The 72089-nt window shown below is 32.2% G+C and overlaps 1 protein-coding gene and 1 long non-coding RNA gene across 10 annotated transcripts; one reads left to right on the forward strand and one right to left on the reverse strand.

Moving 5' to 3' along the window:
• Window positions 1–21300: 21300 nt before the first annotated feature.
• Window positions 21301–22423, reverse strand: LOC139906369 (uncharacterized). The gene is made up of 3 exons (XR_011781856.1): window positions 21734–22423; window positions 21542–21681; window positions 21301–21479 (listed from the first exon to the last, which is right to left on the reverse strand). It is a non-coding gene; the product is annotated as an uncharacterized lncRNA (long non-coding RNA).
• A 6871-nt stretch (window positions 22424–29294) lies between these two features.
• VGlut (Vesicular glutamate transporter) lies at window positions 29295–58501 on the forward strand. 9 transcript variants are annotated; one of them, XR_011781707.1, is made up of 5 exons: window positions 29300–29502; window positions 41413–43127; window positions 43190–43452; window positions 55963–56246; window positions 56311–58501. XR_011781707.1 is itself a non-coding variant. In XM_071890935.1 (4 exons), the coding sequence occupies exons 2-3, from the start codon at window positions 41904–41906 to the stop codon at window positions 43433–43435; spliced, it is 1470 nt and encodes a 489-aa protein (XP_071747036.1). In that variant the 5' UTR covers window positions 29345–29502; window positions 41416–41903; the 3' UTR covers window positions 43436–43452; window positions 46120–46251. The 9 variants fall into 9 exon arrangements, 6 of the variants coding, with proteins under 6 accessions (XP_071747032.1, XP_071747034.1, XP_071747036.1 ...); XR_011781708.1 differs by having other exon boundaries at window positions 29345–29502; window positions 41416–43127; XR_011781709.1 differs by lacking the exon at window positions 29300–29502 and adding an exon at window positions 29684–29989 and having other exon boundaries at window positions 41416–43127.
• Window positions 58502–72089: the final 13588 nt, after the last annotated feature.

Here is a 72089-nt window from a genome sequence, read left to right on the forward strand (position 1 = left end):
AAAAGTGGTAGTTCAAAATTCAACTGCTAGATGGGCCACCCGTTACTAGAATGTTTACTTATGCATAATTAATGCAAATCCATCTGACCGATGAAAGCAGGGGTACTTAGCGGTTATTGGGTGTTAGTCAAAATGAGATTAAGAGACCATCTTGTGGATGAAACATTGGCTATAATTTTTGAGTAATTTTTGAATATTCCAGTGTCTACCATAATAAAAAATAAAAATTGTATTGTGGACAGAAGAGCACTGATTGAGACATTCAAAGAAGCAAGCTTGACAAAGGATGTACAGCTCTGCTCAAGGTTTTACATTTCATTGTTATTGAATACTATAGGAGTCTATAATTATGTCAAGACATAGGAGCTTATCACGCCCGTGTTCTTAATAACCATAATTATAGGATCAAACATAGGGAACATGGAAATTGATCGTCATCCCCCTGAAGTAACAAGCCTCATTTTCAGTATCTTATGTGCATCCAACACTTTTTTAAATAGTATGCCTTTGTCCTATTTGTTAAATGTCGATGCTTTATCCGCATAATAAATTGTTAATAATTGTTTAAGGAAACTGTAAATAAATAATAGGCTTAGTACACAGAAAAATAAGCGCCTCATAATCAAAAGCATGGAACAAAGCAGGGCTGCAATTCTTGAGTTATTCAGCCGTGGAAAATCACTATCAAAGATCTCTAAACTACTGGCTTGTAACCACTCTACCCTGTACCGCATGACTGTGAGAGACAGAAAAAAAAAGTGCTTCCAAGAGGCCAAGATCAAGGCCAAAGAGGCTTAAAGAATTGTTGAGGTAGTTAAAGGCGGCACCATTGAAGTGAATTGGACAGCAGAAGAAGTTTTGTGTAGGAAAACTTAAAGCTTAATGCCCCCCCCCCCACTTAAAAAAACTCTTTGTCAGGGTTTGAAGCCTTTGAATTGAGTAAAGCGTGTGAGCCAAATAAAAAAATGCAAAAAGTAAAGACTTTTGGCCTCACTATACCCCCAACTGTCATATCCTGGACTACTTTGGTATTTTTGAGCACCTCAAGGGGAAGTATTTAGGAGTTCGATATTTAGCAAGGACAAAATTGAGCTCAATATCCTCACTGTTTGAACCAGTCTAGAGCGACTCTTTGTAAAGAACTGCTGACTCACATCAGTCATTAAGTAAGGACGTCCGTATGCTTATTTTTAGGCGTTGGATTTTTTTTTTGAAAAACAGCCCAGAAATTAAAATTTCAAGAATCCATAGCTTTTCACAAATTTCACTAATTTTTTGGAAAAAAAATTTCTCAAATTAAATATCATGGAATTATTTTTTTAAGTCTATAGCTTTTTACAAATATTTTAATTTTTTAGAAAAAAATTTCAAAAATTCATAGTTACAAAAAAATAATAAAATTTTTTCAAAAATTCATAGTTACAAAAAGTTAAAAAAATTTTTGTAAAAAAATTCCCACATTAAATTTCAAATATTAAATTTTTGGAAAAAAATTTCAAAAAGCCATTGCTTTTCACAAAAAAATTTGAAAAATTAAGTTTCAAGTATTCTATTTTTTTGAAAATAATTTCACAAATCAAGATTTATTTAGAAAAAATAAAAATTTTGGACCCCCCCTCCCAGCCTACGCCCTGCAGACGCCCCTGCTAAGGCAAAAGGTGGTTATATTGATTAAAAATGTTAAATGAGATATCTTTTCTAAATTTGATGATATTTAATAAAATATTACAACTTTTTTAATATTAAAAAAAAGCCGTGTTTTAGACGGAGGAACAGTGTATAAAGATGCTATTTGACAAATTAAAATTTTATATTAGATCCTTTTAAACCCTCCTTTGTTGTTGTTGTTGTCAACAGAACACCCTTTTTTTAACGTACAACATCTCACAAACAAGACGATGACAAATTCCTTTCATACTTGAAATATTTATGACAAAGGTGATGATTAACTTTATTGACAGAAAGGGAATAAGAACTACAACATAAAAAACCCCATAAGAATCATAAATACCCGGAGGTGGAATGTGGAAAGTAGAAGGGAAAAAGAAAACCGAAGGAAATATTCATTTTATGACTGACTGATATATTTTTCTCACACATGACTCATTTCCTTATATAAATACAATACATATTATATATATTTTTTTTTTTACTCTTTTAATCATTATATCTATAGAACCATCTCATATTCATGAAGCATCATCTCACTCATTCGTGCCTTCCTCTTCATGTAGTATACAACGGATCTTTTTCCATGGAAACGTGAGAAGGACACACGCTTCTTAGAGAGATTTATTCATGCATCAATTGACGAAAAAGGATCATACATATTAGAATATAATATTTGCTCATGGAATAAATGAAGGGTATTCAAATCTCTTTGTTTAAAACAAATATATGCGTAAATACAAAAATAGGGATTCCGTTCTGTTTATTTTTTTCATTGCATCAGTAAAATGCATTCCTACTTTGTACAATTCCTTGATAGGGTTAAGATTAGTTTTGTGTGAGTCCGAAGGACCGATCCCAAGGAATGGGCTAGACTATTTTTAATATACAGGGACTATCACCACACGGGTATAGGATAGTGAAGACAAACGCATGTATTTTTTAGCCCGCCCTGTTTTTGTTTTTGCAATTGGTAATCCAAAAAATGTATTTTCTTTTCCTAAGCAGCTGTTGTTATTATTTAACTCCTCTGTAGTAGGGATCTTCCTTTCCAAAATACATTCAATTATATTCAAAACCAGATTCAATATTCGTGTGGTTCCTCATAAAAGACGGAGAGCACGTAGTGTTCCATTAAAATATGAAAACTTTGAATTTAAAACTTCACACATACCCATGTTAACATTAGGATGAACGAAAAAATCACACACTAAGATGGCAGCAAAGTCGTTTTCGACTTTTAAACAATGTTTTTTTTGTGTATTATAATTCAGATTTTAAAGTATTTTTTTATTCCATTCAATCATTATTATGTATGAGCTACCAAAGGATACCCGGCGTTACTTGGGTCAAAAAAAGACTAGAAAATGTCATTGAAAATATAAAATTTTATTTCTTCTTAATGTTTAGACACCTTAAGTATGGGTCAGCATTATAATATAGCAATTGTATTATATATATATGTAATATTATGAATATAAGAAAGAGTTATAAACTTCAAACACATTTTAGTATAAGAAATTGCTGCATTGAAATTACACAAAAAATGGCAAATTTGGATATTTGACACTAATTTTGAAAAAAAATATTTTATAGCATTTATTGCCATTGTAAAGAAAACAATAAACTATCAATTTTTTTCATACTTGCAAAAACAAAAAGTTATGGAGAAATATGTCGTCAAAAAGTTACCCTCATTTTTTACAAATATTGCATAGGCCCAAGGGTGTGAGCACCCATAAAGTACTCACACCCAAACTGAATTATATATATGTATATACAGAAAAAGAGTTATTCTAATTATATTTTAGATAAAAGCTATGATTACATATTTAATAGTTTTTACTCTTACATAAATTCATTTTATAACCTTCTTTAACACATTGTCCTGAGGTAGGTTTTGAGACATTATTACAAATTGTGATCGTCATATTTTTATAAATCCTATACAATTTGACAATTTTTTCGTTGTTTTGGTCTATCTAAATTTCCAGAGTATTGTTTCAATCTTCGTTTTTACATTTGCTGATATTTGAGTAACTAAAAATTACAGATGTATTTATTCTAGCCATATCAAAGATTATTTCAGACTGCAATTGGCCATCGGAAACTACCAGAGTAAGTACTAAAATGTTTGGCCATCATGTTTACACAATCCACCCCAACTTAGTCTTTATTATAGTCAAAATTGATTCATGGTTTCTTTTATGCAGAATGTTCATCTATTTGTGGATCATTATTGTACATGGTGGATAATAGAGAAACACATTATTTTTTTTACACTCGTATCTTACAAAAAATGCCTTCGAAACGGTGTCTTAGATAAAATTTACATTCTTTCACGTCAAGATTTGAATTCCTTCAAATTTTGTATCATCCTTCCTAAAAAGTTTTTTTTTTTTTTTTCAAAAGCTTCAATGCTTGAAGTAGGCTTGTAAAGAAATTTTCCAAACTTAAGTCAGGCTTGGATAGTGGAAAATACCATAAACTATCACTTTAATTTTAGAATTCGAACTTATATAGACTATTTTGGCCTATAAATATGTAAAGAAAAAAACGATTTTTTTTACAGTTTTTAATCGTAATTGAGTATACAAGTCCAAAATACCTTTCAAGTCCTTTTAAAGTAAATGATCATTTTTAGCTGAACCAATAATCGGGCAAGAATACAAAACAAAACAATTTCAGAAACTTTTACACCGATTAAAAATAATTTAAATAGACATATTGATGAAAATGTATGATGAAAAGTTGACAACGACTTCTCTGTCACTCTATATTGTATGGAATAATGCCTTCGTAAATAAATCATTTGTTTGTTTTTCTATCTAAACATATCAACCTTGTTTGTACATTCATTAAGTGTTACTTACTTTATCTGTAATACAAGTGCGTCTACAGAGAACTCAACTCTGAGAAAATAACTCTTAAATAGCCACTTTGTTTATTTGTTTGATTACTTTATTTGTACGTGTATTATTTGGAAAAAAGATATTATCTACTAACTACCAATACTTTATGAGCTATTTGGTAGCTTATTTGCCACTTTTGACCTCACAACATATTTTTCAGCTGTTTCATTTATATTTGTACTCTTTTCACAGAACAAATTCCTCGAAAAAATTTTCTATTAGCTCTTAGAAGATTTTGCCTCTAACATATTTCGCCTTAATCTATAAATAAAATGAATTTTACTCATTTTTGGTTAAAATCGATGCTCCTTTTTTTTTTTTTTTTTTTTTTTTTTTTAAATTAAAACAAACAAGTTTTGTAAGCTAACTATACCACCACTTTGGTATCATCTCTTGGTATACGTGGGTATTCAGGCAGGTGACTTCTTTGATATATATATATATGTATAGTTTAGTTCAAACTTACACCAGTTGGAAAAAAAAATGGAATCAATGAACAATATTTGGAAAAGGCACCGAGTAACAAGATAACAATTTCTCGAACTCTGTTGCTCAGTGAGATATTTTGCTGGCAAGATTAGGAAGGAATTTTAGGCCTCTAAACGTAGTTTTTAGGCAAGAGTAGTGCAGATTGAGGTTTAATGGCTCCAAGACAATTTTGGCAACTTCATCTCACTGGACATTTGGCCTCCAAACTTGCTGGATTTAAATCAGATAGATTGAGGCATTTCATAGCAATAACTATTGCATATTTTGATTTAAATCAATAATAGGAACATCAATTTCAACTAAAAGTATATAATAACGAACTATGAACTTCATTGATTTACATATTAAGGCAAAATATCCTTGAGGCAAAATGGCTTTAAGGTGAAATGCCCTGAGGAAAAATAGTTTAAGGAAAAATTACCCACGACCAAAAAATCAACCTAGAATTATTTTGTTTAAAATTGAGTGTGAACAACATCTGTATACTTCGACGAATTAGTATCAATTTTTATCAACAAAATATTCGCCACCAATATTTGCATTTAAAGTTGTAACCAAAATAGTTAATCAAGCTATAAGAGTTTGCCATATTTTAATTGAAAAGTCCCATATGTGTACCAATATAAGTCTTTTAAATCAAATACAGTTTCTTAATTATAGATAAATTCTTGGGTATCTAAATTCATCCCAGAAATTTGGTTAATGAGCCTTAATTGACTCAAAAGTGTCTATCAAATATTATACTATAATCTATTTATGAATCAAAAAATATACTGTAATTCTGAATCTTTTTTTTTGTTCGGTCCGGATTTTTCGTAAACACATAAAGGTAACAGCAACATAACTAAATATGTAATTAAAAATAATTAATATAAAGATATTTAAAACAACATATTTTTTTAAATTCCGTTATAAATTATGAAGATATCCAAAATTAGTCATTCATGGTAAATACTTAAAACTTCCATCCAGAGCTTTTGGTTTCTTGTCAATCGATAATAGCACATCAATTGTTAACACAATTTCCTTTGGATAAAATTAGTTCTCATTAAGTCCGACGAAAAGTAGACACGTTTGTGCCGGGTTCAAATTCAGCAGTTCTATCAGTCCCGATCTCGTTTTTTTCATTACAATGGTTTTCGTCTCCATTAAGATTTATTGGTCTCTAATCTGGTCTTCGGTCTCGTTTCTTTTTTTATCAGGCTCAGTTTGGTAACAGGCACTTAAAACAAGAGGCATCACTTTAAAATTAGGGCCTAGGAAAGGGTATTAGATACAAACAGGGCAGCAGCTATCTTATACGCAGATTGTGAAGTGCCCCATGGTCCAGCAGGACCCCGGAAAACTAAGATTTTATTTGGTTAACTATGATTGGTGGCCATTTTTCAGTTTTTTTTGGAGGAAAGGTTCTGTGATACAATAAAGGTAACGACGTGTTTCATTTACATAAAGTTAGCCAGATGGAAAAGGATATAATACACCAAAAAGTCAACAAACGAAAATAAATACAAAAACCCAAACCACGAATGGTTTGCAGTCTCAGTTCGACTTTGTCAGTTCCGATTCAAACCGTTTTTCCTTTTCTCATCGCTCTACTTATTATTTTTCTTTACCCAGATCCCTTCTTTAAGTATAACTTATTACATAGTTTATCAAAAATAATGAATAATGAAATATTCATGATGTATCAAGTGAGACGGAGGAATCAACAGCTGACGATCAAATAGACTGGGTATTTTGTGTTGGAGAGGGCCAAGAGTTTTCATAACTTCCAATAAAGGGACGTTTTTTATATATTCATGGGAACTGGGGCCTTTTAACACTAATATTGAAATACTTTTGTTTCAAAATGGCGTGCCTTTGAACTTTCAGGATAAAAATAAGGACTATTTATAACTCTAAAATGCATTCAATGTTTGTTTCCTCGTGGAATGATGCTCTTGCCTCGTATTAGACTTGGTCATCAATCCATGCGTCTGGTTCAGAGTAGTGATTAGCAATTATTCTATTCGAATCCTTCCCGTGTTTATTTACACATTACAAATTTTATTTTTAAAATTCCCAAAGGAACATCCATTTTAACTAAAAATATACATTAATGACGATAAAACTTCCTTTAAGGCAAAATTACCGAGCACGAACGTTTGTATTTGGAAACCCACTGAATAAACTCAATGTTGAGAGCCATTGATCATGGTCTAGCAGAATGTATATAAAAAAAAACTCTCTCGGAATTCCGGCCACTCGACTTTCTCATCCTTCATTCTCAGGATTTATATATATACATATACATAACACGTGACTCTTTTTATTGTTATTACTATTATAATATTCATTTAATGTCCATCAGATATTAACATTCGTCCCCTCATACTCTATATAACTATATGTATGTACATTTATGCGTTTATCTATTCACAAAATGAATAGAGAAACTTTTTTTTTTGTGAATAAAAGTCAATTTATTAACTTTTTTAGTCATTCAAGTCGCCAGCCCCTTTCTACTCTTTTCTTTCTTTAGTTTCACCATTTTGTTAAACGATTTCTTCTTCTTTTTTTTTCTTCCTTATTCTTTTACATCCATTTCGTTTTAAATCCAGTCCCATAAAATAATATCTATTTTTTGAATAAAATAACAACAACAACGAAACAAAATAGTAATCTCTTTAAAAGGAAGACGATGGATATTTGTGTTGTGTATAAGGAGAGAGAGGGGGAGCAAGGAGGAGGGGGGGGGGATTGAGGGTTTGATTGCAGAAGGGATTTGTAAGAAAGAAATTGAAATAAGTTGAAGATACATAAGCTTTTATTTGTAGTCGTGTTGTTTGTATATTGAAGTGGATGATGATGATGATCTGATAACCATCGTCGTTGAGGTGGATTTAAGGAAGAAGCTTCTTAAGAAAGACATTCTTACAAGTGGATCAGGAAAGGATATTATATAGATACATTGCTGTTTCATGATCTTAAACTCTAAAAGTAGCTGATTTAAGGGATAAATGATAATCTGAATTGAAATATAATTTATTTTAATATTGTTTAGTATTGTTGCTTTTTTAAAGTTGAATTCAAACACATATTCATCAAAAGTTGTTATAGACAGCCCCTTGTACACCCTGAAACAAATGATGGATAGGCGTTCCTTACCATTTGCAGTTTTTTGAGAAACCGTAAAATCCGCGATGTGCAGATACTTTTTTTTTGGTACGAAATCCCATAAAATGGGATAAATTATTTTTCAAAGACCACTTTTCACCATTATCCTTTGTTTTTGAGTATGGTTCGAGCAATAAGCGAAGTTATATTCTTAATAAATTATTCAAAATAATATATGCAGACAAGATAATTGTAAAATTTAATCTGATTCGGGCATTGAATTGATTTTTAATCCGGTCATTTCAAAGACTTCAATCATAAATAATATTTATAATTATATAACTTTATTTTTACACACTTTGAATAATAAATAAGTTGACCAACAGTTTAAAGTATATCTATCAAATCCAATACTTAGAAGAAACTCACAAGAAAGTTTGCAATTATGTTATATGAATATATAAGCCTAGTATAAACAAACGTATCAACGACAACGAAGTTCTTGTTTACCCTAATATATAGTTTTTTAAAAGTTTATTATAACAATATAAAAACGCAATATACCGTACTAGTTATAATAATTCCAAACAGAACGTTAATCTAAATTTGCTTCAACAGAAAAAAACTTGAAAAATGAAAAAACGGCCCATTCTCCGATTCTGATCTTTCTCTATCACTTTTAAATACTTAATTACCGTTACTTATCAAATAAGTTCATAATACTTAATGTTTATGGATGAAATACATTTATATGGGAGTGAGATACGCCAAAGTCTTTAGAAATAATTAAAGGATTATAATTTATACGAAATATTTGTTTTGAATAAACTAAATGTAAAATACTCTTCAGTCACGATGTTTTTCGTTGAAAGTATCATAATAAATTTTAGAATTATTTTCCTCAAAATTAAATTATTACATTTTTAATATTAAAGGTAATGATTCACAAAATCTATTCGTTAATGTTTAACGAATAATTATTAATAGTGATGTAACGATTAATCAGAATCGGAGAATCGGGTGTTTTTTCGTGAAACGGGATTTGCATCGGAAAAATAAAGTTTAATTTGCAATTATAATCCTTATTTATAACTGTTAAGGAAAAAAAAAAAAACCCCAAAAAAAAAAAAAATTTTTGCTTTTAGCGAAAAATTTATCTTTGAAATATTTTTTCAAAAAATGTAATTTTTGAAATAACTTTGAAAAATATTTGACATTTTTCTTAATCTATAATTTAATATTTGATTTTTGTTTTTTAAATTTTTTTGAGAACTGGGGATTTATTTTGATTTTTTTCCAAAAAAAAAGTATTTTTTGAGAACAGCTATAGATTTTGGAAATTTTTATACGTTTTTTTTGTGACCAAATTTGGATCTTTGAAGTTTTTTTTCACGAAATTTAATTTTTTGAGGATAACGATTGGTTTTGGAAATTTTTCCAAAAAATTTAATTTTTTGTGTATAAATATGGATTTTTGAAAAAAATTTAAATGTCTAATTGTATATTTGAAATTTTTTTCCAAAAATATAATATGAGTATTTATTTTATTTTTTTCCAAAAAATCCTAAAACCAAGTTTCCGTTTGAATAAAATCCTGTGGAGGGTATCTTATAGTATTTTTAACTATTATTTAAAATATTAAGAAATCGGAATGGACATTGCTAATTTTTACTACAATGGCATCGGAATCGGGATTTTTTTTTAATCGTCCCATCACTAATTATTATCGACTTCTTTTCAAAAACAATATTCTGATTAATTTTTTTAGAAGTGTCGAAAATTGTGCTTTAAGTAGAAGACACACATCATCACAATAGATTATATATAACCCACATCGACTGACTACATGAAAGTCTTGGCCACCAGTTCATGGAATATAAGAAACTTCCTTGATGCATTTCAACATTCTCAGCAAGTTGAAGAACATGCTTACACATCAAGGAATACCCAAGCCTTCTTTATAGAAATATGTTTTTCATTCGATTAAATATGGAATAAAATCTATCAAATCTCTAAATGTACAGGGTGCGGATTCAAAAATCTTCGAGTCCGTCTAACCTCAGCTCTAAAAGTCTGACAATTTTATACTTTGCACCATTCATAAGAACTGACAAAAAAGCGACAATTTTATTTCAAGCAAAATATCCGAGTTTGTGTTACCTCGTCCGGGCACACGTCGATCTCCGACAAGAAGATCTTCACATTAAACACTGTTCAGAACAGGAGAAATGATCACTTCTTCGCTGAATCAAGAGATCAGATCGAGGAAACCTTCAGGATCAAACATCTGTTCATGATGTTCGGCGTCTGACGACAGCAAGATGCCTCCCCACTTCTTCAAGGCCAACGAGAAAGTCAACCCGGACGTCTACTGTAAGGTGCTCAGGTCTTGCCATGGTAGAAGAGCACGTTCCCCAGGGACGAATATGTGCTTACCCATGAAGGCGCCCCGTCACACACGTCCCAGAAGGTACTGCATTTATGCAGGACGGAAATAGCTGCCTTCTGACCGGCAGACTTCGTTATCACCCGACGAAACCCCTGGAATTAGCTGTTTGGGGCATCTTAGAGGGTAAAAAACAAGACTTCTCACCCGAATGTCGATGCCATGAAGGCTGTGATCACAGAGGAGTGGAACAACTTGTCCTCGGCCAGTTGTGCTTCTATTTGTCACCGTATTGAACCCATCATTCAGAATGGAGGGGGACATATTATATAAAAAAAATTCAATTAACAACTTTTAAATGGCAGAGGATAAAAATATGAAGAAAGGAAAACGGCTTCTAAAATTTTCTCATTTTTAAGTCCTCACCCTGTATTTTGTATGCGACAATTTTTTTTTTTTCAGATTGATCGGAAAAATGGTCATTTTATGAGTTAAAAGTATAAACTATGGGCCGTCAAGATTGTGTTGAATTACAATTATGATGCAATTTATGACGTATATATGAGTAGTTTAATTTTTGTATAATATTTTAAGGAACTGTGCTGATAGTCAAGATATATGTGTCCTATTCTTGAAGTTGTATATTTCTAATTTATAAAAATAAAAAATATGCAACCTGTAATGTAATTCTTTTTTCTGTTAAAAGCCTTTCAAAAAGTTTAATTAATAATTTGTAAACATGAACTATCATAATATATATTACTTCATAGATAATCCGCTTACAAAAAGAGAAAATAAAAAAAGAATTATGCCAATCAATAGGTGGATGGTGAACGTTGTTATTGAAGGAGAGGATCAATTAGTTCTTAATAGCATTAAAGATATATGTATATACAATATTTGATGTAATAGCATGCAATGTTTGTTTTAAAAGAGATTTGATTCAACCTGACTGCACAAAGTCTATCGATTATATAATCATAGAGGAGATTGCCTTATTCAAAATTAGTGGAGGGATGAGGCAATAGCATATATTAGTTTCCTGTCAAAATGATCAAGAGTGTCCCAGTCCTGCAGCAAACTGGGTAATTTATATTTTTATCTTCAAACCTCATCAACTGTACCTGTCAAAACAAAGAGGTCCTGTGATTTAAAAAGTGTACTGTTTGTAGGAGTGAAAATCCATTGAGAAATAAAATTTTGTAGCATGTATATTATTAGCAAATTTAAAATTGATGCAAGAAAAATAAACTAAATACTTTTTTATAATTTCTGAATGTTCCGCCCTCAAACTACATACTGTCACGCCACCTGGTGTAAAATATATATTGTTTTGTTTCCTCACGCTCCATTTGAAGTTGTTATTCTAAAAAAAGCATTAGAAAATGCTTTCCCTGGACAATTTATCAATGATTTATGATTGAACACACTCCTCCATTTGGTAGTCTAGAATACTTTGTAGATACGGACGATCAAAGTTATATGATGTTGACTATTATCTATGAACGCCACGTGCCATGTATGCAATAAAAATATCTCGAGAACATTATGATGTCAGAGAGAAAGGAAGGAAAACTCATAAATAAAGTTCGTTATTTGTTCAATGGTTGTTGTGGGTTGTTTTGGGGATATTTATGTTTATTTCTTGACCTCAATATGAAAAATTGATATTTTAATAAAAGTGAAAAAGAAAGTCGGAGGAGAACTATTAATATATAATATAGGGCCATACAACAATTTTGAGACGATAATTGATATCATTATTAACTCAGTCTGTAATTACTTTATTTTTGTTTACGTTAATTACAAAATATTAGAGTTTATTATCATGTCTCAAGAGCCGTAGTGGACTTTTGGGTGAAAACATTTTGCTCAACAGTTGTACGTTTCAAGGAAGGTCATTTTGTCCGAAAAAATATACTTAGTTTACTGAGAAATACGATTATATATTTTAATTCACTTTAAAATGATAGTTTGATAAATAGGTACGGGGTGCTCCATTGAAATTTGAACTCTTACAAAACAAACCTGAGCTCCAATCTAGTTGGGCATCTCCAGAACCAACGTTTACGGTGTCAGCAAGCCCAAAATGTTGGAGAGGAAGATGGGTTTTCGAAAAAAGTGGAACTGGAACCAATGTCCTTATGTCTGTGAGGGTCCATGAAAGAGATGTCGAAATTTTACACCATTTTGTACAGAGAGCTATCAGAAAAGTGAGTGGAAAGAGATTTGTGAGTGTGGAGTGGCCACTTTTGACAACCTTTTTGACCCCTGACAGCCCTGATGACAAATATATCGACTACAACTTTTACGTGCATATCGAGGGGGGAGGCCTTCAGTTTCCTTCATCCAAACCCGAAGGCCCTTAAAACAATTGTCAGCTAGTACTGGGAGGCTATGACTTTGGACTTCATCTGCAATAGGTGACAGGCCTTCAACCACTGCATGGAAGCCATAATTGGCAACCTTTTAATAAGTAAATAACTTTTGGTACGTTAAGCGAAGGAACGCAAGGTGAAGAAAAGAAAATTTGGATGGATGATGTGAAGAATCTTGACTTTTTTTAGTTATTTGGATAATTAGCACTTTGAAGGATCAAGAAATTATATGAAAGGTAAGATTGTGTTGAAGAAGTTGTATATTTGCCCTCTTATAGAGTATTAGAAGGAGGGTAGAGGGTGAGTTCTCTTTGGGTGCATCCGTTGACTGAGGGATGAGACCTGAGGAGATCTTATCTAATTATGTAAGACATTACGATATTTCTTTTTGACAGTAGATCATCCGTCAAATATTATTCTCTTCGCGTTCCGGCACTTGACGTACCAAAAGTTATTTCATTATTAATGAAAGGTTGCCATAATTTAATTTCAACTTTCATCTGTTGCTGCCTCCAATATTGAAATAGAAAGAAAAAGGATGGCGTGCAAACCAACTTATACAGGATACCCAAGGCGGCTGTGAAAATGATAAGATTTTGAATGCACACTTCAATTTAATTTATTAATTTTGTTGAAACTCTATTGTTAATTAATAAATTATATTTTGTTGTAGTTTAAAATTCAAGGTGATCAGATTTTAATGTACCAGAGATCAGAGTTTGTGTGTGTCCTTTAAGGGTGCCCACACCGTATAAGCATTAAACTTTGCATTGGTTCCTCTTTTGATCCTTGTCAGACTTAGACGGGGTTCCAATTTTATGGGCCAGGGGGGGGGGTCATATAAGAGGGGCTTATTAATAATAAAACACAAAACGCTGTTTTTTGAAGCTCAAAGAGATAGTGGGTTGAACTAAATCAAAAAGTGACTAAAGTCTCAATAAACAACTATACAAATAAGGATATTTTCTAAATTTATTTAAAATTAAAAAAGTTGTGAAATAAAATAAAGTTGGCCAATTCGTTTGGATATTTATCGGACTCATAAAAATTGACGTTTAATTAAAATATCTGTCATTCTCTGAATAATTTTGTCAATTTAAAGAAGAAATGCCACAAAACGATGGATTTTTGACATAAAGTTAAGATTCGAGGTTTTCATTTTTTCGACGACATTATTTTCTTTTATTTTTTTATTTTTGCATGTACAAAAAAATTTTTTTTTAGGCTTGTGTTCCTTTATACAATGCCAATAAATGCTGGTCACTACTGTTTTTGTAAAATTAGTTTAAAACAGTTTTTTTTCCAATTTTCATCGCTAATTTCGATTAGGCAACTTTTTGACAGAAAAAAAAGATTGAATTCTCATACATTTGTATGTTTTTTGAAGTTTATAAGATAATTCTTTTTTTTTAAATTCAAGTAATTCATTTCATATAATATTTAGGCGGTAAATTATCAGTAAATATATATTCCAGGCAGAATCATAGAGTACTCCATACTGGAATATCCTTCGTAATCAAAATCCCAAAGAATAAGATTATTATTTCTGTCGTGGATCATGAGGGATCCAACTTAATCCTTTGCCCATCTACAAGTCTCCATTAAGTTATTTTGTCAACTTCGAAATAATGAGGAGAAGTCTAGAACAACCTAATCCTTTGACACATGAAGAATTTTAAATTGATTCAAAAGTAGAAAACTATCTTTATTTAGAAATATTCGTTTTAGTTTATAAGATCTATGACTAAGTAGACTAAAACCGTATGCTTAGTTATGAAATTGACCGTATCACGTCGTTTTAAACTAAACAAAAAGTAGATAAAGACGATAAAATGCATCAAAATTGAATTTAAAAGGGCCCAATTTTTAAGAAATGGCCTACATTTATCAATTCAAGTTATATGTGCTACAAAAAAGATTTTTTTCAACGCAATTTTATCTCCAAAAAGTTATCAGATTACAAAAATCAAACTAGATTATGAAAGTTTGATGGAATATAACTAATTTTATTTAGTAAAATCCCCTCCAGCCTCAATTAAAGTCCCTATACGAGGCCTTTGTCACGTGGTAGTTGGTATTACAAGGAGGGGGGTCAGTTAGTTTCTCATTCCATCGTGCCCCACAGATAAAATTCAACTTTAAGCCCTGTAGATGGCGTCTCCTTCGATGATGATTGAACTTATGATGTGAGATAAAATGCTCAATAATGATAATTGCTTTATGAAATAAATAATCTTTTTCAGGTAGCAAACGAAAAAAGTATCGAATGTGTTCTAGTTCAACTTGTTAGAGCATTTAAGAAAGGAATATATATATATATAAATATTATCTACAAAATATGAGTAATAAAGTTTGAGACTCGCTGATGCAACAAAATATGTACGTACAATAGATACAAAACTTTCATTATAGGGATTATTTTCAAAGCGAGAAAAGAGAACGAAGGAAAGAGAGTAGGGGGAGAGAGAGAGGCTCCTTGCCCAAATAAAATTCATTGGAGTGGAATATCTATGATTCTCTTTTACGTCTATCTAGTAGATTGATGTCCCTATTTTCATGTACAGAATATAACCTAAATATAAAAATAAAATAAAAGCTGGAAGTTTTGTCTTCTTTATTTTCACGAGAAAATAAAAGATTTAAAAAAGTGAGTATTAAATATGGTTTAAGATACTTTTAGTAATAATCATTACTAAAACATGTTTATTATATACAGGGCTTGGGGATCAAATTGTCGCCTGCTTTAAACCTTGATAACTTGAAGACGACATTATCAAATAAAAAACCGATTACCAAATAGGAAAGCTATTCTCGTCAGCTGACTATACGTAGTTCAGTTAGCATCATGCCGTCATCATATGAGGAGATAAAGAGCTATAAGTTGAGCTTTCGAGGTCCGCCGCAGTCATGGCATTGGTTAATAATAGAGGTGAAATCTCCAATTCAACGATTGCTTCAACCTTAGGAGTGAATTTACGGACTGTTCAGCGTATCTGTAGAAGCTAGAGGACACCTGGGATGTTGATGCCACCATAAAGAGGGCACCCAAGGAGGAGGGCGCCGACAGGAAGGGCAGGGACACCGACTTTGTCGACAAGGTGAAGAAGATGGTTGAGGATGACCCTACTAGGTTCATGAAGGCCATAGCGAGGGATCTGGACTGCCTTGGGTGTGGCAACAGGACTCAGCACCCTGCCATGTGTCCAAAATCTCCATGCAATGGTTAACCGAGAACTGTTATGACGTCGTAACCAAGGATTTGTGGCCTCCTAACTCTCCCGACCTTAATCCTTTGGACTATTTTGTGTGAGGCTATGTCGAGAGACATACCAACAGACATCCCCATAGCACCAAGGCCATCCTGATGGACTCCATCAAGGAGGTATTCGGCAACATGGACAATGAGATGGTCAGAAGAGCCTGTGGCTGGTTCAGAGGCCGTATTGAGGCCGTTATTGATGCCAACGGTGATTATATATAATGAATGGCTACTCTATACCTATATGCTCGTCATAGTTTTGATTTTCAATAAAAAAGTTAAAAAATGTATATTTTGTGTGTTTTTTTTTGTAGAAAAATATTTTGGCGACAATTTGATCCCCGCTCCCTGTACATCATGGAGCCCTATTTATAGCGCACCCAGTGACTCGTTTTCAAATATATACAGACATTAAGATAGACAGAAAGACGCACCTTGTTTTATTGATAAAGATGAATAGTGAATTTTATAGATTGACGAGGCATGTTCCACATTTTCTGGTCTAAGAGGTATTTTGCAAATTGCCCCTAATATATATATATTCAGAATCAAGAGAGAAAGGTACGTCTATTAAAGTTAACTTTCGAAAGCATGTAGGAATCACTTTAATTATTCAATTTTAATGTATTTTATTCTATCTATTAACTTTCTTTTATTAGTTACTAGAATGGAGAACCCGACATTGCTTGGAGTAATTAGGTGTCGGTTAAAAAACAAATTTTCCTTTAAACATATGGAAAATAACTCCCAAACAACTCCTCAGTGATATGCTAAAAATACAACACCTTCAAGATTTAATTCATAATAATAATAATAAAATCTTGAGGGTTTTTTGTACAACTAACTGTTATAGATTTTCAATGCTATACTATACAAGCCTATCATTGTTTTGATTTACAATGTACATCACTAGTCAATAATTCCACAAAATCCTAATTTCTTCATATTTAAGACTTATAAGCTTAGAGTTGGATTAAGTTACGGATCAGGTATTTGATTTATTTGTAGAACTAAGTATCAATGATACCAAGTACCAAATTTAAGTCAAATCTATTTCCTAGTGAAAATGTATCCTGGTATGACCCAAGTACATAGACGACAACTTAACTTCTTTTTTCCAAAAGGCAATATCACAAGTTTTATAAATTAACAAATGTTTTATTGTTACTTTACAATAAGAGTACATATTTAAAGTTTTTTTTAACACAATTTTTAATATCATATCAGATAGGTAACGCCCCCCATTGGCAATATAATGAACATACCTAACTTTTGTATTTGAATGCTTTGTGATCTTTTTTCATTTTTCTTTAAATGCAATTTCATAAGTTCGTCTTTGGTGTTGCAGGGGGGGTTTGGTTGGTTTGTTGTTCGATCCCTCCACACAAAAAAAAATCCTTATGATTAAGAAACGGGAGGTAAAAGTTTTTCAAAAATTTCTTAGAACCATTTGATACTCTTTTTGAGGTTAGCAGGAAGCTGAGTCCTTTAGAGGTCTCAAAACCTCTCTTAAAAATCTCCTAACCTTGCAAACGTACAATTCACTGAGTCCCAGAGTTCGAGCAATTGTTATATTGTATACTTATATTTAAACAAAAAATCAGATGCTTAAGTACCCGTATGTATCCATAAAACTACGTCAAAGAAACGATATGTTCATAAATTGACCGAGTAAAAATTCAAGAACTAGATTGAAATTAGTTTAATGCTATCAAATATTTTGTCAAACCATTTTATCCTATATTTATTTTAGATGGCAAAGGGCCGATAGGAGCTGAATATATATCTGAGAAAACTTTATAATATCGCCTCTACAATGAAACCCCATCTATCCCACCAATACTTACACAGACTGATTGCCACGCATTATAATAAAGGAATTTATGTTGGCGCAGCCCCAATAAATAAATGTAAATTCTTCCAACTGCCTTTCCTTCAAAACTATGCTACAACCATAAATTTCAAATGAATTATGTCTATATAGAAAACAAAAATTATCAAATATTATTAATAAAAAAGTATTATTATTGAGAATTATAGGGGATATGAAGGAAAAAGGGGCTAAGGAGGGGGGGATATTAAGTACATATAATATATAAAACTTTTTCTTCTTCCTTGTCTGTCTAATTAACATTCATCCTTCATTTAAGTCCCTAGGTAAATAGGTACATGCTTCAGCGATGTAATCATAAATCTTAATATCAAAAGAGGTTTATTTTTAAATATGGTATTAGCGTTGTATGATCGAATAAAACTTTGTCAAAACATATGTTGTTGTTTAAAAAAAAAAAAAAAATGAGTATTAGATTAGAATTAAACTATATACAGGGTGATTTCTTTAAATTAAGAACAAGTTTAGACATCAATATCTTGGCAACTCTAAGATCTAAATTTTTAAAAGTCTGCTAATCAGATTCCACACGTAAAACAATGTAAGTAAAAAAAGAAAACGCATATTTGAGATGTCCTCCGAACTCGAATACCGTGAGGGCATTATTCCGTTTTAGTGATGAAAATCGGGTGTATAAGTGGCATATTAAAAAAAATGAGAATCAACATGGTAACCCGGATAATTTGAATAATGTTTTGGAGAATATTAGCTAATGTCAGCTGTGACAATGGGGGAGAAGGAAATAAACAAAAATATGGGCAAAAATTACACTGATGTCCATCCTCTATTATACTTAGAGTTCAATACTCGTCAACAAATCCTCAAATTTACTCTCTGTCCTTTATAACAGACACGACTATTCAATTAGGTTTTGAAAATGGTTGAATTTATCGAGGAAAGGAAGTTCACTACTCAGGAGTTCAATAATAATAACAACTGCGTATGAAAATAAAATACATTCCTTAGATTACCAATTCCAAAAAGAAATGAACCAGCTAAATAACATCACTATTGTGTGCCTCCATGCCTGGGGTACGCCCAAAAGAGGTTATAGTTTACGAAGCTGTCCAAATTAACTTTTTACGATATTGCTAAGACTTTCAATCAGTCTAATGGTCGGGAGGGAACACCTGCAAGGAAGAGTCATGATTGTTCTGGTAGGGAAAAAACCCTCCAGACTCCTTAATATTTTAGGAAAATGTGGCCTTTTAACTCGACAGATCTGAACACCTTGGACTAATATGTGTGGAGCGTTTTTGAGGGAGTGTCCAATACACGCGCACACAACATTGTTGACTCCTTTCAGGCTTCAATTCTCGAGGTAGTGGCCGACCCGAACAAGAAGTTCATCATCAAGACCTGTGCCAGATTCAGGGCTAGATTGGAGGCTGTGGTTGAAGCTGAAGGGGATTGGTTTGAGTGATTTACTTCACCATGGACCTCTACATCTAATAGCAAGCAATAAAGTTAGGAAATATAGTGTTTTTTTTAACAATTCAGCAACAATTATGATACATTTAAATATGAAATAGCAGTTTTTGCATCCTTGGATGTACAATTTTCACTAAAACTTCCGATACTATTTATTATATAGTTTACAGACACTTAAAATCAGAGGATGAGTTGCTTTGACTTTGCTCACCTTTTCATCACATTAAGACATTTTACTAATAACTTAACTAATGGGAGGTTCAATGAAGTAATGTCTAATAACTAATAAGTTAATAGATATTACTTATTTAAAAATTTATTTAATTGTATTACTAATTACTTTTTTAGTAAAGTAATCTAATTATATTTCTAGTTACTTGATTAATAATCTTATTACAGTAATATATTACTGTTTATGGAACGTAGAAATGGTTACTTACACAATCTGTTTATCTAATTACCAATTTGTACACAGAAATCGCAACTTATACATGACATTTATATAAATATAATTTATTTGCAAATAGTTAACTTCTTTTTTGAACTGTATTTGCTATTGGACATGAATCATTGGTATAAATAAAAGAACTCAGTCGAGAGTTACAATCAACAAAACTAAATCTACTATACTATTACCTCTCAATGGAATCAAATAACGGATTACAAAGATCGACAAAAGTTATATCTACTGTGTTGCCTTGCTTAACAGACTCAAGGCTTGAGTTTCTTCAAAAGGGCATCGCTTTCACCATTTTCTCCCCAATTATTGATATGATATTCAGGAGTATTCTTGAAAAAAATTTGGTTTACTAAATGTAGTAATATATGATAATATATTTACTTTACAGTAATTACCCTGTTCCCTAATTACTGTAAAAAAAATATAAATATTATATTACTCGAAAAAAAAAAACTTTGAAAATTACAAATGGATACTTTTGATTTGTTAATATATCATTAAATATAAGTATAGTTGATAATATTGTAGAGAAAAACGCGTGCAAGGAGGAGGGGGAAAAAAAGACATATGGTATCATTGTTTAAAATACTGATGTGATTATCATCTGCCTGCTTTATTATGATTTTTGAGGGTATAACAAATGTATTTATTAGCAAAATGTTTAATGAAGATATACTACGTATAATTGACTTCGACGTTTTTATCCGTTACAGTAGATTTGAAAACGTCACACTCCATGAAATTGTAATTCATTATGAACCTTATTCTCAGAATAATAGCTAATGAAACGACAATGTAGAGTATTTGAAATATATTTGAAGCTCAAAGTTTAAAAAAGAAGGCTTTAATGAAATATAATCTACATACTAAAAAATAAACCATTAAACATTTAAGTTAAATATACAAAATTAAACAATTAAAATCATATAACTATTAATAATAATAAATTATAAATAAAGAATATTGAAATAATAAATTGATCCAGATAATTTTTTCTTGGTCTAACATCGGAATTCAGTTAAATATGTCATAACTTTAGGTTGCAATACACAAGCGAGACGTGGAGTTTAATCAAAAAGATAATCACCCCTCTTCTTCATGTGGAAGTTGCTATATACAATTGTGCACAGGATAGATATATCTCTACCGATGAGATCTAACTAATTATTAATAATAAAGTAAATGTCAAAATCATAAAATTAGACAATAAATATATTAATAAAAAAATGTTAGAAATAAATTCATCTTAAAGATTTAGAGCAAAAGCTAATTATGTAGTAATGTCCGGCGATATTACTCCTTATTAAGAGCATCAAAAAAATATTTCCCCGTTATTAAGGTATGCTTATATAACAACATACTATTATCATGAAGGATATACACAATTGTTAATTATAATGCAACACCCAATGTAACTACCCTCGTTGTTGTGACCATTTAAACAGTTATTTTTGCCTTTTATGAGTTTTCTGAACACCATTTCTTGGAGCCCATCAACCATAGCTAAGCCTTAAGGGATAAAAAAGTAATATTTAATGACTATGTAATATTGGAAAACCTAATTATCATACCCAAGTCTTAAAACGAAGTAAGTAGTCTCAGACAAACTTGTTGCAAACCATCCAAAGCTACTACCCCCGTTGTTGTGACCATTTAAGCAGTTGTTTTTGCCCTTAACTGAGTTGTGTATCATAATTCTTGATATGTTTAGCTAAAATAGAATCATATTTTATGGTTAGATTTAAAAAAAATTGAATACTTACTGTGAGATAGTACAAAATTCAGAGTTCCATTTCGATATTCGTAAATACTTTTTACTGATAACTTGATCGTCATTTGGTGTGGATGACTCAAAACATTTTATATGTATTTCTATAAATGACATCAGTAACAACATCCTCCATTAATTTAATGATGGTTCCTCGGGAAGGGATATGTTTACCCTTGTATTTCTCCATAAATTTTTTGAACGTAGATGATTAGCAATGGATAAGGTTATATTACATACAATAAGCATCCTTGTGAAATCAGAGTTAAAGTCTGACTTGATGTATTCATCGTTAAATTGATTTTATAGATGAATATCCATACTCTAGTTATGAGATGAGGATAATGAGTGGCGTGTAATTCTAGACAGGGGACTAAAGGCACATTTATATCGACAAATCCGACAAACCATCTGTTTCTCATCCGGTAAGTATTTTCCAAATTCCTAGGCCTCCATTTTCAGAAATCCAGACAGAAGGCGACGTTATTTTAGGCATTTTATTCAGTTCTCTATCGACTATCCCCATCTAATATTATATTAATATTGAATAATAAAGGCGGGAATGATAACGTTCATGATTGATAGAAGAAGATGTATATTATTTAATCAATGATGCCATAAGTAATTCTTCTTTTCTCCTCGCACGCTTTTGTATTCTTACCAAAATTATCACCCTTAAATATAAGACAATGTGCTTCATATTAATATTACTTATTAATTAAAAAATATTCATTTCTATTGTTAAACTGTCCTGTTTTCGGCCTCGAATGGCATTGGAGGTCATTTATTTATATGATTATATCCTACTAAATTTGTCATTCCAATATTTTTATTATATAAAATAATTATTATAAATTTACATTTCTTCACATTGCAAAAAAAAGGAAGAATCCAAGAAATTTGATGGGAAAAGAAAGGATAGTTATATTTTTTGTATTGGCTTTTATTGGCATGCATTTAAACATTTATAATCTGTTAATAATATAATTCGTTAAAACATAGAGACAAACGAAAATTAAAAAGACTATTATAACACAATCAGGAATATTTAAAATAGATATCTAGAAATAACATTAATTGGATGATAAACTAAAGAAAAAATAAAGGACACCTAATTTTTCAATAAACATTCCTCTCAAGATTAATAATATGTAAAATTTCTTCAAAGTTTTTTTCTTGGAGTGCATTTATTTATTGGTATAGCTTATAGAGGACAACGATAAACGATTTAAAAAATATGCATCTCCAAGGATTTTTGGTTCATTTTGTATTTTTCATGTGATCCTGTTTTGAAATATTAAACTCTCTACTCATCGTGAATGAATTGCTTTAATGTTTCGATCCTGGTATCTCATTTGCAAGGAAGGAGTCCACTCTATTCCCTTATGAACTCTGGTTTTTTTCCTCGGATGAACTCTCCTCTTGTCGTCAATTGTGGAATTTGGAATCTATTGAGATGAATGATAAAATTAGAAGTATCTTCCTTTGATTGCACAGATCTTCCTTTTACGTCATGAAATTGACATTAAAATTGGGAAAAATATTAATTTGCATGAGCCCTCATGGACTTGAGGGGATTGGCCTGTGCTGTTTTCTGAAACCCATCTGTGTTCAGTTTGGCCTTCCTGACTGAGCCCTTCTTCCTCTCCGACGTTTTGGACTTGCTTACGGCGTAGACAGTGGTTCTGGAGATGCCCAAAAGCTTGGAGTACGCGAATAAAATTCGTCGATTCCGTTCAAGTTTCATTTTCTCAACGGTTTTTTTATGTTTTGTAAATAATTGCTTATGCTTTAATATATCAAAATATAAATTAATTTCAATCACTCAACCTTCATTAATTATTGATTTATTAAGTATACAGACTTCAATGGACCACCCAGTATGTAGTAAAACCGTATTTCTGAATGATATTTTAATACTTTTGATCGACTTCTGAATCACAACTTGGTAGAAACTATCAATGTTGGCAATTTGGGGGTTTCCCACACGTTGTAGAATTTCAGACTCATTTTCAATACGGACGATTTAGATTCAAGTTCTTCTCAATTTATTTGACGTTTCTGTACTAGGAAAATATATTTATGAAGTTATTTTTGAAGACATATTGCAGGAAAAATTAACTTAATTAGATTCTAAAATGACCTTTAAGGGTAAATTTTGGATAATCATTATGGATAATTATACTATAGTTTAGTTATATGAATAAGCATTAAATACCTGGCTTCCTTAGATTAATTGTATCTCACAACCTCTCCGTCAAAAATGAACAGACAAAAAAGGTCAAGGTTAGATGTAAGTCAAAGTCTATTAAATATGGTCGGGGCAATAAAAAAGAAAACAATCGTTCCTAGCGTTGTATATGTATATATATTTGACAGTTTTGTGATTGTTTGAGCACGTGTCACAGAGAAAAGTCTCCAATTTTTAGAGGGTTTTTTTAAAAATATAATGACGTCTCTGGGGTATGAATTCGGGAAAATACTTTAAATCTGTAAATTTATTACTGTTTACCGCAGTATATACATACATTATAAAATATTTGAGAATAATCATATCAGAAATTGGTCTTAAGCCCTAATTAATTTTATAGTTATTCTCAATAATTTGTTTCATTTCTGTATATTTCATGTAATTTAAGAATACGAAGATCTTCATCCACTTCTTGCATGGCTTGGTATCTCTCATCATATGAGAAGGATGGACATTTGTTTTAAGGTTGTATGCACCTAAGGGTTCTTCCATGGAAATATTGTACATTGCAATTGTATTTTTCCTAAATCTGTAGTATTAGAATAACAATTGTTTTAAATTTATTTATGCTCCATGAATAATATTTGATTTAGTAGGATCCTTATAATATATTCACTACTTTACATCATTATGTAGAAGTACTAAAAATCATTTTCAGAAGCTTACGCAGGAATATATATATTATTTATGAAAAAAAAATCAAAAAATTATAATTTTTAGGAAAATTAACAGAAAATTAAATTAATTTGCAAAAAATAATTTCAATAATTAAATATCAAAAAATAATTTCAATAATTAGATTTCAAAAAATAATTTTAATAATTAAATTTCAAAAAATATTTTTTTTTATTCATAAAAAATATAAAAATTTTAGAAATAAATTCAAAAAATTCCTAGCTATTTTCAAAATATTACAAATTTGCAGCTGTTTACAAAAAATTAAATTTTTTGGAAAAAATTTCAAAAATTAAATTTTTTCTGGAAAAATTTCAAAAATATACGCTTGTTAAAAAAAAAAAATTAAATTCGAAATATTAAATATTTTTCCAAAATATTTCAAAAATCCACAGTTATTCAGAATAAATTATTGTTTTTTTGAAAAAAATCAAAAATTTCTGACTATTCACAAAGAATCAAAATTTTATAAAAAAAGATCATATTAAATTTCCCAGTAAATAGGAAAATGCCTTAATTTGGGGGGTGGGGGGTACAGCCCCTCCAGCTTTTTCCCTTAGGACGCCCCTGATTTTCCTTGTAGAAATGTGGGAATGATTATTTGGATGAATAATTAATTATATGAGCCTGCTCTTATAATTAAAAAACTATTTACTCAATCATTCGTTTTCTAAGTATTTATTTATCTATGGATGTACAACTAGAAATGACTGTTTTCTACGGCGCAAGCCTTATTTTATATGTATACCTTCGCCAATTCTTACTAACTAAAAAATAATTACTTATTTTTATTTTTTTTCTTGGCCAAGAGGCTACTCATAAGCATATATATAAACAAAACAAAAGTTATGTTAAAACACCTTAATAAGTACAACATATTCACAAAATACACAGTACGGGTATAAATAACGTCAATAAAAATGATAAAAGTGATAAAATTCACGCTATTTTTTTTTTTTGCTACTTTAATTGACATCTCCACGATAGGTAGTATATATTTTAGGGTGGTGTGGTTTGATGATCGTTTCATGTATACGACTTGCTGCGTTTTTGTTAACATTACGTTGACTTTCTCTTCTTTGTTTTCAGTGAAGTAAGCCAAGACTTCCTCCTTAGCAATATGTGCTACAAAATTATTTGACAAATTATCCTCTACTTTTTGGTATATTTCTTTTAATGCCTTACAGTTCCAAAAAAAAAATAATATATGATCTCTTCTCTCCTTCATGTTTGTGCAGAAAATTCAGAGGCTTTTCTGGGCATCAAATAACTTAGATCGTACTTCCAGCGTTCCAAACAACAGGCAGTATTAGAGCCATTTTTCTGAGGATGTGAGCAATTGGTTTTGTATTACTCAGAAACATCCTGATGCCTCTCAAAGAGGCCATACATGCCCTCATTCTGAGTTGAAATATTGGCCTTTTGGGCCCAGAAAGATTTCCATGTCTTTTCTTAAAGGAAAGTTGTGACATTTGGTTCATCGGTGAGGTTGACCAATGAACTTTTGCAAGGGTATTATAGAAAACTCTATATACTTCAGGGGAATTGAAAACGTTCGTGTATGGTCAATTCCAATCCCAGGGAGGGTTCAAGTTTTGAAACAACTTTGACAAAGACAGCCCCCCATTCTTCAGTAGACCATGAAGCCAGGCATATTTTTTTCTCTTTTTTATCTGAAGGAATGTATTTTGGATTTCAGTTAATTTTTGGGAGATTTTCTTACTGTCTGGAGTAACTCATAGGAGGTCCAACACTTTTGGTTAAATGTATGTGTTCCATGCAATGATTTTATCCCACATGGCCCAAGTATTTCTATTTTGCTTTTTTCAGGGCTCATCGTCAGACCAGAAATGGTAAAAAACTACGAAGAAGACTCATGGTCCTCCTAATTGATTTAATAATGACGTGAGGTCCACCACAAAAGACGAAGGTTAAGTCATTAGCGTAACAGACACTTTTCAAGTTACTTTGGATAGTTTCAGCACTTGGAATTAGACAATCGTTCTAAATATCTTGAGGAATTTTATCTATCTCAATGTTAAATAAAAATGTTGATATAGGATCTCCTTGTTTTAATCCTATTTTACTTTCGAAAGACGTCTCTTGATCCCCGTCCATCACAATTGTTCGGTACTTTGCTAAAATAAGTGCAACTATTTTTATGATAAAATCGCCAAATCCTTTTTGGTATAGCCTACGGATAATATATTCATTCGAAAGTGTATCGAATCCTGTGACAAAGTGTATGACCAATACGGACATGTTTCTCTCTGATTCCAGTAAAGTTTGTACTGAAAAGGGTACGTTGCCCCCGAAGCTTGTCCTTTAATAATCCATATTGGGAAGTGTGCAGATAGGGAGAGGTTATTTTATATATTCTGTTAGCCAACACATCTGAAAAGATTTTGTATATGCAGTTTTGCCTATAACTTAATAATTAAATATGAAGAGTTGTTCACAGCAAGAACTATTTCAAACTCAATCCGTCATCAACGTTCAAAATATTGATGATGAAAGGAAAAGAGGCAGACAAATCTAAATTTATGTTATGTTGTCAACTGTCGATGTGTCTCATTCTCCCCCATTTGTACAATTGGCTCTTGTAAAGCAACTATTGTAGAGTAATCCCATAGTTGAGAAGAATGGACTAACTGATAAACGCTTCTTGATAAAAACTTCGTTTTTTTAATGAGAATTTAAATGAATTCATAATTTATAAGATCCATCAAAATCCACTTAATCGTCTAGAGACTATTACAGCAAATACCTTAACAATCTTTTACGTTTCTTTATAGTAGGAATATTTAGGATAACAATGTAGATAAATAAGAAGGAACTACTAAATAACATCAAGGAGATGAGGAAATTGGACCACTTGAGGAGAAGAAGAAGGAGGAAGGAGAAGGGGAGCAAGGTAATGTCTTTATTACTCAAGAACTTTGTATTATAGTTGGAGATAGGATGATGGGTCTTGGACCCGGGTATGGTATAAGTAAACTTGTTGAATCCAAAAAGATCTTAGACCCAAACAGTTACCCGAAGATTGATGGGTCATAAAAAGATCTAAGCTTGTAGTATTGATTAATACTTAATCTTTGTTACAAAAAGAAAAAAAGATTCTATCTATATTGAATATGAACTTTCTTGATCATGATTAGTGATTGGAGCAAAATCTACATTGCATTCTGTACGTATTCTACAGGGTGTTATCTCATACATTGTTATCCTTATTGCATCACGCAACTTTCCCCCCGTACAAAAACGAGAAAAAGGCTTTAAAACCAGTTGGTACTAACCTAATTCTTTCCAACAATGGAGCTATTGATCAGAGTTTAAAAGGACCTAAATATATTTCAAACAATCAACGTTCAGAACACTGATTAAGAGTGAAGAATCTTAAAAATCGACAGCTGATAACTAGATACACTCTATATTTTTTCTGCTCACAAACAAACAAAAAAATACGCTGTATCTGGTTATCAGCTGTCCAAGTTTCCTTCTCTTCTTTCCTTTAATCACTGCTCTTAAACTTGATTGCTTTCATATGAATAAGTTTTTATTAAGCTCTGAACAGTAATGAACTATTATTCAATAATAATTCAGCAGCTGCAAAGGTTTGGTCAACTACTAACCGATTTTGGTCCTATTTCCGTTGGTTTTTTTTTTTTTTTTTGGAGAAGAAGTTTCGATAAAGGTAATCATAATGTGTCCAATGATATTATAACGATAATAACTAATAGTGATGTAAATTGTCTGAATTTTTTGAGCATGCCCGTTTATTATTTTAGGAATTGGTAATCTGAAGAATGAATTTTCTTTTCCATACCATTTGTCATTATTATTTAATTCCTGAGTAGTAAAATCCTCTTCTAAATCGATTCAATTATATCTAAAAACTGATTGAACATCCGTGTCTCCTCATAAAAAACGGAGAGCAGCTGGTTGTAGCTGATCTCCTTCAAAGAATCATTCAAATTGTTAGGGTTATCATGTTGATTTTCCTTTTTTTTTTTTTTGTAACATGTTCACAACACACACAATTTTCATCGCTAGTAATAGCATTGCCTTATTTATTCTTTGGGCATGACTTACCTCAGTAGCAAAAATGCAACTTCAATCCTGAATCTATTTTATTTAAGTATGAACTTCGACTAAAATACTTAAAATATTCGAGAGAAGCATCCGTGTAATTTTGATTTCAAATCAGGGTCTGAAAGTTCGAAATGTACCCGGGAATATAGGTCTAAAGATCCAAACCTAAATGCAGATTTGAGAAAATGTGGATCCTTTGTTATAGTTTGACAAATCTATTATGTATATGGTAGATACTTATAAAGTCATAATTATATTTTAAGAAAAGGAAGGAATAGAAAATTGACGGATTTTCAATTGCTTTTTTTTTTTTTTACTTTCTTTGTTAACTTTGAATTGATATATACGTTTATAAATGTATTTTGTGGTTACCTGAGCGCAGTTACCTTGTCATATCCCCCTCCTTTCCTTCTCTTCAATTATTTTTCGTCCAATTAAACAATACAGTTCTACATGCCCCGCACGTTTCCCCATCCAATCCCTGCTTTCTCTTTCAACCCCCTCTCTCCTTCTTGCAAGGAGCGCCGTAAGGCTCGAAAGAGTGCTTAGCGGAGATCCCTTGAATGTGGATTTTACACATTACACATTACAGTAATCTCTGAGTCGTTGATAGGAAGGGTAGTAGTACAAAGGGACAGAAGTTCAGAGCTGAATCTTTTGTCCCGAGTTCCTCGGGTAGGTCCTCCGTCTTGGTTTGGTCTACTGGATTGATGTGTCATCTTTTATAAGGCTTATTTTGGAAGGAGGTAAGAACTTAGTAGTTTTTAAGACGAGAAAATAATCTATAGGCTTCGAAAGTAATAGTTTATAAAGCAGTGAGAAAATTTTGAGAGGAAAAGGAGAAAAAAAAAAGAGAAAGGCCAAAAAAAGGCCTTCCCTCAGCAAAAAAAAAAAAAGAAAAAAAACATTTCTCCCCCACTCTTCTGTACTCCTCCATATTAAAACAGCAAAAGTAGTCGCAGGATGCGACAGACGTCTTCTTCTTCAACAAACATTTCAAAATAGTTTATTTATTATCATTTTGTTAAAAAGTGTTTCTATTAATATATATTATTTTATTAGTCGTCGTGAGAACAAGTGTATCGAGTTAATGTCAGTGCCCAAAAAATAAAGTACTTTATTACTTCATAAGTTGTCCCTGAAATGAAGAGTCTGCCAAAGTCCCTTTAAGAAGAAAAATTCAAAAAAAAATATCCCCAAGCAGCCCCAGATTATTAATATTAGATACCAAAGGTAAGGTACTGATGGACCCTGGGGTTCTTCATACATATATATATATGAAGAAAAACTCACGTGATCACGTGTCATCAGACATGTACAAAGACTGATAAAGAGAGAGAGAGAGAGAAAGAAGGAGCCATTTTGAATTTACATATGTAGATATTAAGTACATTTATAGATATGATTTTTTTCCTACACTACTTTTCCTAATTTAATTTTGATTTATAAGTTTTACTGTGAACATTTGAAATATTCAATATGAAAGGATTTGATAGTACGCTGATGAATGGAAGTGTAAGTTTGTGGTGATCATGTGATGATAGTGGGGTACGATATTGTACAGTGATGTCTTTGGTTAGGGATAGTATCTGTGTACGAGGAGTCAAAATAAACTGCCTAAGAGCGGGTTTTTACAAAATACATATACTTCCATTTAACTAGCCATAATTATATTTATAGAGTGGGGGAGGGGGGGGGGAGCTGAACACGAGACTTGGAGCTAGCTCGACTTGTACTTGAGTCCATATTTTGAGGACTTGCGACTTGACTTTATCTCACTATTCAAGACTTTCGTCTTGAATTGTGCTCGTGATTCAACTTGGATTCGAAAGCTAGTTCATACGAAATTCGAAAAAAGCCAGTTAATTGTGGCCCTAACAGAAAACTCAAAATAAATTTGAGGACTTGATAACTATACCCAAGGACTTGTGAGCAAAGATTTTGGGCTTTATTTGAGCAATCAGCACAAGGACTTTTCCCCATCTCTGAACTATAAGGTCACTAGAGGCTGAATGGTTATTGGTTAAGATTGGTTCAGCCTTTTTGGTGTGATAAAAGTCCCCACATATAGGGGTTTTATGTTGAAGGGGTGGAGGTGGTTATGGACATAAACCTAATAGATCTAGGGGGCGACGGGACATATTAACCTATGCGCACCTATGTGTTTAATGTAATTTACTCACATTCTAAGACATTACTTGTAGTCTAAAATATTCGTACAACAAAAGTGTCTCGTAAAGCGAGATATTACTGTACGTTGTAGATATATTCTTTTTGGGTGAATAACCCAAGTTTGCTGATAGGAAAAAAAGGGGAAATAAGAAAGAAACTGAGACATATATTTATGACTCATTTCTTCTTTGGAGGGAGGAAGGAGTCGAAATATTGAGGAGATGAGGATGGGGGAGGGGGGGGCAATATACTCATTTATGTAAAAGAGAAAGTCATACCCATTTTCTTCTTTATTCCTCCTTCTCCTCCGCCTCCCCTTCCCCCCAAAAAAAGGGATAGTTACCCATTTTGAACATGTCAGCTGACTTTTCCCCTTTACATACTTACATAAGAAGAACATATTAGAACCAATTTACTAATTATTATTTTCGTTATGTCATAATTAATAGTCATCATTTATCCACTTTAACACGTCCTTACCTTTATTGAATCACGCAGCCTTTCTTCTTAAAATCCACAGAAAAAGGCCATAACTAATTTATCTTCCTAACAGAGGATTTTTTATTTAAAAACACTATGTAGAACACAAAAAATGACCATTAAAATTTTTAATTGCAGTAGGTTTGGCTTTTAAAGTCTTTAAAAAACATAATTGTGTATATTTTCGATACAGATTCTTCGAAATCATAAATATATGACGTTGTTCACACTGTTTTTTCAACCCGTTTTATTAACTTTATTGTATGTCACAGCCTTTTCTTCTGAAACAGAAAAAGGAAGAATTCTCCTTTTCAACTGTGGAATTTTATTCGGTATATCCTTATTCATGGCTTAGCGTTAAATAAGCAAAAACTCCGACGGCTGACAAATAAATATACTGTATATTTTTGTATTTATGAGGAATAACGCAGATATATATATAAAGCCCAATATTTGATGGACATATTTCGAACAATTATACCCCTTATATTCATTTATTTTGTCAAATTTTATTTTTTGTTACTTAAAAAAGAAAAAAAAATGTCGGTATTTATATAGATAAATTGGATTCTAGAAGAAAATTTAGTAATGGAACGGTTAAAAATAAAAAAATCCGGATTGCAATTCTTTAATTTTTTAACAAATAGTTAAAAAATACCATTTTGCTATTATTGGCATCCACAAAATCAAATGGAATTTTAAAAAAATAATTTAAAAAAGAAAATTTGATATGTAAAAATTTCAAAAATTTTAAGTTATTCACAAAAAATTAAATTTTTTGGAAAATAATTTTAAACATCCCTGGCAGTTCTCAATAAAAAAAATTAAAAAAGAATTCAAAAATAAAATTTATTATCTAAGAATAATTTAAATATTAATTTTTTTGGAAATAAATTTCAAAAATCTCCAACTTTTTTTATAAAAGAAAAAAAATATATTTAATTTTTTGGGAATAAGTTTCAAAAATCACCAGCTCTTTAAAAAAATAATCAAATATTAAATTTTATGGAAATAAATTTCAAAAATCCCCATCCGTTTAAAAAAAAAAGTGAAATAATTAATTTCTTGTTAAAAGCAATAGTTCCTTAATTTGGGGATGAGATATTATTTTTTTCTTTACTTAAAAAAATAATAAAAAGTTGAATACCATTAATAAATAATAATAAATATCAATCCGAATTACAAATTAAACAGTATTTTCCCGATGCTGATCTCAATTCCGATTTCCAGAAAAAGTACCCGATTCTGACTAATTGTTCCATCTCTAAGAACAATCCGTTTCACGGGCCTGCTCCTCCCTCCCGAAAAATCCGCCGAACAATTCTGAGTAGAAAAATTTGCTCACTTCTGTAACCATCAAAATGGATTTATTCACTCAATCTATTGATTATAAAATCAATTTACCCTGTTCCTTGAAGGTAAATTTATGTGTGTATTAATATAAAAAAAAGCTCAAAATCATTGATTCGTTAGCAAATTCATCTATGAAATCATTGTTCAATCATTTTTTGCAAACTCAACGATCTACACAGCACAGTTACGGGGAATTTATATTAAAAAAAATCGACTGCTAACAACGTAATAGAGTGTTGTACATTTAAGTGTTAGTGAAATAAAGATGTGTTTTTCTTTTCTTTCTTTTTTTTTATCAAAAAACGCTTTTTGTTAATTAAATTTTGTTAAAAGAATTTTGTAAAAAAAGGATGAATAAGTGCTATTGTCATGTAAAACTATGGGATGATCAATCTTCCCTAGTTTTAATTTTAATTAGTATGTAGAGACGAGAGTCAACATTGCTGTTATAAAAAAAAAGGATAAAAAAATTGTATTTTTTTGTAAAAAGGGTGCTTTTAATATGTAGAATTTTTTCTTGTCAAATCGGATTATAAGTTCAATTTTTTTCCTTTATCCCCCCCCCCTCTCCTATTAGTATTTATTAGGAATATATTCTATATATTGCGTATGTCTAATATGAAAAACACTTAAACCTCAAACCCTAATCCTGCTGGCTAGCTTTCTAGCAAGCTCAAAACCTAATTCAATTATCAAAAAAGAAATCAGGAAATGAAAGGGGTGACTATACATTATACAACAAAAAAAAATGGACGCTTGACAAAAAATAATATCCATCATCTTAGGAGTTCGTTTCTTTTCTTTATGATATATATTGTATACTCAACGTGTTGATAAGAGGGATTTGCAAGATCGGTCATTCTTCCCCCATTATTTTTGTCTTTCTAGTTGGAGACTTTCACATAAAGAGATTTTTATATTATTTTACATTCACTGAAGAGAAATGGGTGAAGACTCAAAAAATAGAATCCTCTTCGAGAGCGTCTAGTCTCAGTTCTAAAAGTCTGACAATTTTGTTCAAACCACAATTCAAAAGAACTGATAAAAAGCTCCAATTTGATGTTTATTTTGTTTTTGTGGGAGCAACCCGAGCAACAAACAAAACGACAAAGGTACTACGATCTCCTCCGCGCACAAGTCGATCTCCGATAAGAAGATATCCACAGTGGACGCTGGTCTTAATAGAATAAATGATCACTTCTTGGCGGAATCAAGAGCTCATGTCCAGGGAATTTTCAGAACCAAACATCCAGCTCAGGTCATGTTCTTCGCCATCGTGGGTTCCGACGGAAGCAAGATCCCTCCCTACTTCTTCAAGACCAACGAGAAAGTCAACACGGACTTCTACTACAAGCTCCTCAGGTACTTTACTATGGTTGAAGAGCACGTTCTCCAGGGACAACTATGTGTTTACGCAAGATGGCGCCCCGGTAGACACCTCCAATATAAGTTCAACATTTCACCAGGGGGAAAATAGCTACCTTCGTACACACGCGAGGTGAACCCTCTGGAATTTGCTGTTTGGTGCATGTTGGAGGGCAAAACTTTGCTTTAATTTTCGTTCGTGATAATTTAGAATTTTTGTGTCATTTCCAACCGTCTTTGTTCAGTGTGATAAGAAGTCTTGCGGTCCTCCTTCTTGATTTTGCACTAATTCCATTCCAGATTGAAAATAATAGGCTGTGTACCAATAGATAAGATCAACCCAGAATGTGACATATCAACATAAAAGCAGGCTGGGATAAAAAAGAAGTTATTGAGACGAACGGTTTTTTTCATTTTTTAGTTATTTTAATTCATAAGTATGGATCCCAAGATTTCTTACGCCCCAAATATGCACCCTTACATCAACAAAATATTATTTGTCGGTGTGGAATTATGATAGGAAAGGCATTGATCTTTTTCATAATGCCTCATTTAAAATTAAAGGTTTTAGAAAATCTTAAATAATTAAGCCATTTTATAAACATAACATATTGAATTTTGGTCACACGTAGTAAAGAATTTAAAACCATGGGTTTTACACAACAAATCAAAAAAAATTATGAATATAATTTAAAAAGCAGAATTGAATTGATTATTTTACCTTACTGAAGGATTTTACGAAAACAATCCCATGTTTCGCAAAAGGCACGTCGTATATACGCCCGAAAATATACGGAAATTAAAAATACTTTACAAATCCATGTGATGAATATTAATTGTTTTTTTATATGAGGAGAACATTTTTAATATATGTACTATTATGAATATTAAAAAAACCTATTGTGTTATAAAGTTTAAATGACAACACATTTTTGCATTTTAAAAAATGTGGAAGAAAATTTAAAAAAACTATTTTTGTACAAATCTTGCAAAAAAAAAAAGGAGTAAAAATCATGTATTGGCATTAATTAATGAAACACAAACCTAACAGAATTTTTTGTTATTTGCAAAAACAAAAAAGTTATGGAGAAGAATGTCGTCGAAAAAATAAGCTGCGATAACTGCTTCATTTTTGCAAATATTGCTTAAATTATTAAATGAATTGTATCATAAATTAAAATGTCAATATTACGTAGATAAAGTCTAATTTTGTTTTTAAGGAAATGCATCGTTTTGAACTATTTCTTCTTAAAAATGAAGGCTTGATGAAAAAATAGAAACTTTCTTTAGGAAATGACAGATACTTGTAGTGAAACATACATTTTTATGTGTTAAATTTATATGCAAACAAATCTCCTGATAAATTTGATTCAAACTTTATTTTATCTACTAATTCAATGTCTCATTGGAAATTAATTTTTTTCCTCCTGAAAAAACAAAACTGCAATTTTAATGGATTTTTTTATTTGCTCATAGCTTTTCTGATTTTGAATAAATTTAGAAAGCAGTTTAATTCGATTAGTTGTTTTTTGAGATACCAGTCACTCTTTGACTTATAATTTCATCAACTATCTGGTCTCCTTGAGCTTCAAAAAACAAAGAAAAGAATAAGCCCTCCTTATATGACTCTACCCCCCGAAAATAATAATAATAATCACAACCCCTTTTCTAAGCCTGACCAGGTTCAAAAGAAATACATATTCAAAATTTCAGCTACCTAGATCCAACGGGTACCTATAAAGGACACACAGACAGATACACACTTCTGATATATATATATATATAAAATCTACGAAGTCCCATAATAAATTGAGATGTTTAAGTTGACCCAACATATAAATAGATGCTAAATCAAACTTTTATTAATAATTTACTCAGTAAAATTGAAAACAAATTCTGGGATTGCGAGGATTTCTCCTTGGAAGACCAATGTTTCATTATTTAATTATGCTGATGATTGATGAGTTGGCATGTCACCTTCAGTGACTTTCAGATCATCCCGCACCTGTATTGCCTTTCTCATATTTGGATCCGTCTGTATATATAATTTTATCAGGGTGTTCAACTTGACAGTTGTCAACACAGATACAATTCCTCATGGTATAGTCACTTATATTATTCACTTCGACTTGATCAAGCATTATATCGCAAAAGAAACGATGCCCAGGACGCCTTGAAAGATCACCAACGCATTCCCAGGTGCCACAAGAATAAATAGCTTCTTGTTAAATATACAGTCCGTCAATCTAAAAACAATCTAGAATGATTTTTATGAAATTTGAGTATATATTTCTATCAACAAATTAAACTATTTCACTTTTTGGGTCTGTAGCAAAAATCTCTAGTCACAATAAAATAATGATAAATTGAAAAGAGAGACAATTGGACCAATAAGAGCTTTCTAGATCAAATAAAGTTGCTATACTCTATCGAAAAACTTTGACTATCTCTACTTATCCCAGAAATTTGAATTATATACATATATAATTGATTCAAATATGCCTATAAAATATTGGGTACTAAATTGTACTAAATATGAAGTAAAAAAAATTGATTGAGATTTTATTCTATTATTACTTTTAAATTGACATACCACATATTGAATTGTCATTAAATGACTCTTTGGAAATTGGACGATAAGTCACGAAAATTGATCTTCACAATGAAAGTATAAGAAATTGATACATGTTATTGTTGAAAAGACCCATATCGGGGCTAATATTAGTCTTGTAAATCAAATAAAGGCTTTAAACTATGGATGAAATTATTGAGTATTGTATCTCATACCAGAAATTTGACTAATAAACCTATTATTGACCCAAATATGTCTATGTCTAATCAATAAATGAGGATTTTCTCGTTTTGTTAATATTTGTTCTATATTATTTTTTTTATGTAGACACACCACAATTATATCCTTCTGCAAATTATCTTTATTTTGTATCTCCAATTATCGATATGAACCCTTTGAGGGGCCGTAAGTTGCACTTAAAGCTGAGAGATGAATTGGTTGCAAGGGGGCTTATATCGGGGCCAATAATGGTCTTTTAATTAAGAAAAAAATTATAAATAATAGTAGAAACTATTGGGTATCTTAACTCATCCCAGAAATTTAAAAAACAAACATTTAATTGGGTAAATATCAGTGTTGAGACTCGGTCCAGCAGCGAATTTATTGTTCCGTTCGGTCTTAAGTGATTTTTTCTAAATCAATTTTTCCGGTCCATACCGCAATCTTAGACTCCGGGCCGATTTTTTTTTTTCGATTCCACTTTGTAGACACACTTTGATTCGGTCTCGCTTTATGGACCATTTTTTTTTCCGGTCTCAATTTATGGACCTACTTTTTTCGGTCTCAAATATTATAAGAGGCCAATTTTTTTTTTTTTTTTCTAGATCAACTGTCATTTATTTTTTTCAAAAAATCTCAAAAGTACACTATAAGTTCTAGAATAAATACTGTATACATATAAAAGACGGCAGGATCCAAATTAATCCGAGCTATTTCTGTTTAAACTTCCTATAACGGCATTGTACTTAAAAAAACATATGATCTCATATGATAAACAATCTATCCTTAAAATCCGTGTAGACTGCATTTTTTTGTGACCGATCTAGACCAAATTTTTAAGTGAGACTTTTCCAGGCAGAGCTTTTTTGTTCGACCAAACTAATTTGGTCAAAAAAACAGTCTTAGACCTTTCCCATTCTTGACTATTGCTCAAGATTGTTTTTATGTTGAGGAGCCACATATTTATATTGCAGCCCAATTATGATTAGACATGTACGCATTCCACTCTTCATTTGTGAGATTCCTGAGAGGGAACAGACATACACATGTTTTTCCCTTGTTTTTTTTTTATTTGTTTTTTTTTTAGGGAGAATTATTAATAAACTCCCGGGTTATTGCATCTTCCATAAAATATAATATTTATAGGAAACGTATATACGAACAACGAAGAAGTTGTCTCCTTCTCAAGAAAAAAAAAGAGATCAATAATTTTATTTTATTATTATTAATAATAATAATATAGAATGTTTAAAAATCAACCAAGTGTAATATGAGAATTTATGAGGCAAAAAAATAAAACCCTGGTTTACTCCCCCCTTTTAAGGGTTTTTTATTATAATTTCATTTATACATATAACTAAACTATATATAATAAAAAAAATTGTCAAAAAGGGAGTGTCAGATTTATATAAAAATATATCCAATTATTTTTTGTGAGAGTATACTCGTACGTAAAAGAGACGTATGATAAAAAGAATAAGGGGGAAAAAATATAAGTAAATTGTCAAAATATATATATATATATATTCACTAAACCTCTCTATTTATCTCACTTTTTCTTTTGTTAGAAGATTCTTTTTGGTAGTGGGGGGTTTTGAGGAACTACAGGGTGCGTGGACAAAAATGACGACATTACTCCATCAGCTGATGTCTGATCCGTCTGTTTTTGGTGTTCAAATTTTTCTCGGGTTATAGGCTTCAGTTATTGTTCACCATTTGTAGCGATAGCATCATTTTAAGTGCCCAAGAAAAGTCATTATGTTCAATGAGAGAGATCGTAGGTGCGCTGCTATTCAGATTATGCTTAGTGATCACATGACATTAAGCAATGCTGACATCTCTAGCCTTCTGTCAATGCCAGTTAGAACGGTTATAAGTCTCAGGAAGTAGCTGGAGGAGTCATCAGACCCAATGGACGTGCTTGACAGGAAGAAAAAGGAGGAGAAGAGCACCAGGATTGTCCGGGACGTCACCTTTATCAACAAGGTCAGGGACATCATCGACGAGGACCCCAGCGTTCATGAGAGCCATGGCAAGTCTGTTATCAGCGACAGTACTCAGCTCCCGCCCACAAAGCTAAGCGGACGCAAGAATGGCTGAAAAGTCATGCTTTTGCGTTAATACCCTTCTTCTCTTGGCCTCCCTCATCACCGGATTTGAACCCGTTGGACCACTTTGTCTGGGCCTACGTGGAGAACATGACCAACCGTTCCTCCCATAACACCAAGCAGCCTCTCATCACATGCATCAAGGAGAAATTCAGTGAGACAGAAGCAGCAAAGATCCAAAATGCCTGTTCTCGGTTTCGTAGCCGCATTGAGCGGGTTTTGGCCGTAGAGGGCGGCTACATTGAATAGATAGCTGCTATATATCTTAATAAAGATATTCATTTTTATTTTATCAATAAATATAATAAAATAAGCTTGTAGTTGTTGTTGTTTGAAGCGGCAGATATTGTCCACGCACCCTGTATTGTTTACTCAGATATTAGAAGAAATCCTGGGTACACTGGGTTTGTCCAACCGTCATACATTCTCTTTCTATCTATAAATTTGGAGATAGGGACAGCGGGAAGTTGAAATTCAATTATTTCAACATTCAAATACTAAGGATATAACTTTGCAGAGGGAAGAATATATTATTGTCATTGGATTACGAGGAGAGAGACCTTCCCTATTTCGAGAGATTCGAGCAATTAGCACTTATGAGGATATTGAAGGTGTCATTATGTGGAGAAGGTTATGAGTTCCTCTCTTATTGAGTATACAGAGGGAGGGGAGGGAAAATAGGGACTTAGAGTCGATCCATAGACTGAGGAAAACAGGCCAGTGGATATCACAATGAAGAAATAGTCTTAGTTCTTTAAAATACAAGAAGCTCTTCGGCCCTCATCCTCCAGCCACAGATGGACTCTTGTGAGAGATAGAAAAAAAAAGTATTACGATTGGGCAAACTTATATAGTGTACCCAAAACCCAATTATTCCTTTTAACTCACTCTGCGAAGGTTCAAAACTCCGTTGTTTCAAGAGAGATAAATATTCTTAATGTATATAGACATCAAGGACCATTCCTAGGGAGGATGGACTCATTTTAATAATAAAAAAAGTGTTTATACTTCATCAGTGCAAACAAACATCTATGCAATTACCTCATTAGAAATTTTGACTGACTATTTAAAGTAATTCTTTTATAAGGTTTAGTGATACAAATATAATAGACTCAATAGTCAAATATAAAATTGTTTATATAAAAAAAATTTACATAAATTTTCTAGTAAAAAGCAATAATTCCTTAATTGGTGGGGGGGGGAGGCTACAGCCACTCCAGCCAACCTCCAGTGGACGTCCCTCCCTAGAACATTGAGTCAAGTAAAAAAATCATCCACTTAAGCACTAATTTTAATAAATAATAAACATTGTATTAAGTAGAACTTTTTTTTTTACAAAAATATTAAAGGATGCTCCACGAATTAAATTTCAGAAATGAGACTGAAAGAATCACTTAAAAGCGAGCCGAGACTCAACACATCTCCCCCTTATCTTCATTTTATTTATTTCATAAGGCGGCGTTTAATTAAATGTTAAAAATCTTTTTTATTTCTTGCGAAATGAAGAAATATTTAATATATATATATTTTTTATTATTTCGTTACTGATAGCTATGTATGTATATTAATATTTTTACTTATTTTGAGAGGATGAAAGGAGTTTAGGAAGAGGGGAATCATATAAGAGGATTCCCATCCCCCTATTTTTCTCCTTTTTTTTTTTTTTTTTTATAACACGCATCAATGACTTTAGTTTTTTTGTTTTTTTTTGTACATTCATATTTATAAGAAAGGATTAAAGAAGTCTCTCATTTAGACATGATGTTTTAATGAGTTTTTTCCTTTACGAAGAGAGAAGAGTCAATATGACCATTGCATAAATCATTTCTTGTGTGTTTATTTAGCCTCTTAATGAGCTTTTTAGACATCATCCTCCCCCATACACACAGAATGTATGTATTGATGATCATATTTCGTCCCCCCCCTCCCCTAGTTCCGTTGGTGGTGATTCTTTATTATCATCTACCAACAAAATAATGATGATCCCACGCAAGTACATCATGGAAAGAAGGAATGAATACGGAGGGAGCTCAAAAAGGGAACTTTATGTAATTTAATCCGATTTAGAAAAATAATATTATATTTCGGGAGAAAAGTAATATTATTATTAATCAGTTTTCTTCCGAATCTTTTTAAAAGTTTGTTTCTTTTATTCAAACATACATTCACGGAAAAAGAATACTGATATTATCATTATCAATAATAATTGAAAACCACCAACTTTCTCTATTTGGGTATTATTCCTCTGTCCCTTTCTCTCCCTCTTCCGCTGTAATGGAGATGACAACGCAGTTTGATAGCCTCATTAGACTATTTATATATCTATATTATATTATGGCTCATACTAACACACATTATTTAATTTCCTTATTTCCCTTGATTATCAGTAGATCCTCCTTCTCATCTAACCCACCACCAACATGTACGGAGGATCTGGAGGAGCAGGAGCTGTGGGTCAACACATGGAGGATGCTATGCGCAACGTTGAGCTAGATGAAAAAACTCAGCATGAGGAATGTCCCGAGGATGTTAAAGGGCCTTTCTTTTTAAAGCCAAATGTGGAATCGCGAATTTGACAGGGAACGCACGTCGTGTATTTCGAAAGGATGGAGCATATGATCGCTATGACTTTAAGGATGCGAGTGTGGCCGTAGATAAAACTGTGGAGAGTGGTGGAACTTATGACATTGGAGGGCTTGATGTCCCTGAGGAGTTTCCAGAGTTGGAAAGACCCAAACTACGGAAAATTGATAAGTACTGTCAGCCAGAGTGCCCCTGTTGTAGCGTTTCCAAAAGGTACACGCAGGCTATCCTTGTTGCCATCGGTTTTGTCATCTCCTTTGGGATTCGATGCAATGTGGGTGTTGCGACCATAAAAATGAAGTCCACAGATGCAGATGGGCTAACGAATTTTAATTGGACTCCAGAGACAATTGGATTTGTGGATGCTTCATTTTTCTGGGGCTACATCATCACACAGATCCCAGGGGGGTTCCTAGCAGCAAAATTCTCACCTTCCTTCCTCTTTGGAACAGCTATATTCACATCATCGATTCTAAACATGCTCATTCCTACAGCCACGGCATGGGACTACAAGGCAGTCATTTGCATACGTGTCATCCAGGGCTTGGTTGAAGGAGTCACATATCCATGTTGCCATGGGATATGGCGTTGGTGGGCTCCTCCTCTAGAGAGATCTCGACTAGCCACACTTGCTTTTTGTGGATCTTATGGTGGAGCAGTATTAGGAATGCCCATCTCAGGCTATTTGGCGGATGGAGTTGGATACTATGCTCCATATTATTTTTATGGAGTTTGTGGCATGATTTGGTACGTCGTTTGGCTCTGGCTTGCCTTTGAAAAGCCTGCTAGTCACCCCTCAATTTCTCCACGAGAACAGCTGTATATCGAACAATCAATTGGCTCAGGCCCAGGCCAGTCTCAGCCCACAGTCTTCAACACACCCTGGAAAAAAGTATTTACTTCACTCCCTGTCTGGGCAATTATTGTGGCCAACTTTGCTCGATCCTGGACCTTTTATCTTCTCCTCATTACTCAGCCCAAATACTTTAAGGAAGTATTTAACATGTCTCTCTCTGAGGGTTCCACCATGGCTGCTATTCCACATTTGGTCATGACTATCATTGTGCCTTTTGGAGGGCAGCTGGCAGACTATTTTCGACGAAAGGAAATCCTCTCTACTACCAACGTGAGGAAGCTCTTCAACTGCGGAGGTTTCGGAGGAGAGGCACTCTTCCTCCTTGTGGTGGGCTATACGAGGAACGAAATGGTAGCCATAGCTGGATTAATCCTCGCCGTAGGATGCTCAGGCTTCGCCATTTCTGGCTTCAACGTTAATCATCTTGACATTGCTCCAAGGTATGCATCCATTCTCATGGGGATCTCTAATGGCGTTGGAACACTGAGTGGCATGATTTGTCCCATCACCACAGAGCAAATCACAAAGGATCACTCCTCCGACTGGAAGTTGGAAGTGGAGTGGCAACACGTGTTCCTCATTGCCTCGAGTATTCATTTTGTTGGGGTTATTTTCTATGCAGTCTTTGCCTCTGGGGAACTCCAGGACTGGGCGGAGGAAAAGGTAAGATACATTTTTCTGCGTAGTAATGATTGCTATTAATGAATAATTATTTATCAAAAAAGGTTTCAGAGAAAATCGAAATGACGAATGGAGCAGACTCCTCGGGTCAAACCTATGGAGTCGAGTCTGGATATTCAGAACAACATGGAGATCCAAAGACGGAAACAACGGAATATTACAACTACGAAATGGAAGCTCCTTCCTACGAGGAAGCCACTGCCCCTTCAGCCAAAGAAGTTGCTCCAACGAATCCCTTCACTCAACAGCAATATCAATCCTCATCATCTCATAATCCCTTCAATAAATAATTATTATAATTTATCCGGTATTCATTGTTTTAGTTATTTCTTTTAGCTGTTGTTATTACTTTTTGTGATCCTTCAGGTCCCTTCCAACTATAAAAAAAAATTCTTTTTAAACTATCAATGGAAATAATAAATGGAACTTTTTTAGCATAATACTACTTTAACCAATAATGATACTATTAATTCATTATAAATTTTATCTTACTCAAAATTATATAAGTAACCGTGCCATTATTTTGTCAATGGATTTGTTTTTTTTTTGTTTTTTTTTTGTGATCCTCTATTCAACATATTAGTTAGTTCATTAAAATAATCATTCTTAAACATAAGGTTAAGGTTGACATACTTTATATTTAAGAACATACATCAGTTAATTATAATCATTGGTTAATTATATATGTATATAAATAATGTATTTCTATATTTTTAAAATCTTTATTTGTACCTTCTCCAAGAATTAATATTCTTCCCCTTTAAAAAAAAAAAGGAAAATTCACAAAAATTACTCATTTTTGTCCCATATTTTTTTTTTTTTTTTCAGAAGTGACTTTTCGCAGAAAATATTTCTATATTTATTTTATATCTCTTCTCCTTAAAAATGGTTTGATTTGTTTATTTTTAAGGGATGGGGAATTACATAGACATATATTAATGGTTGTGAAGGGATCTCTACATATCCTTGTAGAGATCTCAATTGTTGTTTGTTAATATTTATATTCATATATATATATATATTTAAAAAAAAAAAAAAAATGAAAGAGTATTTTTTAAAAGTTACCTTATCTTTCACAAGCTTTCAATCTTTAAAAAATCATAGTTTTAAAGACTTTTCTCGTTATGTTAACAACTTTTATTTTATTTAAATAATATAATAATTATTTTTGAGTCCCTTTCGGGACTCAAACTACAAATAAAACAATGTTTCCAAGGCTTTCAAATCCTAAATATATATATATTAAAGTATGCAATGTTATACTTATATATATTTGTATATATAAAGAACGGCTTTCCTGTGGCTTGACCCACCGATTGCATGCTTTGTATATGCTCTGTACATAATGTTCAAAAATACTATTAGTAATGTAAATTAATGATTAGAATAACGATGTATGTTTTTTTTAACTTTCATATTTTGTCTTGTTAATCAGAAAAATGCAATTATTATTATTTGAATAAAATCCCATGTCAAATTATAAAAATCCGACAACCATTTTATTTAGGGTAACATTCAGGATTATATCCGGTAAGAACTTTTATTTCAAAAAATAAAGCTCTTTTTGTATTATTTATACGAGATGGTTTCAAAAAGTAGGGTGACTATGTATTTTTTAGCCGGAAAATATTTATTTATTCTTCAATATTCCTGTTGTCCCTTTCAACGTAATCACCCACAGATACAATACACTTCTACCAACGCTTTTTCCAATCTTTGAAGCACTTCTCATAAGCACTTGTTGGTATAGCCTCCAGCTCTTCCACTGATGCAATCTTTATCTCCTCAATCTTTGTGTATCTCTTTCCTTTCATAGGTTTCTTCAGTTTTGGGAGCAAGAAAAAGTTACTGAAGCATGCCTGGTGTGTTGTTTTTAGACAAAAAACGTCTGTCAGCAGCTCATGAGCGAAGCTCATGTGACGATTCTTTTGTTCAAAATGAATCAGTTTTTGAACAAACTTCGCTGACACTCGTCTACTGGCCAAAACGTTCGAAAAAAATTATGGAAGGAGCCACCCGATGTTTCAATATCCGAAGCAACTTCTCTGATTGTGATTTGACGGGTTTCATCTCTAGTTGACGTGCTTGGGTGTCCACCAGAGCGAGGCTCGTCATTGGTGTCTTCCTGGCCATCTTGGAAGATTTTGTGCCACTTATAAATATTTTCTTTTTATTCAAATCAGTTTCACCCTTATGGCCCTGTCAATATTTCAAGTCTTTTGGAGCACTTAGTTTAATTTTAGTCAAAATTTTACGAAAATTCATTGATCCGTGTTTTTCAATATCAAAAAATCGCCATACACGCAAAATACTTCTAACTCTTATCAAACAAACTAAACTAAATTCTTGTTTGTTAATATTTAATTTCATATATATTTTTCAAAAAAACACACACACACAAAATTGTATTTTTTAAAAGGTGAAAATGTCTGGAGTGAAATGTCTTAGAAAGAGTTTTTCATATTTTGAAAAGTAATATTATTTATAGAGTCGACGTTTTGTCTATTTGACTTTTTGTCCACTTTTTGTTACTTCAAAAGCTTTCAATCTTTCAAATATTATCACTTTTAAAGACTTGTATCGTTATGTTAAAAACTTTTATTTTATTTATATAGTATAACAATCATTTATATATAAAACATTAAAAGTATATTCCTGGCGAGTCTACTAACATAAAAAAAATTAAATAACAAACATATCAAATGTATCATGGGCGCAAATTTTTAAAAGTCACCTTACTTTTTGAACAGACCCCGTATACCAAATAAAAACTTTTGGTCGCGCTTTTAGGAGATGTCTACATGTAGTTTAGTCACATCTTCTTGATGATCATAGCTAGACGTCATAAAATATGACGAGGCAGTATGCTAAAAAAAAAATGAAATTTAAAAATGATGTGGTAACCCTGACAATTTTAAGAATATTTGGAAGAAGGGCAGCTAAGCTAAGGTAATCTGTCATTACATTTTATTAGATTATCTACAAACAGCTTTGTCAATTGAGATAAATAAACACATAAAATCATACAGCAATGAAATAGGCCGAAATTACTCCGACGTGGATCCTCAATTCTACTCCGAGTCCAACAAGGAGGCTTTGTTATAAAGTCAGGCTTTAAACACTTTTTTTCTTCCTTCCCTCAAACTATCTGGACCATTCTGTATATAAAGATTTTTATATATTTTTTATTGTGTTTTTTATAAAAATATTTTTTCCTTCGACAACCTGAGCGAAATGGAAGCCAAAAAAAAAAACTTGTGGTTGAAATGTCCTCCGCAGAAAATCTCCCTTGGATGATCTTCTCAAAGACCAGAATTGATGCAGCAATTTTGGTTTTAAAAGTAAATTAAATTTTGTCGGTTACTTCATCAGCCTTCTTGGTGGATATATACCTGTCTGTCCGGCTATGGGAGACTCTTTCAACCCGAAATGACTTATCGTCTGAGAATAAAATCACATATGAACCTTTGTTTATGACGTGAGGAGGGATTTTGATCGTGCAAATCTTTTAACACCATATTCATGGTGTTTGTAAACCACCCCATCTGTTCACACGATGGGGATTTCTTACAATCCGATCTTTGATAGCCTTTACGACAGCCTTTGCACGAATAGGGTTCTTTCTTCCTGGTCCAGGCTTAAATGTTGTGAGAGCAATATTTCTACGAATTTTATAACGGCTTATAACTCGTTAAACTGACGTTCCGTAGATAAGCAAATCTCTGCTGATATCCATAACATATTTATCATGGGAGAACATTAGTTCCCCAAGTGTTCTTTTTGTTTCCATTTCAACAAGGAAGTGTGAACGTCTTTTTTATTGGTTAAAGCTATTTTATGTTCAATTAATTACCAATGGTTTTTTTTGGTTTTATTTTTTTGTTATATTTCGATATTTTTTTATAAAAATTGCTGAAACATTAATAAAATGAATACTATAAATAGACGTGTGTCTGAGCTCACTTAATCATTATTGTAGGATCCCTTAGGGGCAATGATTGTTATCAGGTGACGGCTTAAGAACGGGCACCCGCTCCAAATGTAGTCCTCTGTCATAAAGTCCCAGTGCTGGGTGACAGTGGCTTTGAGGGCCTCGGCGGTTTGAATGTCTTCCACTCCATATTCAAAAGAGTCTTGATACAAAGGAGATATTTCCCTTTTAAAACTGGTGTCAAAAGTGGCCTCTCCATCTACACAAGGCTCTTTTCACCCACTTTTTTGATAGCTGATAGAACTCTGTTGTAAAATCCCAAGATATTTCATGGACTTGTGGCAATTAGCCTGGTTAGTTCTCTTTAACTTATTTTGGGTCCAGTGTGGGCTTCTTGAAAAGGCTCTTTTTGCTTTCCAACGCTTTGGACTTACTGACGGTGTGAACGATTGTCCTGGAGACGTCCAGCAGCTTTGGAGTGCACGATAGAAATTCGCTGATCACGTTTAAAGGTATTTTTCTCAACATGTACTTAAGATACAGGGCTAAAATTCGTTGTTTTTTTTTGTAACTAATTGTTTATATTTTAAACATACCAAAATATGAATTAGTTTCAATAAATCATACATCATTAATTATTGAATTAGTCTCAATAAATGTAAATGCAGTACCTTGAACAATATTTCATTTCACTGTGGATCCTTAAAAGTATATATATTTTAAATAACTTTTTTAGATGTGTGTATGTTATTTGGGAAATTTAATATAAGAAATTGTCTAGCTGAATATTTGTATGTAATAATATATAAAAAAATCAACATGGCTTTCATTCTAATTTTCATGAGGATTACAATAAGTGAAGAGAGAATATGTTCGTTCATTCCTTAATCAAGAGCGTTGAAGAACCCTCTTTCAAATCAATGACATATGTCATTTTATAGACACTACGTTTTTTTTTCTTCATCCATGTATTATAAGCGTATTATTCAATTTCATGATAGGATGTTGATGTGAAAAGATGAAGGAGGGTATCATCATCATCTTCATCCCTCATCTTGAGAAAAAAAAAATAAGAATGAAAAGAAATCAAATTAAAGGCAAGATCCGATTCTCAATTGTATACAATTTATTTCTTGATGTGTAGCGTAGGTACATGATAATAATTTACTACAAAGGGTTCAACTCCTTTTCTTTTGAACAAAATGCATTGGTTGATTTTTATTAATTACGATCAATTCTTGACAATATAAGTCTGAATCGAGTGTTGTGGGTATTGAAATGGGAGCATTTCATAGTGGATGATTCCTTTACAATCCCACCAAACACAGAACATAACTCTCTTGGTCGTTAATCCGGGCTTGGGGATCGTTTCAGCCGCTTTGCCGTGCTTTGAGCACGATTTTTTTGTGGTTTGTTCTTGCATGGGACCCATTTTTCATCACCAGTCGCCATATGCTTCAAAACACGTATCAATTTCGTTACGTTTCAGCAAAAAACTGTAGACATAATTCGATCCAAAAGGTTAGTTTGCGTCAATTATGTGGCACCAACAAGCTTCTTCTTCAAACCAGCCTTATGCAAATGGTTCCAAACGGATTTCTTCCTAATGTTCAGTTCCCATTCAATAGACGATTTCCTTTATTTTATCGACATTTTTGATGATTGGCTGATTTGATGTAAATAGAATCGTTGGAATCCCAGCTTTGCTATTGCGTTCGATATTGTATTGCGTCCATAAACAGCACAGTTTTTTTGCCCATCTTCTCCGCCTTTTCACCTTGGCCATAGTGATAGTAAAAAGTGTATCAAATTATCTCTTTTTTTAGTTCTATTTTGGAAGACTGTCCCACACAGCTGGCTTCAACCAAATACAAAACTACAAATGCACTTTTTTAGAGTGTACGCTTAACACTTTAAGCTTCTTTATTTTATCAAATGTACTAATTAGGAGATATATCTCACTAAATACATCTAGCAAAAAACACTCAGAACTTTTTACCAAACCTAACATGATTTAATACTTCACCCTAGTTTAAAGAAATATACTATCTATATGGAACTTAATATCTCTATTCATCTTGATGAGGAATTGGAGCCATATCTACAACCAGGGTTACATCAATTTGTGGATAAACAACATTGCTTTATTTCACTAACACAAAAAAAATTATACTAAATTGGCGGTCAGTTCTTTCTTTACATGGATCTCTTGGAATTAGTTCATATTAATCTGTCAACAATTCCATAGTTGAAAGAATTGGTAAACAAATAACTGATTTTGAGTGGCTTTACTTTGATTTTCAGAGGAGAGGTTGCAAGGTACAAAATAAGTTACGACAAGTTCAATGTTATCATAATAAAGGGTTTTTCATTAACAGCGCTCACATTTTTTTTAATAAATAAAACGAAAACGGTTGGAGATATCGATGATGTCTTTATTTGCCGTTAAAATACATTCAAGTTAATTTATGGATAAAATTCGATGTTGTTTAAATGACCACCACGTGCACGTTTTACGAAGTGCAATCGTTGAACCCAATTTTCGACTACTTTTCCGCATAAATTATTATTAAATTTATTTAAGTCCTCCGAGTAAGATACTCAGAAAATTAAAAGTATTCGTCTAATTTTGGTTTCGGATCTGGAACGGAAAGTTCAAGGGCCCTAAATTTACACATCTATAGATCTGAACCGATAATAATTCGGGAAAATGGTGATTCATCCTATCTGAGCTCAGGCGTTATTTGGCGATACGGTAACAGGCAGACAGACAAACTTTGATTCACTAATATAGACTACATTATGTTCTCCAGCATATTGGATCTTTATTTTTTTCTTAATAAGACACACTGAGCTTTAGCTACGCACGTTAGTTGTTAGATTGTTATTTTTTTTTATCAAGTAGTAATGCAGTTTTTAATATATTTAACGCACCTTCAAAAAAGGATACCTTTTCAAACATCCAGATAGACAAAATTTGCTTTATTAATATAGATGATGTATTTTTTGGAACAAAATGTTTTATTTTATCTCTACATAAAATGACCTTTTTAGAAAAGGTCGATACTTTTTCTATTTTCAAAGTTAAATAAAATTAAGTCAATTATTGTACTAGTTCTAAGTAGAGATAAATATTTTTGAGGCAGGAAACCATGGGCTGAAAAGTTCTGGCTTAACAAAGAAAACACAGGGGGTTTTTTCTTCAAAATTGTCTTTTTAAAATTATCATTATGATTTTTTATTCGTTTTATTGAGTAGAGTCCCTATTACACTTTTCAACCCATTGTTTAGTTTAAACAGTATTTTTTTCCCATCATGAAGCAGTTTAAATTTTAACACGAAATTATTTTTGATCCATTGTTTTGAAAATAACAAAAGTAGAGTAGTATTTAGCATCATTACTCACAAACTAAACTGTTGAAGGTTGCTTTAGAGTTACCGGATCCCCTTGCCCTAAGAGGTCACCTCGTCTATGAATGTTCAGTAAGCTTCAACGGTACTTGGTAGGAGAAATACGTATACAATTGGAAATTGTATAATGGTCTAGCTGACTCGAAATTTAGTAGTTCGTAAATTGATCAGCTTGAATATGTTGATTTAAATATGGAACTTGTGCTAGAAGACCATACTTTAGGCAAAAACATTTATTGATTTTCTTAAACTCATTCCCCTCTACATAGCTTCGTAAAGTGTTCTCACGCTGCAGAATGTAAGAAATCAAAGGATTTTTGAAATATCCTCAAGGTGCCCCCCTTGAGGCAATTGTTTGTTGTTTCCTTTCATGTACAAATAATATACCCGTTGGAAACTAGAAATTTACACTATTTGCATATATTTTACAAGCAATGGCTGCTATTTCTCTGTTCAATTATATCACCATCGGCTGTAACTACGGCAGTAATTACCTTATAGAATAATGAAAATAAATAATCAAGAGGATTAGTATCTTGGCTATAGGGTGGCCATTTTGACCACTTGGTAATTGATATTTCATTACCAAGCATCGTGGGATGATTTTGGCCGAGATGCATCCTGCTGGAAAATTATATTGTCACCATCCCAGAAGTGGCTTACGAATGTTTTGTAAACTGATTTGTGAGAGCCTCAAAAATCTTTATCACGATGATGCATATACTTAATTGAGTTATTCTGAAAGATGTTTCTGAGGTTATTCGAATTGATAATGGGTTTTCTGCCAATGTTAATCTTCCTTTCAATTATCCCATCCTCTTGGAACTTATGTTATACAAAATAAATAGCCTGCGTGGCCAAAACAATTAGCTTTTGAAGCCTGGAGTTGAAGTGTGATCCCCACAAATTAAAGTTGTGATCTTGAGTCTTGTGCCCCACTCTAATGTCATTTTTAGATGAATTGTAAGGCAATAAATGTTTACAGATATATAATATTTCATTGATACTAGTTGCAATATATTTTTTGAAATCAGTTACTTAGAACCTCACAATTTGTGTGTTTCAAAAACACTCAATCAAACTATTGAGTGAATGACATTCTAAATATTCTGAAAATGTTAATTATACCCAAAGAGTAGAGCAGGGATGGTATGCTATACCCACAATTCGGTACGAACCGTGGTACACCTTTCACGGGACGTGGTTCTGTATGGTATATTAGTAAAATGTGTTTTTCCTTAAATATAATAAATACAGTTTTTCGATATTTTATTCTTTGATTATTTATTTTCTGTGCAAATATATAATTACAAAAATATACATAACTTTTTCTAAAAAACAAAGATTGATTTAAGATATGCAGAGATTATATAATACTATTATTCATGAATTTATAAATTATTTGCTAAAAGATGAGCTTGCCCACATTTTCCAGTAATAAACAAGATCGATTAGTAGTTACAATATCACCAGCTTTCGCAAAAAATTATTTGTTGGTTACGAGGTATCGGGAAGCTAACTTGAAACATTGTGAAATTTGTTTAAATTATCCCTCAACTATACAAAGACTATTCTTCGACTGTGGTGTATTTCATCCTTTTGCAAATCATTATTTCTTGTTTTTTTAAACAAATACAGAAATTATTTTCTATATAAAAAGATACTTATGGATCAAAAACTTACCTGACTATTTAAATCTATTAATGAAAAAATAAATAAAATATACTAAAATTTTAAAACAATAAAACAAAATATTTAATATGTCATAATATATACATGTACCGAACAGATCTTACAAAAGTGCCAAACTATAAGGGTTGTACCAAACCAGGGTACAATCTCGTACCAGACTAGTCCTACAAATGAGGTACTGTTCTTGCCAACAAACTTAGCTTGTAAATTAGCTAAATAGACAGCTCAAGCTCTATTAGTCGGACCTGACGCTTAGAAAATTGTGTAACGTCAAGAATTCATATCGATATCGGTTATGCTAGGAACCCAACACTTTAAGCTCACTGAGTTTGCGAATCAAATCAATTTGTCCTTGGGGTAAGCATGGGCTATTTTTCAATGCATTTATTAAATACTTTATTGTGAAAAATTTTAATAAGGATGCCATTCATAAATAGAATATTCCCGCAAATATAGGTGAGTATGAAAAAGAATGAGTTGACTCTGATAAAGTAAGAGATGGTTTGGAACGGGGTTGGGATTGGGGTACAGGGTTGATCTTATCTAGTAGTACCCATTTTATTATTTTCAATTTTTCAAGAGAACAATTTAAATAAAAGGTTTTGTGAATCCAAAATAAGATTCAAATATATATATATAAACATTATATCAATAACAATGAATGTATTGATTGACTCAGTGAACAGTGATGAGAATGAACCCCGCCTACACAGAAGAGAAGAGATACTAACAACAATGGATATTGATGGGAAATATAGCACTATAATTCGATAAGTAAGAATCCAGTAATAAACATCCATCCACTCAATGTTGTGTAATCGTATTAAGAAGAGACAAACAATAGTCGATGATGCAGAAATGATTCACATCATTAGAAAAAAAAAAAAGATTAGAGAAATTTCTAATTCATATTGATTGTTCACAATATAGAAGCATGTTTGTTAGGGTGGCGCTTATTTGAATATACTTACAAAATCAATGTGTGTGTTTTTTTGTTTGTTTTTGTTCCTCACCCACCTTCTCAGTTGGTTATAATAGAACATTTTCATGGGACGTCGGTATTGATGAGTTAGATCATTTTAAAAGTGGTCTAAAATACCAAGTTTTGTAAGGATGAACCCCTTTACTCCTTAAAAATATGATTTTTTGTTTTGAAAGAATTTGTATATTTCTAACACCACTTAGATTGTTGCAATTTCCTTTTCAAGTATTAAATTTTCTTTAGATATAAAAGACGTTCCTCGATCACTCGTGTACATAGATCGACATTCCAATAAGCGAATATATTTTAACAAGACACTTGAACACTGTAGATAATGTGTCATGTTCTGACATGGAAAAGTAAACATAAATCTCAAATATTCATCAATTACAGTTAATATATATCTATTCGAAGGACTGGAACAAGGCAAAAGGCCCTTGAAATCAATAGCTATTCGATCCATTGGATTAGTAACTTTTATTAGTTCCTAGACTTGTTCTTTATTAAACTTAAGTTTGAGTTTGATACATGCCTCACAACTTTTGACAGCTTCGTTAATGTCCTCCATGGAATATGACAAATTTTTGCAACGGACAAAATGAGAAGGTCTACTTATTCCTGGGTGATTTAGACTTGCATGTAACATTTTTAGATCATCAATAGTTTCATCCACCGTAGGAATTTCCTCATCTATTGATGTAGTCATACGAGAAACATGAAAGTTCGAGTCTCAATCTAATTATCGTCTCATTCTTGATTCTACCGGAATATTTTATCTTAAACATGAAGGACACAAACTTTTGATCAGTTATTATGCAAAATTGTTTAGCAATCAGGAAGGTTCATCACTTGCAAATAGCCTCGACGATAGCATATGCTTCCTTTTCGACAGAGGAATGCCTGATTTTACTTTTATTTAAAGTTATCGAGAAAAAGGCCACTGGTCTTCCATTTGATTTATGGCCGCTCATATGCATATTCTGAGACGTCCGTTTCAAAAGTATTTCTTCTTGGTGTACGGGAGCCAGACCTGAGCTGACAATTTCTGCTTTTAGTTTAACAAAGGCATCATGCGCTTCTTTTTCCATCGGAAAACGCATAACATTTATTAAAGGTATAACCCTTTCAGATAAAATATATCGTATATTTTCTTATTCCTGGTGTCCATCTTTGACGGCCACTCCAACCAAACTGAGTCAGACAATCATCGAGCTATCGATTTATTTATTTATTTGTAAAGCATATCCTTCTTACACAGCGTAAACTGATAACACTTATTCAACGAGAGATACAAATTACTAAAGGCATCTAATGAAAAAATAATTGATTACTGACACGAAAGGTGTTTGAAAAGTTTTTGACCTCAAGATGAATATGGCAGCACGCATAAATAAAAGCATGTCACATCTATCTAGCATCTGTTGGCAATTACACACTAACTTTTCAGCCATTTTGGAGGGACATTTGTTTGAGTATGTTGATGTGAGGAACAAAATCGAGTATCGCTCTGTAGACCCAGTTTAAGAGTAATAAATCTGAGTTTAAGGTCCAATTAAACACCGTAAATAAAACTTAAAATACGACATTTTATGCCCGAAACAAAATTATTTTGTAGAGAAAAATGCCGAGCATTATTTATACGGGTTACAGAGATGGGATTCATGGCTGGGAAGTATGTGGAGTTACATGGAGGATATGTTTGATATCAAAATGGGATCAATAAATAAAAAGACTTAAACTTCAATTTCTATTAAGAAATATTGCATAGTGCCCTTGGAGTATATATCGCAGAAATCACTCATCTTAATCATTTTTATGAAGTGGGGTCTGTGATATACAGTCTATATGGATAATTATATATCATCGTTGTTAGAGCTGTATACCAACTATCTCAAAAGGAGCACTAGAATATTCAACTTGGAATTTCATGAAATATCCGTCTCTCAACTTTGAACCCGTATATATGTATGAATCATTCTCATTCCTTATAAACCTCTACGCCCCGTTAAAATTACATTTTTCACCTTTTTTTTACAAAAAAAAAGTAATTTTTTGGGAATACGTATGGATTTTGAAATTTTTTTAGAAAAAAAAAATTAGTATTTTAATTTTTAGTGACAAATAACGACTTCTTTGATAATTGAAAATTGCAGTTTCGTTTTTTTCGGAGGCAAAAAATGGACTTGTAATCTGACCCTAAAATGCATTAAAAATATGTTATTTTATCGTTATACAATCATATTTCCATAGAGTGGACAATTAGTTGACGATTACAATGGGAAAAAACAGATTTTTTTATTTTAAGTCTTATTTTTTAAGCCATTTAAAGAAGTTTCATCGAGATTTATTGGGAATAGGGATGTTACATTATTACGAGTCACTTATATGGCATAATCAACTCTGAATCATGGCTCGTTCTTTTAAATTAAACATGGAATAAATTAAAATCCATACACTACGGAAAATAAAAAGTGCAGCAAATAATGGTTTGTTTTTTGGATAAAGTACTTTGTATTAATACTCTATTCAACAATCGAATTGATGTTAAAATGGCTTGAAGCTACAAAAAAGTACTGCTCTTGACATAAAATTTATTTATACATACGGATAAATAAAGTATTGTACTAATATTGTATTATTAGAAAAAAATAAAGCAATCCAATTTTTGGTAGGCTAATATTTCAATATGGAGCAAAATTTTAAAATCAAAGCCTCCTCGGTAAAATAGTTTAAAATATATAAGAAAACAACACCAAATAGAACTAATACCTGTGTAAAATAATTAATATTTAATTAATCAGGTAAGAAAATAAGACAAGCGAAGTGCATCAGAAAAGGGCCCTTTTCGGTGATAAAAATGGGCATATAATGGGCTTGTTGAAAAAGGAAACTGAAAATCAACAGGATAATCTTCATAATTTGAGGAATGTTTTAGAGGAGATCAGCTACAATCAGCTGTGACAGGGGAGGAAGGAGAGAAGGAAATACACAATGACATGGGTAAGAATTATTCCGATGTCAATCCCCAATTCCCCTCTGAGTACAAGAAGAACTTAGAATAACAACTCCTCAACAAATCCTCAGTGTAAGTCTTTTATGAGCACAAACGAATGTTTAATCATGTTTAGAATATAATTGAATCTATTTAGGAAAGGATGTTCACTACTCAGGAATGACATAATAATGAAAAATACGAAGTAAAAGAAAATTCATTTTTGCGATTACCAATTCCAAAAAAATACGTGTCAGCTAAAAAATCCACTGGATTTACATCATGGTCATCATATTAATGGTATTCTCCATGATTTTACTAAGAAAGATGTGGGACTGCAACAGTTATTTTGATAGCTTGATAAGAGGATATCTGTTATAATGCAATCCAATTTCATATTTTAATCCCTTGCCAGGTCCATCATTATGAGCCAGCTCTTCTTCGAGATCATCACTCCAAAAGCCCTGAACACTAAACCTTCTGATTCCTTACGAAGGGGGACTACCCTAGGGGAACTGGCGAGAGGACTCAACTCCGATTTTACAGAAGGTACAATCTTTCTCCAGGGGGTCTTATTATTTGGAGATACGGAGCTTGTAACTAATGTATAGCGAACCCACTTTTATTTTGAGTTTGGGGAGAGATTTTGCAGAATACATACCACATACCTTAAAATAAGGTGATTGGGGATTAAACTTAACTCATTTTGACGGATTAAATATATCAGTTTGTTTCCAAAGACTCTTTTGGAAACGGCTCTCCTAACTCTGTTGATGCTCAAAGTGGATAGAGCAATAATGCCCGGACTGTCGTGTGGTACAATAGAGTCCGGGCATTATTGCTCCATCAGGTAGTGCCGATGTGTTTCACGTCGTTGCTTAATTGTTGTAGGAAGTCAAAGAGGGTTCCTACCCTCTTGTTGTCCGAATGAGGTGAGTTGATCAGATTTGTAGAGTTCTTAATTACTATGTAATCTGATATTATAATAGAGGGGCCCGTGTAGACCTAATAAATTAAGTACCTACGAGAAAATGGAACTCCAAATTTCGATATTAAATAAAACACTTTAAAAAAATATATGAAAAGATATAGAGCAAAACATTAAAAAGCTGGGGCCACCACCATCAAATATTAATTAAAGTCTAAAATATTTTGCACGGCAAATCAATAGAGTCAGTCAGACAAGTAAATGATTTTAAAGAGCCACTCTATATAGAAGGGTAAATGGTTTATTAGATAGTAGGAGAGTCGAATAGGGATTGTTGACATACAATAAAGAAATGAAGAGAGAGAGACAAGGGGGAGGGATATCATTAAGTGCTTTCTAATTGCTTTCACATTACAAAAATAGAATAAAAACAATAAAAATAAGTTAAAATCAAAGCATTATACAGTACTAATGGAGAGAAACTCAGAAATGTGCAGTCTACATTTTTTAAAGAGTTGCTAATTCGTTAAGTATTCCTTAATGCATAAGTGTTCGAAGAAAAGAGTTGTTGGGGGGGGACAAGTTGGTTCATGCTACTTTGGACAATTTTACAAAAAATGAGTAAAGATTTTTTGTAAAATATTTTAACTAGAGAAGAATATTTATATTTAATCTGTAAATGGTTAGAATTTCATTAAGGATCTTTAGACTCGTATAAAATGATTTGATATCCATGAAGCGGTGGCAAGTAATTTTGCCTTTAACTATGATTCCTCATGACATTTTGCCATAAATCCCTTTTGCCTCAAGGATGTTTCGCCTTAATATATAATTACTTGAGGTGAGCTTTTCTAAATAAAATATGTAATATGTATTACTATAAAATGCCTTAAATGTATGTTTACTGGTGGATCAATGATGCTCTTGCCTCATATTATGCGTGTTCGTTAATCTACTAGTCTGCTCTAGTATGAATTATCCATCATGTCTATGAACCAGTGGTTTCGATTGCTATCGTTTTATGAGGTTGGATAGTAAAACATGGGGTCTGGAGAAGGTGGCATGGAGTCCTTCTGTATGAGAGCAATCTCAAGTCGCCCTTCATGGGCCTCCTGATAGTTCTGGAAGCCCTGTTGGTAAGGGGATTCATCAACTGGGTGGTATCCTCCTTGATTTTACTTTCAACCCTGGACAGGAACTCTGTGTCCCTTCTTAAATGTCATAGCTACTCATAACTAATTTAATGAAATGTCATGCCCCGGAGTCGCCCAACTGCTTGAAGTACGCGAATGGAAATACGTGGATCATGTTCAAGCATCATTTTCTCGACTTGTACGTTAGCTAGTCAGTTTTTTCTATTTTGTAACTAATTGTTTATACATTAACATATCGAAATATAAATTATTTTCAATCATTCAACTTTAATTAAGTATTGAATTAGTAAATGTTCAGAATTCAATGGACAACCCAGTAAATGAATCCCCAAAGCTACAAAAAAAAACCACATAAATGAATTGCTTCAGTGAACTGTATATAATATCAAAATCCAAATTTGTCAAAAATAAGGGTTTTTAATTTAATGGTGCTTTAACATCAATTTTTATTATTCTAAACTTATTTACTCGATATATGTACTTTATTTTTTGCATCCTTTAATTTTCAAAAGGAAATAGGGAAGTGAGAGAAAATCCTTCTTTTGATCAAAAAATATAAGAAAAGTTTTACAAATAAAAGAAATCATCATATGAAAAGTAATACAAAGTCTAAAGGGGGGGAAGGGAGAGAGAAACATAATCATTTTTATATTGTACATATGGATAAGATTTGTCTTCTTTCAAAAGTTGCTTTTTCAGCAACTTTTTTCATAATATGATTCTTAAAATAGAAAGTATATATTTCAACACAAGAGTAGTAGAACCTTTGACAGACATTATACTTGAATAATTGTGTAACAAAACTAGGAAAATATCAATAAAAATATCGTTAAACATCACAAAAAGTCATATTTAATAAAAAGGGTGAGCTAGTTGACTTTTCAGTTTTGGCAATATCACTCAGCTTGTGATATTAAGATTTTAGTTGTTTGAAGTGGCATCCCTAGCCTCTTTTGGGGAAGCTGGACTCCATTTTAAAGTTTCTGAAGCCACCTTAAATTTGTATCATATCTATAAAAATAAAAGGGAGATTGTGCTTTATACGTTCCCATACCGTTTAACCTAGGGGGCTGAAATTTTGCATGGGCCCCTCTTTGAGTACCTCAGACGTGCTAAGACGGAAGTGTCGATTGGGCAGGGGGGGGCATATAATGGGGGCTTATGCTATGCCCAAAACACAAAAACCTTCTTTTGTAGCTCATGGAGACTAGATATGGGTTTGAGTTATTTATCAAAAAGAGATTGACGTCTCAAATAACAACTATACGAATAACTACGTTTTTTGAATTCTTTCAAAATCAAATAAGTTATGGACAAAAAAAGAAATCAGTGAAAATTGCAATTTCTTTTATTTCAGGTGCAAAAAAAATGAACTTCCAATGGAATACGGGATGAGTAGATTGAATAAAGTTTGTAGAAATTTCTCTGGAGATTGGTTTGCATATAAATTTGTCAAATGAAAATTGATGCTTAACTGAAATATATGTCATTTTCTGAATATTTTTTATTTTTTTCTCTCTTTTTCCCCTCATTTTCTCATCAAACGACAATTTTCAATATTTTTAAAAGAAATGCCACAAAACGATACGTAAAATTGAAGACTCTAACTGTTTAATGAAATATTTTCAATTTCCGGAACATGTTGTTACATAATTTTTGCATTATTTGCAAAAATGAACCAGTTATCTCGTGTTATTTTCTCGACAACATTATTCTTCATAACTTTTTTGTTTTTACAAAAAAAATATTAGTAGGTTTGTACTTCTGAAGCCCCTCAATTTTTATCATATCTTATATTTATATAATTTTTTTGTTTTTATAACACATACAATCCAAAATAGTGAAAATGATCAGTTTAATATTTCCCATGTAGACACACAAAATAACCATGAATATGCCTTTAACATTTTTTTGGTGCCTCAAAGGAGTCTATTTTTGACAGAAATAAAACCTCTTTTCCTTTCTCCCTTTCTGTTTTCGTCTACCTTCTTTTTTTGTTTCTATTCCCCTATATTCAGCCCTGGAAGGTCTGTTAACATCTCACTTTACAATAAGAATTCTCCCCTATCTTTGCTGTAAATTGTTTTAAAAATCCATATGCTAATAAAATAAATATATATGATTGTAAATATAATTTAAATATTTTTTCTCTACTAATACAATTTTAAATGTAGAAGGTTCTCTCCTTTACAGAAGTAATATATTTTCTCCCTCCTAAATAAAATAAAAGGCAGCTGATATTCACAAATGTCTGAATTCAGGTGTGATGTGTATCTCAAATTTAATATTTTAAATTTTCTACAAAAAACGTTATAGCTGAAAGTTCATGAAATTTTTCAAATTTTTCCAAAAAATTAAAATTTCTATGAAAAGTTATGGATTTTGGAAATTTTTCTCCAAAAAAATATAATTTTTGAAGTAGTTTTTTTTTTTGTGAACAGTTTTGAATTTTGAAATAGTTTTTTTTTGTGAACAGTTTAGAATTTTTAAAATTATTTACAATAAATTTCACATGTGTAATTTAATTTTATGTCAACATCTGTGGATTTTTCAATTTTTTTCCAATAAATGCAATATTTTATACATAAAAATTTAATTTTTTGCGAATGGCTGTGAATTTTTGAACCATAAGACGATGGCCGTAAGATACAACAGAGAGGATGCAAGAGGATTTCCAGAAAAGAAGAATATAATTTACCATAATTTGACATTTCTCAAAATTGGGAATTTTTTATAAGTATCTTTTGGATAATTTTAAAAATTATTTTCCAGATGATAGCGCTCCACAAAAGCAAAACTGAAATCAACTCTTTTACCGCCACAGCTGTCGTCTGACATGGAAAATGCCCCTTCGAACTGTCATGTGAACAAACACTAAAAACAGATTTTGATTATAAAGTACTTGACAAATTCTGGATTATCCATATTAACTATGGTCAAACATATCGGTGTTTAACGTAGAGGAGGATTTTCGAATGGAATTAAACCTATAATATACAGGTGTGCGCGTCTAAAACTGAGCACTCCTATAAATTTCACGCCATGCACATATTCGTGATTTTATTGAGTTGAAACCGATTTATACTTCGAGGCAAGGGTCTTAACTAGTTATAAACAAAACTCCAGCAAAATCTAAATGGCAACAGGTAAACAACAGCCGATAATATAGAGAGACGTCGAGTCACAACTTTGGAACTTTCCGTGCGGGGAAAAACTCCCACCGAGGCGACCACAAGATCTAAGTCAAGGCCTTGAAGGTCGGACGAAATGGTTGCTGCCGTTAAAAAGTATGTCGTGGACACCGTCAGTGGCCTCTCCAGGGAGTTCAACGTCAGCAGAAGGACCATGGACCGGATAGTTAAGAAAGATATTGGCCTTAAGGTTCACAAGAGAATCCCTCGTGAAGCCGTCTAGCCTGTAGGCACGAAAAAACGACTCGCAAGGTTGAAGATTCTTCTCAACAACCTTAAGAAAAAGCCACCTCACTCGCCTTTTTGGTTGCCGCTTGACTTCGCAGTGTTTGAGTGTTTAAAGGGGATGCTGTTGGGAGTCCAATACAAGTCCTAGGACCAGCTGAAGTCTGCACTCAAGAGTGCCTGAGCCAGCCTCGACCAGAGCTTCATCGCCAAGTCATGCAGCAAGTTCCGGTCCAGGCTGGAGTTGGTAGTGGAGAACATGGATTGAATAGACATGTGTCTAAGACTCTCATCTTTCATGTTAAATAAATTAATTCGTCGACCATTTTAAAAATTACAGAATTATTTAATTATTTTTATAAAATTTCAGAGTGTTTAGTTTTAGACGCGCACGCCTATACCTACTGTGTTCAATACCCATTAATACTTTTTAAATACGTTTCCAAAGCTATTTTCACATCCACAGCCTTCAATATTATTTGTTTTTGGTCTCACTTTTCACTTTATTTACCGCGAAAATAGAATTGATGGGATGTATAAAAAGATTCCAAGTAGTATCGCTGATTTCATATTTACAATACAGGGTGTCCACGATAAATTGAAACTACTTTAAACTTCATCCAGATCCATAATGTGGATATTTGGGGTTAAATCATATTAATATAAAAGGTTGCATGAACAATACACGATAAGTTACACCACAATTGTTATGACAACAAACAATAACCATCATGGAACATTTAAGGAGAGACGCCCTCCTCGAATTGGCTCGCGCGGGACGCAAGCCCTCTGCTATCTACATGCTTCTTAACTACCCCAAGGCCACAGTGTACCGGGTCTTTAATGCCTGGGAGGTTGAGGGGAAGGTCTGCCGTAAGGCCCACAACATCAGAAGTGACCGAATCCGCACTCCCCGCTTCCTTGAAGGCCTCCGGAAGTCCTTCAAGGCTTCGGAGCCTTGGAGGAAAGAGCCATGGAGGAAGAATCATATTCTTCTCCGACGAGAAGAACTGGACTGTCGACAGAAGCTACAACGTCCAGAATGACAGGTGGCTTACCAAGACGAGAGAAGAGGTCCCTGCTGTCTTCACCACAAAGTTCCCGGCCTCCGTGACGACCCTGGGTGTCATCTGCAGCACCGGTGAGGTGATGCCTCCTTTCTTCTTCAATCCCAAGGAAAGGGTTAACGCGATAAGGTACTACGAAGTCATGGAGGAGTTCGTCATCCCCTGGATGAAGGATGCGGCAGCTGGGAGGGAGTTCATATTGCTACAAGACTCAGCGCCCGCACACATCGCCATAAGGACCACTAACTTCTTCAACTCCCACGACATCACTTTCTGGGATCGCAACACCTGGGCTTCCAACTCACCCGACCTCAATCCGTGTGATTACGACTGGTAGGGGAAGTTGGAGAGGGAGGTGTGCAAGGTCAGCCATAAGAGCATCGCGGCCCTGGAAGGCTCCATTACGAGGGGAGTGGAATGCTGTCGATTCCGCGGAGTCATCAGGGCATGCAAATCCTTTAGGGGCATAATGGAGAAGATGGTGGCTGCTGAGGGAGGACATGTTGAATACATTTATTGTTTAATATCATGCCTAACTTTTTCATATTAACAAATACACTCCAAATTCCATTTCTATCAAGCAAGTTGAATTTTAAGATAGTTCCAATTTATCGTGGGCACCCTGTATATTCGATTATTTCGTTGTAACATTTCTTCTTTTTTTTTTCTTAAATGTAGAATTGAAATCCTTATTTTAAAATTAATGTCGTCAAATAACATATATTATTTACCTCCGGGTTGAACTTTCAACGGTTGATTACAGCAATAATGTATTTTTTTAAATATTAAAGATTCAGAATGTGGATTTTTTTTTAATCGTCCTATCACTAATTATCACTATCCCTTTTATATTAAAAAAAAGAATGTTTTTTCGGGAGCATCGAAGAGGAACAAAAATCCACCAAAAGCGTGTTTTTACTCAGGATTAAGAGTTTATATCTTAATCCCATTTCTGTTGTTGTCTCTGGTCTTACACTTCTCTGCACATCATCAAAGATTCTTTTAATTCTGTACTTTACGGTTGAGTACAGTTTCATTTGAATGACAGAGGCGTCCGTCATTTTTTAATTATACAAAAACTATTTTGTTCATTGATGAAATACATCTCCAGGGTTTTCCTGGAGTCATTTGTATACATATAACAACACGTGAGAAACGATCCTTGCATATATATGTATATATTTAGATGGGTAATAAATATAGTGATATTTTGACTGACGTTCCAACTTTCACTATAATTGAATGAAAATCCATTTTGGGAACTCACAGAAGTAATATTTTTACTTCATAAAAATATTATTCCAAAACCTTTTTATCAAATGTCCTTAAGCTTAAAAAAGACTTAACGCTCGGTTTGAATACTATTTTTTCCTAAAGTGAGAAGACTGTCTCCAGAAAAACTGTAATGATAATTTCCGAAAATATTTTATTCTGTCTATAGCAATATTTAATGATCAATCGATTGCCTTTGAATATAAGATTATATAACGACGTAAAAATCAGAAATAGGACTTTGTAATGCGTGTGGTTTTCCTTCTTTTTCGTTCATTTTTTAATCAGTCGCTATCATGCCAACTTAACCATCTGAAGTAAGCATTCTTCCCTATCATTTGCATAAATTGTTTTAAAAATCCAAAATAAAATAAACCTATACGAATTGAAATATTACTAGCAAATGTATGTTTACCCAACGTTGCTCGGGCCAAGGAGGAAGTGGGAAATCAGAATATTATTTTTTTTTTTTTGTTATAAACTTCAAATAAGATACTAATATATATGCATGAAAAATTTGTCTAGAAACCATCTTTTATTTGGTCCAAAAAAATTTGCAAGAAACTGTTTCCACTATTTTTGCAAAAAAAAAAAAGATAGTTAATACCATTATTTTATTACCATTGAAAAGCCTACAAAGATTTTTTTCATACTTGGAAAACAAAAAAAAAGTTATGGAGAATAATGTCGTCGAAAAAATATGCTGCAATAACTGGTTCATTGTGTAAAGGTTGCAAAAATTATGCAATAATCTTCCGTAAATTGAAAATAGTATATTTTAATATTATTATCTATAGAGATATGTCCAAAATACATCGTTTTGTGTTATTTCTTCTAAAAGATTAAAAATTGACGTTTAACGAAAAAAAGAGATTTTTTTTTTTTTTTTTTTTTTTTTGAATTTAAAAATGATTCAGAAACAGACAAAAATTTCAGTTATAAATAAATTTTTATTTGTGTAATTTATTTGCAAACGAATTTCCAGACAAATTTCTACAAACTTTATTTTATCTAAGAATCCAATATTTCGTTGGAATTCCATTTTTACTCTTGAAAAAATTCGAAAGAATAAATATCAACAATTTATTTTTTTGCCATTAACTTTTTATCTGTTTTGAAAACGTTTTCGAGACGCCAAAAAAGTATGTATAAAAAATATTTCAAAGACTGGAAAAAACGAAAAATGTGTATTGCATCCAATGGAGATTACTTTGAAGGTGACAAAATACATTTTAATGGTTAAATGGGAAATTTGTGTTTTATGTAACAATTCCCAGTACGTTTTTGAGAGAATGTAATTCATTTAGTAGTATGTGTCTTTCTCTCGCCTTTTCTTCATGCTCTTTTTTTTTTCTTTACAAAGACAGTTGGGTGCAAGTCCTTTTATTTTTTGGTCCCATTTTGACATCTAAAATTTTATTATTTTCCTTAATATGAATGAAAAATATTTTTATTCTTTAAAACTGTTTTTTTTTGGCACTCAAATCAATAATACTGTCACAATTTTGATGTAGTTCATTTTGGGGGTCCCAGCAAACTAGTAAACCAGTGGATGTCAAAAAGGACCAACAAATAAAAGGGTTGTGACTATCTGAAAATAAGTTATCACTCAATTATCTAGTTTTATATGTATGTTTATATTTATTAAAAACTGGTTATTACATCGTTATACCATCTTATGGTATTTCCGTGTTGTAGATATAAATTCACTATTCTAATTAAAAGAATAAGTTATTTTTCTTAGACTATCCCACTTTCTTCGTCCTTGATCGATCCCATTTTAAGTATATGACTATTACTTTGATTATATTCAAATATCAGTATTTATCATTGACATCAAGTAGACTTCAAGTAGAAGTTTGTTTGTTTTTAATTTGACCATTTTATATTGTAAAACATCAACTTTGAGCTTCCAAAATGGCTTTTCATTCAATTATGATGAAATTGCATCATAATTGAAAGTGATGCAATCTTGCGAGGTAATAATTGATATTTTTACTTTGTAAAATGGACATACGAGGATGTTATGAAAAGTTTCATGACACACCCAAGATAAAATACATTTTATCTGAATTTTTTATCTATTTATCAACATGGTGTCCTTGTATCTCTAAAAAACTTCTTCCCAATACGCTCCCATCTCTGTGACCTGTCCAAAAGATACTCAGCGTTTTTCACTGAAAAATAATTATTCCTGCAGGTGATTGCCTCTTCATTTTACAGTAATCCTAGAAGTCCACTTTTTTTGTTTTTTCAGGGGTATAATGGTGTAACCAAGTTTCGTCTTAAGTAATTAATCTGTGCCAAAACTCAGATATATTGCCCCTAAACTGAGCCAAGAGAGGAATAATATATGTCGTCCATTTTCACAAAACCACTCACATCAACTCACTTAAACGACTACTACATATATCATAACTGTGCGGTCTAATTTGGCTGAAACTTTTGTGAGTAACTTTCAAGAGATGCTGAAAATGTGACGAGCTTTTATTTACAAGTGTTGCCACCTATGCGTTGAGGTTGGAAACTTTTCAAACCACCCCGAGTTTCCAATACATCTTGATGTTACTTGATCCAAGGGAAACTTCATTCAAGGAAGTCCCACTTTTTTGCCCTGTTCTATCTTCTTCTTTTTTACTTTTTCTTTTTCGACCAACTTTTTCAACTTATCTTTAGTAGAAATTTTATTAAATGAAAGAGAGAATTGAATAGAAATAATTGTGTAATACATTTTTTGGAGAAATTGAATGAACTTATAAAATTTGGTTGTGTAGACTACCAAAATTGTTTAAAATTTGAATTAGCTCTTGTTAAGTACAGAGACTTGAGCCATTATCTAGGACTGCAGTCCAGTTCCACTTGTTGGTCCTTATAGAAGGTAAAATCGATCCTTCATGACGTCATTGACGGTTTTTTCTTCTTCTTTAATTATTCCCTTTTATTACCTCTAGTATGTTAATTCATTCACACACCCTCGAACAAAAAATGACTAGTGATGAGACATATTTGTATAGTACAAGGATAATAAAACTGTAATATTTATCAACGAAAATCACACTTTTAATTATAATGCAAGTCAATTAATGTTCATAGGGGAGTACACCATTTTATAGCCATCAGTAATCAAGGTGAAAGTCAACCAAAAATAAGCATCTGTGACGAGGGGAAGAGGAGAAGGGTATAAACAAGGACATGGGCAAGAATTACTCCTCTGTCTACAACATGGACTTAGCGGCTTAGTAAAAGAGAGTTGCCAACTCCAAAAAAAAGGACAAACTAAAAAATCCTTGGTTATGGATTTTTTTTTAAATCTGAAACTTAAATTTTTTGAAAAAAAATTAGAAAATTAAATTTTGGGGAAAAAATTTGAAAAATTAAATTTTGAGAAAAATTTAACTTTACTAAAAAATTTCAAAACTCCACACCTGATTACTTTAAATTTGAAAATTTAAATTTCAAAGGTTAAATTTTTGGGAAAAAAATTCATAAAACTATTCACAAAAAATTTGAAAATTTAAATTTTTTGGGAAAAAATTTAAAAAATCCACAGCTATTCACGAAAAATTAGAAATTTTTCGTGAAAAGATTTTTGAATTTTTTTTTCAATAATTTCAACTATGAAATTATTGTAAATTTTTGAAAACAAATTTTAAAAAAAAATAATTTTTTTATGAAAAGCTATGGATTTTCAAATTTTTATAATCAGTAATAATTATTATGGATATCCATTGTACCATCATGAACGTTCCTTGCGTTTAAGTAATATTTGATTGAGTTGTGAATGCTCAATTAACTAAGAGATTTATTTGTATATAGATCAATTATACTGAAAGGGAGATACTCATCGATCCGTAGAAACTCAGATATCCATTAATTTTCAATTTATTTCAGTACGTTTGTATAATACCCATGATATCAACGCGAGAAAAAGCTGATTGATGTTACTTTATTTTAATTATATATATTTTTTCAAAAAACTATTTCATTGACTAAAAAATGTTATTTAAAAAATATAATCATCAACTCTTTTTACCCCATAAAACTTTGTAAAAGAAATATTTTTGAATGCTATTACCCCAAGTTTTTCTTTAATTTATATATATGTATATTCATTCTGATTTAGATGATGCCTCTTATAAAGACGTACATATGTTGAATAAAAAAAAGTTAGGAGGGTTTGAGGGAGGATCCATCTCTTATTTAATGGGATTATTACTTTCTATGTATTGAGGGACCTACTTGGTTCGAAAGGGACTTACTTGAAGGATCACGTTCACTCTATTTAAGTCCGTTTTATCCACGTCTGACTATGTAGGTCATTACCTCCATACAAGATATTTTATTCTCAAAACACTACTCAAATCGAGTCATTTATTACTCTCAAACAATATTTGGGATATTATTAGTGTTAACTCCAAAATGTATGGACATCTCTCGAAAAAGTTTCAGCACTATTTTCTAGACTTTTAAAAGTGACTACCAATTGATGGAGTTCACGAGTGATCCCTTCAGCTTTTGAGTTGACAACTTTCCGAAGGAGTAGAAGATATTGAAAACCAGTTTCCTAACCTGGTGCATGACTCCACAGCAAAGACTGTTTTTTTTGGAGAGTTTCCTTTGGTAGCGCACAATAATTACTGAATTTAGTTTCTTCCAACCACTTGTACAAGTCGGCAAACAAGTTCGAGCGTGGTTGATATCAAAACCAAATCACAAATCCACATCATTGATCTTTAATCTAATTTACTCAGCGCCATTTCAAAAGTGGATTGAACAATGAGGCACACGTAGAGGCAAAACAAAAGGAAAAGTTTGATTGACCTGTAATTATGTAGTGTTGCATTTCTGAATATTTTTTTAGGACGAACAAATTAGGAAAAAAACATAACGAATCTTTTGATATGTATTTTATTTCCATGTGATAACTGTTACTAGGTTTGATATCATTGTAAGGAAAAAAAGAGTGCGAGGAAAAGGCATTCGGTATGTCACAATTTTAATAGAAAATAATGATATCTTTGAGCGGTGGTGCAGGAACCATGGAGGGCATGGCCCCTTACCCCCACTTTGCAGAATTAGTATAGTTTAGTAAAAATATATTCTTTTGTAAAATATTCTAAATGACATCATTTTTGAGAGAAAAAAAAAGAATTCCTTTTCTTTTTTAAAACTGTTATTTGTTCAAATTTTGTCTTTTCTAAAAAAGTTTAACTCTCAAATTTAGAATTTAAATAATAAAATAAAAACTTTCCTACCAAAATTAGCAAATTACTCTAACAGCAAAGCTCCCCACACTAGAAAGAAAATCCTGCAGACACCCCTGATGACGTCATTATTAGACCATATATTTCAATTTAAAAAAATCCCCCTTAAAAAAGATCGATGTTGATTGTTTTATGGTCAATAAAGTTTATAATATTTATTACAAAAATTAAATATAGTATGCTGGTTAGGTTGCGTGAATATATATTACAATAATATTCCGACTCAAAAAATTAATTACATATGAGTCTATATAATTTATATGTAAGGTTATTAAAACAAGTTAATAGATGCTTCATATTCAAATTAATTGATTTATACTTACCCACTGAAAATAATTGTAAAAAAATGTAATAGTTATACCCTAAAAATTTGATTTTTTAAAAAAGGCTTTAAAGGCCAAACCTTCATGGATTAAAAGTTTTAATAGTCATATTCGTGTTCTATGTTCTTGGCGTTCCAAGACATTCATTTTGTTGCATAGTGAATTCAAGATTTAAGACCCTTGTTAATATCAGGTACCTGTTACATGATTTTGGAGGTAGAAAATGTGACTTTGCTTTAATTAGGAGAACTTTCTAAATTTAAAATAACATTAGAGCAGGGAAAACATTGAAATTGTATTTAAATCCATATATGTGAAAAATGTGTATTTTATTATGAATTTTTCAAACAATGAACTCCAAAGATAGGAGATAACTCTTCTTTCAGTGGAAGATGTTAACATACTCACGACTGATTAAATAGTGAGTAGTGATGTCCCCCAAGCTGAATTTTGCTGCTCGATGATATTCGAGTTTATACAAAAACTACTAGAGGAATTACGAGCTATACTCGTTACTCGTAACTCGTTTGAATACTCATTACTCTTATGAGTGAGAAACTTACCATTTTTGCCTAACTGATAATTTTTCGATGATATAGACAAAAATGCATTGCCTACAGCCCCTCCAGTTCACTCTCTAATAACGCCCTGACAGTACCTAACATTTTTTGCAAGCAAACAAGTTTGTGAGTCAAAAATGACATTTTAAATTAGATTATCAAAAATTTGTCATTTCAAAACTGTTTTTTCCCTTCTCTAATTAGTATTGATAAGAATCAAATTCTGAACCGGCTCGGATGAAGCAGCTCTCGTGGGTCCGAATTTTTTTGAATTTGAATAAAAAAAGGATAAGTTTAGAGGACTTTAATATTCTCAAAAAGGAAATAGGGGGAGAAAAATACTCACATTTTAGACACACAAGTCGAATTATTGGTGTTTTGTTTTTTGTTTACTTCAAAGAACTCCATTACCAATTTACGGGTTTTGTTCGTGACACATCACTAATAGCTAAATTTAGTTTTTTCTACACACAGATCCCTTCTTTACTTATAAGTTATAATCCCTCGATTAAAAAGAAGATATCATCTTTTAAGAAATACATGATTTAAATGAGATGTAATACGTATAAATGAACATATACCTATATATGTATATCTAATCTTTTTCCTATCTAAAGAACATGTCAACTTTTGAATATTCCATATCAATCGCCCTTTAATCAAATGATGTCAGTTTTATAAGAATGGAGTGAATGCTCTTTGCATTTTAATCTACATATGAATATAGACGGTTTGATACTATCTTGAATATATGTAAATAAATCGTTTTCTATACATATATTAAAGTAAAAGAGCTCAGTTTTATTTGACATTAAATTAAAGTAATTAAATATTCATTTGATCCTCAGTTAAATTAAGATTGAATTCAATTAATGACACTATTTTTAAAAGATGTAAAAATATAGATTAGAAGCGTATTGTTCTTATTTGTAAGAACAATTAAAGGTACAGTCATATCCAACTTTTTCTAAACTTTGCGTTTTGACATGCCTAGGTGGATAAAAATGGACGGCAAATTTTAAGTAATAAGTGTGGTGTGTTTAGCAATCTAAAAGAATATATATTATCCGCAAGATAGTGTGACATTCTGTAGCTTTTTGTTTAAAGTAGTTATTTTAAAAAATGGTGCATGCTAAGAAGAATTTTCACAACGCTCTCCTTATGAGAAACATACACCTATAGGGTGAGGACTTGAAAATTAGAATCCTCTTGTAGGCCTTCATGCTGAAGTTCTAAAAGTCAAACAATTTTTTACTTGGCGCCATTCGAAAGAACTGAGAAAAAGATACCATTTAATGTTTTTAATTTGTTTTTGTGCGATCAAAAATGTCCGAGCAAAAAACAAAACGGCAGAGGATATATCATCTCCACCGTGCACAAGTCGATCACCCACAAGAAGATTTTCATAGTGGACGATGTTCTGAATAGGAGAAATGATCGCTAATTGCCTAAATCAAGAGCTCAGGTCGAGGGAAACTTCATAAACAAAAATCGAACTTAGGTCAGGGTCCTCGGTGTAGTGGCGCCTGACAGCAGCAAGATGCCCCTCTACTTCTTCAATTCCAATGAGAAAGTCAACACAGACGTCTACTACAAGGTCCTCAGGTACAATGTCGCGCCATGGTTGAAGAGCACGTTCTCTGGGGGCAACTATGTGTTTACCCAAGACAGCGACCTTGTACACACGTCCAAGAAGGTTCTGCATTTCTACAGGGAGGAAATAGCTGCCTATAAGGCCAGCAGACTTATGGACTTCGTCCTCACCCGACGAGAACTTAGCTGTTTGATGTTTCTTGGAGTATAGAGCGAACAAGACTTCTCGCCCAAATATCGATGCCCTGAAGGCCGTGATCACGGAGGTGTGGAACTACTTGTACTCTAACTTCATCAAGGCCAGCTGTGCTTCTATTTGTCCCCCGTATTGAAGCATTTCAAAATGGAAGGGGATATAT

This window comes from Lepeophtheirus salmonis, chromosome 9 (genome assembly GCF_016086655.4).
Source record: "Lepeophtheirus salmonis chromosome 9, UVic_Lsal_1.4, whole genome shotgun sequence".
In the NCBI taxonomy this organism is placed as follows: domain Eukaryota; kingdom Metazoa; phylum Arthropoda; class Copepoda; order Siphonostomatoida; family Caligidae; genus Lepeophtheirus; species Lepeophtheirus salmonis.

What these genes read in the sequence shown, in the direction of transcription:
- VGlut (XM_071890931.1), top strand. Translation starts at nt 41,904, where the DNA reads ATGAAGTCCACAGATGCAGATGGGCTAACGAATTTTAATTGGACTCCA. An exon ending in AGGACTGGGCGGAGGAAAAG is followed by an intron (nt 43,128 to 43,189) that starts GTAAGATACATT and finishes TTATCAAAAAAG; the next exon opens with GTTTCAGAGAAAATCGAAAT.